This window comes from Eucyclogobius newberryi, unplaced genomic scaffold, assembly GCF_026437365.1.
Source record: "Eucyclogobius newberryi isolate DKJ021-1_F unplaced genomic scaffold, fEucNew1.0.hap1 SCAF_7, whole genome shotgun sequence".
Taxonomy (NCBI): Eukaryota; Metazoa; Chordata; class Actinopteri; order Gobiiformes; family Gobiidae; genus Eucyclogobius; species Eucyclogobius newberryi.
The window spans coordinates 38,198,136-38,270,224 of NW_027316389.1; the positions used below are offsets into that span (position 1 = coordinate 38,198,136).

The following is a 72,089-nucleotide window of genomic DNA, read 5'->3' on the forward strand; positions in this document are numbered from 1 at the left end:
AGATTCACATCTATGCTGGACCATGAGTGTCACCCCCTGCAGGACACTCTCTTCGCTCTGGAGAGCAGCTTCAGTGAGAGACTGATCCACCCTCGCTGTGTGAAGGAAAGGTTCCGTAGGTCTTTCCTTCCTGCTGCTGTCAGACTTTATAACAAAAACTGTTAGTACTGAACACTCGCAATACTGACCTAACCTAATACTGATGTGCAATTCTGTCATATGTGCAATTGCTGTTGGAATTCATGTGCAATTTATGTGCAATTACTGTCGGGATCACATGCAATGGTATTTATTTATTTATTTATTTGTCTATGGGAGTTTTTATTTATTTATAGCAGATCTTCTACTGAAAGTGTTTTTCAGACTTCCTATAAGTGATCTGTTCTTCTGTATCTACCTCTGTATCTACCTGCGTTGCACCAATGAAATTTCCCCATGTGGGACAATAAAGGAATATCTTATCTTATCTTATCTTATTCATAACTTCAACTAGCACATTCTGCAAAAAAACAAAAATCACATATTTGAAAAAAAAAATATTTTTTTCGGTTTATCTCAGTTTCACCGAGGCCGACATGTACCGGCATTAAGGCTGCGGCGCCACAATTAGGGGGAGAATGTATTTGAGGAGTCTGCTTGGAACACAAGTTGAGGTTTTAGAGGCTGAAGTTATCTCTGCTTGATGAACAGCTGTGAACCTTTCTAAATTTACTGATGGATTTATATGGGACAGTAGTTCTATTTCATCCCTACTGACCTCCAGAGGGCGGTGCTGAAGCACTGAATGTTCCCTTCGCACATGCGCAGTTCAAGTAGTAATACCAAATGAATCACACCTGTGACCCTGGATGGCGCCCCGGAAGTAATATATTCCCCCGCCATCCATCGCTCCGTTCTCTTTATCTTCTCACATGCGGTTCATATTGCATTGCAAAGAACTTGACTTTTCAGTCGCTTGAAGTCCTACTACCTTGTGGTTGGAGCTGTGGATTTCGTCCTCCAAGGACTGCGACGATTTACATCTCGCTGGGAGATTTACAGGTATTTAGCGAAAATGGCTAACTGTGTTACGTTGCTGTGAATTGTTGGTGAAGGCAGGCGTACGTGCACCCTCTCCCACGGTCATATAACGTTTTCTGATCACATCTGTGCTATCGCTAACAGTGTTAGTCATTTTTTTGTGTGCGTTTTTTCACCCTCTCCCAGCATTTCAGGTACGTTTTGCCGTCTTCGATAGGCTGTACTATTGCTAACGGTGTTAGCGGTTGTTTGGTTGTGTAAGTTTAAGCCTCTTTAAGCTTTTGCGGTACACAAGGTTTAGTTTTTCTCTCTGGGGTTTAGGGCCGCGTGGTTGTGCCCCTACCTTAGCTTGTTTGCTCTAAATTGGTGACGGCAGCGTTCACGCTCCCGCTCGTGGTGTTGGGTTTTGTACCGGCTTGATACTGCCTGTTATTTACCGGTGTTTTCATTACCGTGTGGCCCTAATTAGTGACAGTAGCGTTTGCGCACCCGCTCCCAGTTTTGGCTTCTTTACCGGCTGTATACTTCCTGGTGTTTACACTACCGTGTGGCCCTAATTGGTGACGCACTCGCTGCTGGTTCTGGCCTCTATACACGCTGAATTCATTGCCATATCATGGATGGCTCCCATTCTTGCGTGAACTGTGGGTTAGGTGGGTTAGGCACTGGCGGTCCTGCTTAAAAGAAGGCCAAGTCAGATCGAGGCCTGACATCCAGAGTGGAACAGCTATCTGCTGAATTAGAAGCAATGAAGTCCATGTTGCAGGCACATCGCGTGGAGTTCTCTGCTTCTGAGGGCGGATTTTCTTATTGATCCATGCCTGCTCTTGCTCCGGAGGAGGATGTTCTCTCCGTGGCAGCATCTGCCTCTCATTTTAGAGATGAGGGGGCACAATCCTTCCATGGTTCTGGGGATGGTTCTTATGACTCAATCGATAGCCTCATGCAGGATGTCCTGCGTCTTTCAGGTGGAGATTCCGCAGCCTGAGCAGCCCAGCTCTGCCAGTGCTTTTTTCAGGCGAGGACGTGCTCCTACGCCTTTTGTCGTGCCGCCGTCCACGGAGTATCTTAAAGAGATGCATGCCTGCTGGAAAGATCCGGCCACTTTTTCGAGGCTCTCATCAGATGGACGGGTTTTGGCCGCTATGCATAATCCATCGGCAGCCGGTCTGAATCGCATGCCTGCTGTCGAACCCGCCATTGCGTCTCTCATTGTCTCCCCTGAGGAGGCCTTACGCCAGGATGTTAGTGCAGGACATATCATTCTGGTGCGCGGGCTGGTCGCTTAGGCAATTCACTGGCTCACATGATGCTGGCGCTCTCTTCCTCCCTTCAAGGGGGTGGTGCCGCTGATCCTGCTGCAAATACGTTTTGTGACACAGCGCTACAGGCTTTTGCGCTTATGACGAGGGAACTTGAGTTATGTCTATTCTTGTTCAAGCACGTCGGCAGATTTGGCTTGTTCAGTCTCCCCTCACTGAGGCGTGCCATAGGACCCTTCGCAGTGTGTGTGCCCGTGCAGCCCGGAGAGTTGTTTGGCTCCGCTGCCGTAGAAGCATTAGAACGGACTGCTCTCGCTCGACAGAGCAGGCAGCAACTTTCTGGCCTTAACAGAGCTGGGCCCCCCCCTCGGTCCATGAGACGCCAGACGGCTGGCCCCATTTTTCGGCCACCTTCACGGAGTTGGTCTGGTGGGGTGCGTTACCCCGCAGATGGTCCCGACAGGGGATTTCGCAGCACCTCACGCCAACCGGGACACCAGCCAAGACCTTCGGGTGCTGGCCGCTGCCCCCCCAGGGCCCCAAGGACCCGAGGGGCGCGAAATTGAAACATTCAGGTCGGCCGTCGGATATTTTTCCCATCAGCAGCTCAGCTACTGATGCGTCGGACCCATGGGTGGTTGCCACGTTGACTCATGGGTATCGACTGCAATTCCGACTCTGGCCACATATGTCAGGCCGGGTCAAGATGACTATGATCAACGACCCGGCAAAAGCTCAAGCATTGACACAGGAGCTATATGCCCTCCTGGCCAAGGGGGCCATCGAGGCAGTAGATCCTCTGTTGCAACCCGGAGGCTACTATTCAACGTATTTCCTCGTGCCCAAAAATACAGGCGGATTTCGTCCCGTTTTATATCTCAGGGGACTCAACCATTAACCATTTCCTGAAGGTGTTGCCATTCCACATGCTCACCACAGGAGAGGTTCTTCAGTCACTCTCAGACGGGGAGTGGTTCACGTCTGTAGATCTCAAAGATGCCTACTTCCATGTGCCCATTGCACCTCAACATCGGCAGTTTCTCAGGTTTGCCTATCTAGGCAGCTATTGGCAATTACGGGTGCTCCCATTCAGACACTCCCTTTCCCCGAGAGTGTTCACACGATGTGTGAAAGCAGCCCTTGTGATGGGCTGCCCCTCGTCTGTCCACACTGAGAGCTGTGTATCTGCCGGGAGACAGCAATTCTGTTTCTTTCATGGCAGCAACCCCTTCCGGGAGAGTGGTTCCTCCACCCTGAAGTGGTGCACACAATTTTGGGCCTTTTCGGGCAGGCGCAAGTGGATTTGTTCGCCTCAGAAGAGTCGACCCACTGCCCAGTATGGTTCTCCCTCTTAAGGACGCCGGGCTCTTAAGGCCAGGATGCGCTGGCCCACGCGTGGCCTCAGGGCCTTCTGTACGCGTTTCCTCCTCTTCCACTGATTTGGCCGACCCTACAGAGGGTTCTCCAAGAGGGTCACAGGCTAGCTCTGATAGCCCCGTGTTGGCCGGCACAGCCGTGGTTTGCTGTACAGTCTGTGTTGCAGCCCTCCGTGGCCCCTTCCGGCCAGGAGAGATCTACTGTCTCAGTTGACGGGTCAGATTTGGCATCCGAATCCTCAACGCCTCCGGCTGTGGGTTTGGCCGTTGGTGGGTCCGAGCCACAGTTAACTAGCCTCGCTGATGCGGTTATACAAACACTTATGAATGCCAGGGCTGCCTCTACTCGTCAGCAGTATGAGAACAGGTGGAAGCTGTTTTCCCAATAGTGTTCTGCCCACGGTGAGGACCTGATATTACTCCCGGGGCGCCATCCAGGGTCTGAGGTGTGACTCTTATCCTGGAGTTTCTCCAATCTCTCTTTGATGATGGCCGGTCCCTGTCGACCCTGAAAGTATATGTTGCTGCCATATCTTGTCATCATGGTCTGCTCAACAAATGTACTGTGGGGAGTCATAAATTGGTTTCACTTTTTCTATGTGGAGCTCGTAGGTTGCGGCCCTCGGTCGTGCCATGCGCTCCAATGTGGGACTTGTCAGTGGTTTTATATTCCCTGTGCCAACCTCCGTTTGAACCCACAGGCACAGGCAGACATTAGATGGCTTTCTGCGATGACCGCATTCTTGTCGGCCATTGTCTCTGCGAAAAGAGTTGGCGAGTTACATGCCCTTTCGGTCAGTTCCACATGTCTCAGATGGAGCCCAGATGACTCTGGTGTCACCTTATGGTCGAATCCGAAAATTCTGCCGACGGTGCGCTCATTGCAATCGGCCTTTGAGTTTGGCTCGGTATGCGCCTCCAGTTGGAGAAGGCAGGGACAGGCTGTCATTGTGCCCAGTGATGGCATTGCAGGCCTACATAGCGGCAACTGCAGATATAAGGAGCTCAGACCAGCTGTTTGTATGCTACAGTGGTGCGTCTTTCGCATTGCGTCGTCGATGTGATTCGCCGTACTTATGGTGGGGCAGGACTCCCCCCACCGCCTGGCGTGAGGGCTCATTCCACCATAGGCGTCTCTACTTCCTGGGCCGCCATGAAGGGTGTTCCATTGGGAACTATATGCAAGGCTGCATCTTGGACTGCGCCGGGCACTTTCGCCAGGTTCTACGTCAATGTGGCCACTCCACATCCTCTTGGTGTGGTTCTCCGGGGAATCCCCGGGTTCTTCTCAGTGGGATATGTGCTTGGGATTCTTTGTGACATAGCTGGTATTATGTCATTCAGTGCTTCAGTAGGGATGAAATTGAACGAAAGTTACATATGTAACTACGGTTCTATGACTCCCGGATGACCGCCAGAGGCGCTCTGTCACTCTGAATCCTTGCGGTTTCACGAGAAGATTCTAAGAACGAATCGATGGATGGCGGGGGAAAATATTACTCCCGGGGCGCCATCCAGGGTCTGAGGTGTGACTCATTTGGTATTACTACTCGAACTGCGCATGTGCGAAGGGAACATTCAGTGCTTCAGCACCGCCCTCTGGCGGTCATCCGGAATTCATAGAACCATAGTTACATATGTTACATTTGTTTTACAGCTTGGGCTAGTTCAGGGCTAATAGTGGGAGTAATTTCATCTAATTTATCTCTGATTGTTTTTATTTTATCGAGAGCTCAGTGTAGCTGGGATTGAGGGCTCTACTGCGCTGAGACAGTTTATTACCATGGCTACAGCGCTGAAAAGAAATCTAGTGTTGCTTTTGTTCTATTAGATTTGAATAGTATCTGGTTTGGGCCTTACGCTAAGCCTGCTTATAGGACAGTAGGCAGTTTTTCCACGCTTTTAGGGATTCTTCTGTGTGGGAGCGACAAAATAGTCTTTCTAATTTTCGAAACTCTTTGTTTATGTGAAGTCAGTTCTTCGTTGTACCATGAGGAGGCGCGCTTTGGCCTAATGACCTTCTGTTTTAACGGAGCTGCAACATCAAGTGCAGACTTCAGAGAGTTTGAGTCGACAAATTGATCACTTACCCTGGGACTAAAGCTGATCACATGACATGTCACTGAATATTGGCTCTATTATTTCTTTGAACTTTGAGATTAATTTTTTGGATATTGTTTTTTTCATTAAAACTTGATTCTGTGGCCCTGGATAATCCTTAAGAATAAACTGAAGGTTAAATTAGGAAATTTGCCTGACAATATATGGTTTCGAGGGAAGACAATGAGGTCACTAATCTCTATGCCAGGGGTGGGCAATTATTTTCCTCCGAGGGCCATATTCGAATCCAGGCAAGTAGCGGAGGGCTGGCCCGCGATCATTGGTGTGAAAAAAAATAAATCCCAAAAATTAAATATCAACTAAAATATCACTTTTCTGTCAAATATAGGCTATTGAATCTATTATTTAATTCATTTCACGTCATATTTATTAAGGATACAAGTGCAGACAGATGCCTGAGGGAAAATAAATAAATAAATATATATATATATATATATTAATATTACTTGGACAGATGTGGCCCGTGGGCCGTAGTTTGCCCACCCCTGCTCTATGCCATACGTTAGGGTAGGACAAGATCCAGAGTGTGCTTGTGACTGTGAGTCGGTTTATTTACATTCTGAGCAAAACCAATGCTGTCTAACAAGGCGCCGAAGGCATTACTGAGAGAGTTATCACTCATGTTCACGTGGATATTAAATTCTCCAGATATAACTACTTTGTCCCAGGCTAACACTCAGTTTGACATAAAGTCAGAAAACTGTTAAAAACTGAATAGGGACCAGGAGGTCGGTAGATAACTATGAACAAAACTCCTTTTTGGTTTCTCCAATTTGGACACGTGATTGACAGCATGAGGCATTCAAATGAGTGAAATGCATTGTTAATTTTAGGACTCGTGAGTCGCTTGAGTGTGAGATCACTGCCACACCACCACCTCGGCCTGTGCTCTTGGAGGTCTGAAAGTTAACATGGTGGGTGGGGTTAACATGGGTGGGTGGGGTGGACTCATTTAGTGTGACATAATCATCTTGTTGAAGCCAAGTTTCAGTTAGAGCTAGAAGATCTATGTTATACTCATTAATTCATTCATCAACTAAAAGCGATTTGGAGGAAATTGCCCTAATGTTTAGCAGTCCACATTTTATATGCTTATTTATTTGTTTCATTTGTGAGTGTTATTTTTCTTAAGTTATTTGGTCTGATGCCTGAAATAGGTTTTCTGAGATGTGACTTTTTGGCATTATTTGCGGGACACACACAGTCTCTATCTGCCTTGAATTTGAACATTTCATATGTGACAGAGCGGGCAGGAGCTCAGCGACAGAGGAGGGTCTTACACTGCTGCTCTGCGCCCGGGGCTTATCCCTGAGTGGTCACTTTAGGTGACTAAGGCTATCGGTAACTAATAGGGATATACCCTCCGAAGTCGGATGGATTCCATCCCTGCGTATGAACCTGGGCGTTCCCCACAACGCACTCCAGTTGTCAACAAAGACAAGGGCACCAACTAGATAACCAGCTCTGGAATGCTGAAAAGCGGCTGTACAGTTCAGCATTGATCCGATTGGGCAGGGGACCAGAAAATATTACGTAATCTGACATCGACTTTGCCAATTCACACAACGCACCTACTTGTAATTTGAGCACCTCTGATTGTCTCCGCCGGGCGTCGTTACCGCCTACGTGAATGACGATTCGATGGAACCTCTGTCTACTCTGCTTTAAGAGCCTAAGGGTTCCTTCGATGTCACCCATTCTGGCCCTTGGGTAACACCTAACGCCAGCAGCAGCTGGCAGCTTCATTACTAGAGTGTCACGAGTCCATTCAGCGGGCGTGTGATCGCTGAGGGGAGAAAACCTATTGTATACCGTAAGCTCACGGTGCACTACAGTTAGCTTATCGTTCCCTCTGAATTCTCTCAAATTGGTCCCTATTTTGTTCCTGGTCTAGTCCTGGCTGAACGGGAGGCGTTGAGGGGCTAGCCTTAGCACTGCTATGCTAACGCTGCGCCCTGTTTCGCAGACCAATACGCCTGATGCTACAACCTGGCTAAAGCTAGACTTTTGCTCCTCTAAATAGCGGATCCGCACTTCTAACGCCGTAACCCTGGCAACCAAATCTACCACTACACTGCACTTCACGCACCTGTCATCAGAGAAAGCACCAGGGTTCTGACTTGACTTATGACAACTTGAGTAGGTAAAGGCAGAGGAAGATTTAGCCATGGCTAGAGAGTGAGGGGGGTTTTAATCCACGAAATACTGAACAAAGTGAGCTGTATGGGGCGCCGGATTGTTTGTGAATCAAACTTTCACGGTTTTGTGTATGAGGCTAAAATACTGTGTATAAGTCGTGGATTAACGATAGAAAGTAGCGAACAAACAACTCAAAACGCGATAGCGGAAGTGGTGTCATCGGAACTCTACCCTCACCGGAACTCAAAGCAAAGCAAACACAAAGCAAATAGGAGGGGAGACCAGGCACAGCCCTGCCTCATCCCCCTTTCCAGAGTCAGTGGCTCTGGCAGATGACCATTGATTTTAATTCTTGATGTTGGACCATTGTAAAGTGTATTTATATAATAAATATTTTTTTCATAATTAAATCATCGATTTGGAATTTGTTTAGCACTTTGAAAAAAAAATATATAGAATGATTCAAATGCTGGTTGAATTTGGTCTTGTTTTGTTAATATTACATCATTTTGCCTGTCCCGTATTTTATTTTTTTTTCTTACAGATTGCTGTTGTCTACATTTCCAAGATAGTAATTTAGAACATTTTTACCCACTCTAATATTTTGGTTTGTTAAAGAGCATTTTCTTAACTATTGAGGTCAGGTAATTCATTTCTACTAATCTTTTTAATTTCCTGTAGCATTTGAGGACTCCCCTTCTTGGCATGATTTACCTCCAGAAATAAAAAAAAATTCTTGCAGAACATTTAGCTTTTTCTCCCTTTGTTTATTTTTTTGCCAAGGCAATGGCTATGGTTTTTCGAAATTGCTTGAGAGGCTTCCCAGAGGATGGACTGAGCAGTTTTACCATTGTCATTTTCCTCAAGATAAGTCTTGATTGTCATTTGATATTTCTTTCCTTAAAGGGTCCAAGTCTACCATAATGTAGCGTGATCACTTAAATCTACGGAAGGGGTCACCAACCTATTTTAAGTTGAGAGCTACCTTATGATTACCAAATGGCTGAAGGGCTACCAACCCAAAACAAAATATATAAACGCAAATATATACACATATTTTAGATCCCAAAAATGCACAATATTACATAGTTTACTAAAACTGCATTCACTTTCAAACTTTCATAACAATTAATTATAAATTAATGTATTCATGTTAAAGTTTTATGTCAAAATTACATTTATTTTGTGCAAATGTCACAATTTCATTCAACAAAAAACACAGCTCAGCTGTACATGAGATTGTGTCAACCCTTTAAATCAGAATGAAGAATAAGCAGGTAACATGGTGCTTTACTGAAACATTGTTAAGTCTGTCAATTCAATTTCAATTCAATTCAATTTATTTTTGTAACACTCAAAATCACAACAACGGTTGCCTCTGAGGGCCACAGTGAAAAATGAATCAACAATGTCTGTGGTGGCGAGGGACGATGTCCCAGAGTCCTCTGTCCCTAGACTCTCCTTCTCGGCCAGGAAAAACTACAAAAAAACGCCTTGGGAAAAAGTAGAAACTTAGGAGTTCCACAGTGAAGGGGGATCTGACTCTCACAGACGGACAGACGGACGTGAGGGAGACTGGAGCTGGACCCACTCAGGAGGAGAACCAGTTCATCAGGGGGAGAACCAGTTAATCAGGAGGAGAACCAGTTCATCAGGAGGAGAACCAGTTCATCAGGAGGAGAACCAGTACATCGGGCGCTTGAGACTACAGATGGTGACGTCATTTCCGGTGAGTGTGTCGCGTTTTCAGAGCTGTTCGTTCTTAGAGCCTTTTACCGATTAATCCACGAATTATACACACTATTTACGCATCATATACACGAAAGTGAACGTTTGATTTCTCCGCAAACAATCCGGAGCCTCAAGCCGCTCGCTTTTCAGTATTTCGTGGATTAAAAAGCCCTCCTCACTTTCTAGCTCCAGCCTGAACTAGCCTAGCGTAGCCTAACCGCTAGCGTCATGGCTGGATCTACCTTTACCTGTTTGAGCTGTCATATGTCGAGTCAGAACCCTGGCTCCTTCTCTGATGACAGGTGCGTGAAGTGCAGTGTAGTGGTAGTTTTGGAGGCCAGGGTTACGGAGTTAGAAGCGCGGATCCGCTGTTTAGAGGAGCTTAAGTCCAGTTATAGTTCGGTTTTAGCGCGAGGGCTACCGGACCGCGCTGCAGGGCGTAGCATTAGCAGTAGCAGTAAGGCCGAGCCCAGCCCCTCAGCGTCTCCCGTGCAGCCGGGACTAGACCAGGAACAGAATAGGGACCATTTTGTGACAGTTCGGAGGGGACAAGGCGCTAAACGCCGAACCTCAGAGCGCCGTGAGCTTCACGTCTATAATAGGTTTTCTCCCCTCAGCGATCACACGCCCGCTGAACACACGAGAGAAACTCTTGTAATCGGGAGTTCTATTGTCAGAGACGTGAAGCTGCCAGCTGCTAGCGTTAGGTGTTACCCAGGGGCCAGAATGGGTGACATCGAAGGAAACCTTAGGATCTTAAAGCAGAGTAGGACCCGTTTCCGGCGAGTCGTGGTTCACGCAGGCGGTAACGACGCCCGTCGGAGACAATCAGAGGTGCTCAAAGTTCAAGTAGCCGCGGTGTGTGACCTAGCGAAGTCGATGTCAGACACTGTAATATTTTCTGGTCCCCTGCCCAATCGGATCAATGCTGAATTGTACAGCCGTCTCTCAGCATTCAACAACTGGTTATCCACTGCTGTCCTATAAGCAGGCTCTGCGTAAGGCCCAAACCAGATATTATTCAAATCTAAGAGAAGTCAACAAAAGTAACACTAAATTCCTTTTCAGCACTGTAGCTAGGCTAACAAACTGTCACAGTGCAGTAGAGCCCTCAATCCCAGCTACACTTAGCTCTGATGATTTCCTCCTATTTTTTAATAATAAAATAAAAACAATCAGAGATAAATTAGATGAAATTACCCCCGCTATTAGCCCTGAACTAGCCCAAGCTGTAAATCTAACGTCCCATATAAATCCACCTGTAAACCTAGAAAGGTTCACAGCTGTTGATCAAGCAGAGATAACTTCAGCCATTATGTCCTCTAAAAGCTCAACTTGTGTCCTAGACCCCATTCCAAGCAGACTCCTCAAAGACATTCTTCCCCTAATTATAGACCCTATTCTTAATATAATAAATACTTCACTCGAAAGTGGCTATGTTCCACAGTCCTTCAAACATGCAGTCATTAAACCTCTTCTGAAAAAGCCTAATCTGGATCCCGACCTATTGGTAAACTACAGACCTATTTCAAATCTTCCCTTCGTCTCAGCTCAGTAAAACAGCTTTGTCGCCACCTGCAGGACAATAACTTATTTGAAGTTTTCCAGTCAGGGTTCAGAGCCCACCACAGCACTGAAACTGCACTAGTTAAAGTCACAAATGATTTGTTATTAGCCGCTGACGATGGACTGGTCTCAGTCCTGGTCCTGTTGGACCTCAGCGCAGCGTTTGACACCATCGACCACAACATTCTACTGCAGAGGTTAGAATGTGATGTAGGTGTTGGAGGAACAGCCCTCAGCTGGTTTAAATCCTATCTATCTGATAGGTTCCAATTTGTTAATGTAAACCAGAGCTCCTCACCAAGCTCTAAAGTAATTTACGGTGTGCCACAGGGTTCGGTACTCGGTCCAATTCTGTTTACTCTTTATATGCTACCATTAGGCAACATTATCAGAAAGCATGACATTAACTTCCACTGCTATGCAGACGACACTCAGCTGTATTTATCAATGAAACCTGATCAGAGCGATCAAGTAGACAGACTTAGTACTTGTGTGAAGGAGATAAAAACCTGGATGACACTAAACTACCTGCTTCTTAACCCTGAAAAAACCGAGGTCATTGTGCTTGGCCCTAAGCATCTACGAGACGCTCTATCTGAGCAGATAGTCACACTGGACAATGTCAGTGTAGCCTCCAGTTCTACTGTAAGAAACCTTGGAGTCTTATTTGACCAGGAGCTCTCATTTAAAGCTCATATAAATCAAGCTTGTAAAACAGCCTATTTCCATTTGCGCAACATCGCCAAAATCAGAAGAATCCTGCCTAAAAGTGATGCCGAAAAACTTATCCATGCATTTGTAACGACTAGATTAGACTACTGTAACTCCCTGCTTGCATCGTGTCCTAAAAGCTCCATAAAAAGCTTTCAACTGGTTCAAAATGCAGCAGCAAGATTACTAACAGGAACAAAAAGAAGAGAGCACATTACGCCAGTGCTGAAGTCTCTTCACTGGCTCCCCGTCGAGTTTAGAATCAAATTCAAAATTCTACTCTTGACCTACAAAGCCATAAATGACATGGCCCCATCCTACCTCAAAGATGCTATAGAACCATATCATCCAAACAGAGCTCTTCGCTCTCAGAATGCCGGCCTTCTGGTGGTGCCAAGAGTCTCTAAAAGTACTGTAGGAGGTAGAGTGTTTAGCTACCAAGCTCCTGTGTTATGGAATCAGCTCCCGACCCATGTTAAATATGCTGACACAGTCTCTTCATTTAAGTCCAGGCTTAAAACGTTCCTCTTCGAAATCGCTTATGGTCAGACTAGTTAGGAACAGAAACATAAACCCACAGCTTCAGCTACGCTGCCCTAGGAGTAACTATGCTGGGGGAAGTATGACAGCTTGAGCACTATCCTCTTCTTCTTCTGACTACTTATGCTATCAAACAATATTTATTTTTTGATTCCACTTGCAAACTGTTCACCGCCTTCTTTTCTTTCTCTCACTCCTGAGGACCTGTGGACCCAGATGCCCCTCCCCTGGTGAAGTGGTCCCTGCCCTGTGTGGACGGTCCCTCATCTGCCTGAAGAGTGGCTCCAGCTCGCTTCCGACGGTCCCTCATCTGCCTGAAGAGTGGGTCCAGCTCGCCTCCGACGGTCCCTCTTCTGCCTGAAGAGTGGGTCCAGCTCGACTCAGACGGTCCCTCTTCTGCCTGAAGAGTGGGTCCAGCTCGCCTCCGACGGTCCCTCTTCTGCCTGAAGAGTGGGTCCAGCTCGACTCAGACGGTCCCTCATCTGCCTGAAGAGTGGGTCCAGCTCGACTCAGACGGTCCCTCTTCTGCCTGAAGAGTGGGTCCAGCTCCAGTCTCCCTCGTGTCCGTCTGTCCGTCTGTGAGAGTCGGATCTCTCCTTCACTGGAACTCCTCCAGGTTTCTACGCTTTTTTCCCAAAGAGGTTTTTTTGTAGTTTTTCCTGGCCGAGAAGGAGAGTCTAAGGACAGAGGACCCTGGGACATCGTCCATCGCCACCACAGACATTGTCTGACTCCCTCGCCACCACAGACATTGTCTGACTTCATCGCCACCACAGACATTGTTGATTCATTTCTCCCTGTGGCCCTCAGAGGCAACTGTTGTTGTGATTTTGGGCCTTACAAAAATAAATTGATTTGATTTGATTTGATTTGAGAACAAGCTCTTTCAGGCAGATGAAGGACCATAAATGAGAAACCTAGCATTCCATTTTGTTCACTAGTTTTCTGTATTCTGGTGTGTTGTTTGACACTGCCACTCTCAGTGACTCCGGCAGATGTGCATAAGTTAGGCGTGTTCTGTGCTTATCTTTTAAGAATTTCATGTTTGAAAAGGCTGACTCACAGAGATAACTCAGTGCAGGAGGTTGGGGACAGGAGGGTCCTGGCTAGATTCACATCTATGCTGGACCATGAGTCTCACCCACTGCAGGACACTCTCTCCGCTCTGGAGAGCAGCTTCAGTGAGAGACTGATCCACCCTCGATGTGCGAAGGAAAGGTTTCGCAGGTCTTTCCTTCCTGCTGCTGTCAGACTTCATAATAAACACTGTTAGTCCTGAACACTCGCAATACTGACCTAACCATGTGCAATTCCGTCATATGTGCAATTACTGTGAAATTCATGTGCAATCTATGTGCTGTCGTGACACATATTCATGTGCAATTACTGTCGTGATCACATGCAATGGTATTTATGTATTTATTTATTTGTCTATGGGAGTTTTTATTTATTTATAGGAGATCTTCTACTGAAAGTGTTTTTCAGACTTCCTATAAGTGATCTGTTCTTCTGTATCTACCTCTGTATCTACCTGCGTTGCACCAATGAAATTTCCCCATGTGGGACAATAAAGGAATATCTTATCCTATCTTATAAGTGGATCCAAAGAGACAAGCAACCTTCATTGCGGCTGTGCAAATAGTTTTGTACTTTTCTGTGTCCACTAGGTTCCAAAAGTTTGTGCTACTGAGATGTGCTTTAAGCTACAGGTCATTTTGCAAAGTTATTATTTCCATTTCCACCTGCCCTGCATCCAAGGGGAAGGTTATGCTTAGGTTCTCAGCTGTGGCTGTAAAGTCCACTGACATAAAGGGATTTTAAATAAATGTCACACATGGCTCAATTTGATCAAAATCACTAAATCTGTCCTCAAATTCTTGCAACAGTCTGTCAATCAGTTGGCAATATTTTTCAACAGCTTCATCAAAAGCCACAGAAGCAGAAACATTTTCACTTAGAACTTACAGAACTGTACAGAGGGGAAGTGCACATTTTTTTTGAATGTAGATGTGTAAATTGTGACAGTCTTACCTGTGCCTTGAAGCTCACTGTTCAAATTGTTCAGTTTTTCCGTGAAGTCTGTTAAAAAGGCAAGGTCAAGCAACAACTCAATGTTGTCCAGGAGGGAGGTGTCCTCATCTCTGCTCTGCATCTATTTCTTTATTTCACCCAGAAGTGCTAAGAACCGTTTAAAAATCCATCCTCTGCTCAGCCACCTGATTTCAGTCTGCAGCAACAGGTCTATACTCTGGCAGCTCTTCCAGAAGCACTTTAAATGTCCTGTGTTGTTTGGCTTTGACGAGGATGCTATTGATGATTTTGACATGTTCAAACCCAGTCACTTTGGCGCATATGGCCTGTTGGTGGATGATACAGTGGTAGTGTAGGAAAGCTGGGAAATCAGGGTCATTCTTGCAATGCGCGACCTGCATCCCACCATCGCAGGTACGCCATCGGTAGTTATCGACACAAGCAGCACTTTTTTCTCTACAAAGAACGTTTTCATTGCGCTGTAGATGTCCACTCCCCATGTTGTTGTCCCCAGTGGTATCAGCGTGAGGAGCTCCTCTTTAGTGGAGAAATCCGCAAATACCATCCGAACAAACACAGTGCTACTGCGGTCCAAAGACTCATCACACTGAATACTAAACCAGAAGCATGTACTGATGTCCTTGTCCAGCTGCTCATGGACATAGCTGACACTCTTCTGTACTGTACTGTACTGTACTAGCCCCAAGTTGTACATCAGCTAGATTTGAGATCACATCGGACCCATTTTTATCGTCTTTAAAAACAGCCCCCTTAACAATCTCTCCATCAGAAAACGTCTTCTTATTTTTAATCAAATAATGCGTAGCTTTGAATGACACTTCAGTTGCCTTTTTTTTCTTCTCCAGTGGTATTGTGAAAAAAGATAGCTGCTGGATCAAAGCGGCCTTTAACTCACGTGCGCTCTCCCCCGTGAATGGTTTGGTAGTGTCTTTCCACATTGTGGCGTTTTAAAACTGCCACCGTATTTCCACAAATGAGGCACACGCACTTAACTTGTATCGATGTGAAAAAATAACTCTTCTTCCCAGTCTTTGTTAAAAGCTCAAGTTTTCTTTCTCTTAAAGTCATAAGTCAAAAAGGAAATTAAGCTGGCCAAGACGGGAGTGTCTACAGAGCCGCGGCGCGCAGCCCAAACTGCTGGGCTATTTGAGTTAATTCATTCATTAATAATACGATAAGGAGCTCAGGCTATGCACAGAAACAAGTCGGTTATGGAAAATACGTGAGTTTAATCATAAAAAAACACTAGAAAAGTCCAAAAGGCAGTGTGTGGGGCAAAGGGAGGCGAGGAGAGACACAGCTTTGATGAGGAGAGCCGCGAGTAGAGCCCGCTGCGCAGACTCACACCTTCGGACTAATGAACCTTCGGACTTGTGAACCTTAAAATTTCGGTGAAATTTCGGAGTCATGAACCTTCGGACTAATGAACCTTCGGACATGTGAACCTTAAAATTTCTGAATTTTCGGACTCGTGAACCTTCGGACCAGTGAACCTTCGGACTCGTGGGCAGCCACCCATCGCCCTTAATGGACCAGTCGCCACTGAGTCTGAGCGAGGAAAGAGTTTTGCTACGCATGTGGGCTCAACACAGAGGCGGAGCCAGACATTCTAAACATCCAGGGCTTAGCCCAAAAGGAAAGGGAGGAGGTTCATTCGGGCCAATATGATGTGGTTTTAGTGCCCCCAATACTGTATTTCCTGAACATACAATAACCCTCCAAAGGCAAAGACAGACCATGGCCTTTTTGCATTTTGATACATTTACTTTTTCAAGAAATTGTACATCTTGGTGTTCTAATTTAAAACAATCAGTGACAAATATGAAAAAACATACCCCCAATAGGTCTGGAAGTCACAACCCTGGTGTCCTTAGATTTATGCTCTACTGACTGAGCTAGTCAGACTTGTATCAGGAGCTGACTGTTTTTTAACTCATTCTTTTAAATTTAGTTTGATTTTAGCAGAGACCTGCCTCTGAGCTGTTTGTCCTGTAGTTTCTCTGCTTTAGCTTTGGAGATGAATAAAACCTCTGAGCCACTGCAACAACCACAATGAATTCATCGTTTGAACGATCATGTGCTGTTGTTGTCTATTCTACTTTCGATAAACTTTGGTTTTCAGCACATGTTCTGAATGTCTCTTTTTTCCAGTCGATCTGCTCTTATTTATGCCCTTCGCTTTTTGCAAAACCTCAGTTAAATGATGTAGAAAAGGCCTTTTTGTCAGCTCCATGGTCAGATCACATGACGTGCTGTCTGTTGTAAACACCGCACACTTTCTACGCTCCCGCCCACTTTCTACATGCAGCCAATCATACACCAGTTCAACAAAAATAACCAATGAAACGGGTAAAGAGAAAAGGACATCGAATGAGATTAAATGGGAATGGCACAGAGAGTGACCCTCCGCTCTGCACAAATGACACCTCTCACTTTTAAAACATTTAAATATGAAAAGAACAACATGATTAAAGTGGAACCACTGCAGGATTCGAACCCTAGTCACCTTCATTCCTAACCCAATGCTCTACGTGTTGCGCTAACAACTTAATGATGTCACAGTGCATTTTGAAAAGTTCCGGCGCTTTTGGACAAAGATCCGGGGCTCAAGCCCCAAAGCCAGGGCCTGGCTCTGCCTCTGGCTCAACATATAAGTTCATCAGTGGAAATACAGCGGCTTATCACAAAATCAAGTCTACATTTGCTTAAAAACTATCATTTTCCTTTTGTATCTGCTTTGTCTGGTCTTGTTTGCGTCTGAGATTGCGTTCTCGCTTATCCAATCATCTTGTGCTAAAGTGTTCAGGAAGCCAAAGAGAGCCTGACCGCTTTGAAAGCTAGCCCTCTCACAGCCCGCTTTCAGACCATACCCATCTGCTCCAAAGCGAGCCAGTGGAAACAAGCCGCATATGTTTGGACCAAATAAAATGATGATTTTGGTTAGCAGTGTTCTCTCAGGTAAATGGGTTGTTGTGTCATTTTCCATACCTAAATCCTAAAGGCAATGCGACATAAATCACTTTGGTCCTAACTGTCAAACCCATGTAGATGACTGACAGACTCTCGAATCCTTGTGCATCACTATGTGGACACAGCTGTATTATTAGTATTATTAGCTGTATTATTTACACTTTGAGCCATCTCCAGCCCACTGTAATTCCCATGTCGCTTTTACAATCAGATCTGAGTAGTAGACGTCACTCAGCCTTCTGTCATTTATCACAGCAGTATACCCCATCCGACTCCCCGCAAAAACAGGCTCTTCTATGGGTCCATTATCTGGTGTGTGATTGTGTGTGAAGGGGTGACTGGCTCCTTGATGTAAAGCGCTTTGAGTGCCTTGATGATAGAAAAGTTTACCATTATTAAAAAACGCGCTGTTTTTCAAACACGTGTTGTAATTTAGCTTGAGAAATGGCTTGTTATCCGTCTTAGTGCTGTAGTTTGGTCAACTTGCTCATGTTAACAGTCCAAATCTTTCAAGTCTGTGTCAGAAAAAAAAAATACATTTAAATTGATCATGCACATGTAAATAGTATGACAAGAGTGTGTAATGTATTGAAGACTATGTGAATGTGAATGAATATTTCTGAAATGAATTAATCAGCACATTTATATTATATGTTGGCATATAATCTGCCAATATTTTGACCAAATTTGAATAAACCTTTATCCTTCCATTTTAGCACATCCCAGCCTTGTATGGACAGCTTCCTTTGAATGGTCCCATCATGTTCAACGCAGCAAGCAGCAGAGTTACAGTGAAAGCATTCTGGACATGTGAGTAACTGACATGCGTCCACTATCAATGATTGAAGGCAAATGTTTCAAGGAAATGATTTCAAAATTTAGTCCTCGATATGAACTGCCATCCAAGACCTATTTTACCAAGAAAATGGAGGGGTGGTACAACGAAATCAAGCTGCTTGATGCTATTAAGAAATGTGACTCAGTTGCACTCACGACTGACATCTGGACAAGTGTAGCTGCAGAAGCATTCATGGGTGTCACTGTGTGGGAGACAATTGGGAAATGCAGTCCTTCATTTTGAGCACACTTCCCCTGGAGGACAGACACACAGCAGCAGATATTACAGAATGGCTTCAGGATGTTCTTAAAACTTTCATCATTCCCCTTGAAAATTTGAAAGCAGTTGTGCATGATAACGGTGCCAATGTGGTTGCAGCAACTAAGCTTTTGAGGGAAAAACATGGGTGGGCATCTGTGAGATGTTAAGCACACTCTTTAAATTTAGTTGTATAAATTCCCTCCAAAACAACCTTACTGTTTCAAAGTGTGGGTCTGCTGCCAGGTGTCTAGTGGAACACTTTAAGAAAAGGGAACATGCCTGCACCAAGCTCAAGGAGAAGCAGCCTCAAATGGGTAAACCACAATACATGCTGTTCCAGGATGTCAGTACTCGGTGGAACAGTACCTTCTACATGTTGTCCAGGCTCCTGGAACAAAGATGGCCTTCTGAAGATGACTGCTGCCCTCTCCAACCCAACAGTGACTCCAAGAGGCAAACGCCACCTGGACCTCAAGCCGGAACAATGGAATTTGATGGAGGAGCTGAACAATGCCCTTGCCGCATTTGAGAGTGCAACTGTTTTTCTAAGTGGCCAACAATATGTCACTATAACCTTAAAAAACACAGAGGGTTCAGCATTTGAAACCTTCTCTGTCCAAGCTTCTCAAACTCAGATGATTGAGGAAATACAAAAAAGGTGTAAATAAATGTCTTCAACTCAGAACACCCAAACACTGCCCTCCTTGCTGCTGCTCTTGAACCCAGATCCCAGATTCAGGAGACTGATTTTTTATCTTCAGAGGATGAATTCAAAGTACAAAGCACAGTGCAAACAATGACACTTGAAACCAAAAGAAAACACAAGCTGAAAAATCTAAATTCAGAAGGTAATGCTCCAAATAACCATATGTCTTCAAACAATCAGGATGATTGTTTGAATCCAGTGTAAGTGATGAAGAAGATGCAGATGAACATGTTACTCAGTTAGTGCAAAGAGAAACACCAATGTATTTTGGTGAGCACCCTCTATCCAAGAAGGGGAAACCACTTTCATGGTGGAAAACTAATGAAATGCATTATCCAACTCTGTCAACACTAGCAAAGTCTTTTCTATGCATTCCAGCCACGCCCACACCGCCAGAGCGCTTATATTCTGCTGCAGGTAGTGTCAAAGGGGGTCTGGACCCCTCCCTCCCCTCGCGCAACCTTTAATAGAAGTGTTATCAGTTAAAAACTATGTATCAGAATGAATATGATTACTATTCGCAAACACCATTCACTCTTCTAAATAAGTCTGAAAGTCTAAAGCGAACCGATCTACCCCTTCAGTTGTGACACATTGGTTTAGTCCGTTGCCTGGTGACGTGCACTGCCGCCTCACGTGCTGCTGAGGCGCTCTGTTTGTACAAGGCAGAAGTTCTGTAAAAATGTTTCTCTTGAACCGGATTAACCCGTCATTTAGCTAAGCCCAGTACAGCCGAGCTACTCGCAAGTATCATTCAGGACTTCAGTTTTACTCATACACTTATTGTGATTATCAAAACATGGCGAAAAGACGAGCGGATATGAGGGCCTATTTAATTAATTCAAAACACCTTGTAAGTTTCAAGGTGAAGCCAATGTATTGCCATAAACCTGAAGAGTTATTATAGCTTAATGTCATAGGCACGGGATCTTGAAAAGGGAGAAGGAGGCGGCGAGTCACAAGCCCAAAACCTCAACTCTACGTATCAGGTAAGTTCATTTGGTTTAGACGTCGTGCCAGAGGAAAACGATCTGGGTATACGCCCGCTGGGTACACGCCCGCTGGGTACACGCCCGCTGGGTACACGCCCGCTGGCCCGCTGGGTACAAGAACTGAGTTGATGTTCCATTAATGCCCGTTACATACGCCTCCTGCGTGACCCAAATTTGGATTCTGGTAACTTTAGCGATTTTAAAGCTGCTGTGCTCCTTGTGTGCACTGACTTATGTAAGTATTAAACATTAATGCTAATAATGACTATGATGACAACAAAAACAAGGCCAGTTACGTCGCCCAGAGTGGCGTCACCGGGGCCCCATCCTGGAGCCAGGCCTTGGGTGGGTGCTCGACGGCGAGCGCCTGGTGGCCGGGTCTTTCACAACGGGGCCCGGCCGGGCACAGCCCGAAAGAGCGACGTGGGGCCGCCACCCGCAGGAGGATCCATAAGGGGCCGGTGCAGAGTGATCTGGGCGGCAGTCGACGGCAGGGGCCTCGACGACCAGATCTCCGGACACTTAAGCTAAGTCTGGGGACATGGAATGTCATCTCGCTGGAGGGTAGAGCCTGAGCTTGTGCGGTTTCAACTAGATATAGTCGGCCTCACCTCCATACACAGTTTGGGCTCTGGAACCCATCTCCTCGAGAGGGGCTGGACGCTCCACTTCTCTGGTGTTGCCCGCGGGGAGAGGCGGCGGGCTGGTGTGGGCTTATAGCCCCACAGCTCAGCCGCCACCTGTTGAAGTTCACCCCGGTGGACGAGAGGTTTGCGCCCCTTCGCCTTCGGGTGGGGGACAGGTCTCTCACTGTTGTGGCGGCCTACGGGCCGAACAGCAGTGCAGAGTACCAGGCCTTCTTGGAGTCCCACCTATGTAACGTTCTTTACAGCTTTCTTCACTGCATTGGATCGAATAAACTACATTGCTCTGTTTTTGAATCGGCAACTTGTCCTTAGGGTGAACCAGTTTTTGTCTTAAAGTGTTTCCTGGTTTAAAAACCAGGAAACACTTTAAGACAAAAACTGGTTACATAGGTGAGACGAAACATCCTCTACACAAGAGGCTTTATCAGCACAGAAGAAATACTAGTTCAGGACCACAGAGTGCCGTGCATCTCCATCTTGAAGCCTCTAATCACTCGTTTGAAGACGGTGAGGTGAAGGTTTTAAGCAGGGAGAAAAGATGGTTTGAAAGAGGAGTCAAGGAAGCTATTTTTGTTAAAAAAGAAAAGACCTTCTTTAAACAGAAATGGAGGGCTAAGATTCAATCTTCCTGGTATCTATAATGGAATACTGAACCCCTGGAAAGGTAGAGGACCAGGACCAGGTACTTAGATGCTAATCAGGTACTCAGGGTGGTTGAGCCAGGGTCTCACAAAGACAAAGAGGATTCTAATAGGCCATTAAAATTCTGAATAGGCTAGCTCGGTAGATACAAGGGGGGAGTTTCTGTTGAAACAAACAACTCTTTCTACTTCAGGAAGGCTCCTCCCAATGGGCGGGTCTTACCACAGAACAGTATTAATATCGGAGTTCCTGATCTAAATTCTTTTATTGACAATGACTCTTGGATGAGAGTCGAAACGTCTATTTTTTCTAACTGAGTCCAGATGACTACAACTGAAGCTTTTTTCTACTATGGAACACACCTGGACGAATGACGGATTACACCGACAAACCTCTACAGAGGTTAGAGGACTAGGAGGGCATCACTGGTATGCCTTTAAATTGGTTGCAGTCCTACCTTGACAACAGGAAATACTTTGTTGAGATTGGTGACTGTGTCTCTGAGAGCATGGTATTGACCTGTATGGTGCCCCAAGGGTCAATCCTTGGACGCCTTCTGTTCAATCTGTACATGCTGCTGTTAGGACACATTTTCGCTGCGTACCAACTGTCCTATCACAATGATGCAGTGTCCCACAGACACAAAGAGAAAGTGTTAGTTGTCACCTCCAGTCTCTCTCTCTCTAAAATCCGTAAACAAGGTGAACATTTAGGAGTAATAATGGACCTGAATTTCACCAGCTACATCAATTCAATAACATCAGTAGTTTTCTTCCATCAGAAAAACATTGCCAAAATGAAAAACATAGTGTCCCACCCAGACTTGGAGAGACTTATCCATGCGTTTGTCTCCAGTAGATTAGACTACTGTAACGGCCTGCTCACTGACCTCTCCAAACGAGCTGTAAAACAGCTGCAGTACATCCAGAACGCTGCTGCTCGGGTCCTGACTAGAACCAGGAAGTACCATCACATTAGTCCTGACTAGAACCAGGAAGTATGATCACATTAGTCCTGACTAGAACCAGGAAGTACCATCACATTAGTCCTGACTAGAACCAGGAAGTACCATCACATTAGTCCTGTTCTCAGGTCTCTGCACTGGCTCCCTGTGGCTCAGAGAATAGACTTTAAAGCAGCTCTGCTTGTGTACAAGTCTCTCCATGGCCTAGCACCAAAGTACATCTCAGACATGTTAGTGTCATATGAACCATCTCAGACTCTGAGGACCTCAGGGACCGGCCTCCTGCTGGTGCCAGAGTCAGGACTAAACATGGACCGGCCTCCTGCTGGTGCCAGAGTCAGGACTAAAGATGGGCCGGCCTCCTGCTGGTGCCAGAGTCAGGACTAAACATGGACCGGCCTCCTGCTGGTGCCAGAGTCAGGACTAAACATGGACCGGCCTCCTGCTGGTGCCAGAGTCAGGACTAAACATGGACCGGCCTCCTGCTGGTGCCAGAGTCAGTACTAAACATGGACCGGCCTCCTGCTGGTGCCAGAGTCAGGACCAGACACGGAGAATCTGCATTCCAGTTCTATGGGGCAAAGGTCTGGAACAGCCTTCCCGAGGTTGTGAGACAGGCCCCGCCCGGTTGTGTTTAAATATAAGCTAAATACTGTTTTGATTAGCTGCGCCTATGACTGAAATACTTTTAATAATAACTTTTTTAATATTCTAATTAATTTGCTTTTGTTTTTTATTTATTTATTTTGACATACACTGTTTTATATTTCTATAAACTGTATTGTGTGGATTGATTGATTGATTGATTGATTGATTGATTGATTGATTGACAATGTATGTGTCGTCGCGATGTGCCCTGGCTCCGAGCCCCCCCGGCCGGCGCCGTACCGCGTTTACACAAAGGAGGAACTCATGAAACTGAGGAGAACCGTCGTCTTACCCGGAGATCGTCACGTTATCCCGGCGGACATCCTAAGATTTTTATAAGAGATCTTCTACTGAGAGTGTTTTTCAAACTTCCTATAAGTGATCTGTTCTTCTGTATCTACCTCTGTATCTACCTGCGTTGCATCAATTAAATTTTCCCATGTGGGACAAGAAAGGATTATCTTATCTTATCTTATCTTATCTTGATAATTGGAGTTTGTTACACCAATCAATTGTTGAATATTTTCATATTGTTATACTGTTTATTTTGTTCAAACATGATTGCACTTTGTTTGTAAATTAACTGATTTCTGAATACATTTTGACCGTTTAATGGGCAAATACTTACATTAGTATTTAGTACTAATATTAATCAAATTAACAATGTTGTTGTATTTTTAAAACACCATTTAAGGCGTTAAAGGCGAATTTCCATCAATTGTTGGACCCCCGAGACCAAACAGAGTTTCGCTCCGGTCACAGCACAGGGCAAGTTTGAGTTCAGAGCATGTTGACATGCTCACACATCGAGAGGAGCCAGCTGAGGTGGCTCAGTTCCGGATGCCTCCTGGGCGCCTCCACAAAATTCCCTGTGGAAGACCCAGGACACGCTGGAGGGACTACGTCTCTCGGCTGGCCTGGGAACACCTCGGGATCCCCCCGGAGGAGTTGGAAGAAGTGTCTGGGGAAAGGGAAGTCTGGAAGTCCCTGCTTAGACTGCTGCACCCGCGACCCGGCCCCGGATTAGCGGAAGAAGATGGATGGATGGATGGACATGCTCATTTAAAGTTATGACTGTTTAAAACGGAAAAGAAGAATTGATTTGTTCCTAAATGCTAACTGTAGAAAAAATTCAGTTGTAGTCATCGGGACATTATCAATCTGCAAATCACTCACGGATGAGAGTTGAAACGTATCGTTTAAAAAAAAACAAAAAAACATGACTACAACTGAATCTTTTTCTACAACGGAACACTTATGAGGGATTACACCCACATCTTAAATGTTTACTGACACCACACAATTTAGTTTTCTTTGACAATTTGAAAAAGTATTTAACAGTACTACACTGATATGCTTTATTATTTATATTTTTCATATATATTATAGTAAATTGTATTTATTTTAGTGGCCTTTATTGTAAAACCTCATGCATTTTATTATTCTTTCAAATCCTCATGGGAAGTTCCAGTGCAATGTTGATGGTGGTGCAATTCTCAATACATGTGATCAGTGATTTGAGTAATGTATATTTTCAAGAAACGGCTGATAAAGCTATAATGTACTGATCTGATTGATAGAAGTGAATAATCAGTAGATTACTCAATTACTAAAATTATCGATAGCTGCAGTCTTTCTTCAGAGCCTTCGCTGTGACACTCATATTTAACTCATATGCTCCATTTCTCCTGCGCCTCCTTGAGATGGTTCTACTCCTTCATTAAAGTCCAGCTGTGTTTAATTAAACTGATTGGACTTGATTAGGAGAGGCACACACCTGTGTATATAAGACCTACAGGTCAGAGGTCAAGGAACGGCCCAAGGAGCTCACAGACAAAACTTTTGCAAGGTTACAAAAGAAGTTCTGCAGCACTCCAGGTTCCTAAGAGCACAGGGGCCTCAATAATCCTTAAATGGAAGAACTTTGTGACGATCAGACCTGGCTGTCCAGCCAAATAGCAGAGAAGAGCTTCGCTGCTGCAGGGACAGGACCACTGCTGCAGGGACAGGACCACTGCTGCAGGGACAGGGCCACTGCTGCAGGGACAGGACCACTGCTGCAGGGACAGGACCACTGCTGCAGGGACAGGACCACTGCTGCAAAGACAGGACCACTGCTGCAGGGACGGGACCACTGCTACAGGGACAGAACCACTGCTGCAGGGACAGAACCACTGCTGCAGGGACAGGACCACTGCTGCAGGGACAGGACCACTGCTGCAGGGACAGAACCACTGCTGCAGGGACAGGACCACTGCTGCAAGGATAGGACCACTGCTGCAGGGATAGGACCACTGCGGCAGGGTCAGGACCACTGCTGCAGGGACAGGACCACTGCTGCAGGGACAGGACCAGGACCACTGCTGCAGGGACAAGACCACTGCTGCAGGGACAGGACCACTGCTGTAGGGACAGGACCACTGCTGCAGGGACAGGACCAGGACCACTGCTGCAGGGACAAGACCACTGCTGCAGGGACAAGACCACTGCTGCAGGGACAGGACCACAGCTGCAGGGACAGGACCAGGACCACTGCTGCAGGGACAAGACCACTGCTGCAGGGACAGGACCACTGCTGTAGGGACAGGACCACTGCTGCAGGGACAGGACCACTGGTTGCAATTGAAAGATGAATGTGGCAAAGTGCAGCGATATCATGGAAGAAAACATCTTCCAACCAGACAATGACCCTAAGCACACAACAAAGGAGTGGCTTCAGAACAACTCTGTGAGCATTCTTGACCGGCCCAGCCAGACCCAAAGCCAACTGAGCAGTCCACCAACTTTCACCATCCAACCTGACGGAACTGGAGAGGATCTGAAAGGAAGAATGGAAGAGGATCTCCAAATCCAGGAAGACTCGTGGCTTTACCAGCTTAAAAGGGGCTTCTACTAAATACTGAGCACAGGGTACTTATGACCATGTGATATTTTAGTTGTTCTTTTTTAATCAATTAGTAAACATTTTCTGTTTTCTCTGTCAAGATTAGTGTACATTAATAAGAAATAAAAGGAGCTTTTTTTGATTTAGCAAATGGCTGCAATGAAACAAAGAGTGAAAAATGTAAAGGGGTCTGAATCCTTACCCACTTGTATGTTAAAAAAAATAATTGTATTTTATATAAGTTTTACACTGGAGTTTCTCTGATACCTTTGATTAATTCTCTACACACTACGTGTGTTTTTCTCCCCTCGAACAGGGACAGGTCAATCTTTGACAAAGCCACCTCTCCGGTTCCCAGCAGGGCGGACTTTGAGCGCTAGAATAATGAGAGTAGAAGATTCAGCGGATGCGTCTCGGTTTACTGGGAAGTGGTCCCCTGAGTGTGAGATGTGTCCAAGAGCAGGCAGAGGGCAAACTCCAGTCAGACTCAACACATCCAGCAGCATAAGACAGCTTTAATGATGAGGAACTGTGTCCACTGTGTTTTACAATATAGTCACTTCAGTGAATCAACACCAAACCTGTATTCAGCTCAGTAACTTGACTTTTAACATGCAATGAAAATCCTAATGAGAAATGATGGCTTGGTACTGTGTTTGCATTCATAAAAACATTGTGAACACATTCTTAGGACTTCAAGCCTATTCCTTGGTTCTTGAATGCTTAAATAAGGTATTAGGTTAGGGCTGGGCGTAAGGGCCAAAAAATAAAATCTTGATTTTTGTTCTTTTTTTTTGCACACTGGGATTATTATTATTATTTGATTTGGAAATCATGCTGTGACTCAAAGTTTGACAAACACTGACACAGGCTTTAAAGTCAGTATTCCTTTAGTCTTTTAGTTTATTGATGATTTTGTAGAATATATTTGTTTTACAGTTGTTTATATTGTTTCTGTTATAAGTTCCTTCTAATAATCACACAATCAGCCTTTTCTTAAAAGTGATTAATTAAAATTGTATGATTTTATTGATTACAAAACTGCTCAAATCATGTTCAGGGCATCATAAATCTCTCTTCCGCTTAACATCCAAAATCTACTTTTACATAGAGATGGGGTTGAGAAAAGGGAGAAGGAAAGGAGGAGGAGGAGAGTGATGCCTTCTACAGTGGTATGGAGGAGGAGGATGAGGAGGAGGAGGAGGAGAGTGATGCCTTCTACAGTGGTATGGAGGAGGAGGAGGAGGATGAGGAAGAGGAGGAGAGTGAGTGATGCCTTCTACAGTAAGCGTGCAGACCAGGAGGAGGAGAGAAGGAGGAGAGGAGGGGAAGGAGAGGTTAGTAAATGTCTGGGCCTGTCCTTGTCTTGTGTCGTATGTTGTTGCATGTTGTAAGTATAGTTATCTGTTGTAAGTAAACTATCTTTTACATATACTATGTACTATTGCTGTAATAAATTGTAAACAGATTTGTTTGGGGGGGGTTGGACCACTAAAAAGCGAAAGCTTCCATGATGTCCATCTTCAAACTAGGCAGTTTCTCTGTATAATTGCTGGAAATATATGAAGATAAGTTTGTTATCTTAGGTTCGGGAGCCATGATGGTCATCAAAGGTGATGACCTTCCTGCGGCGGTCGTGCACACGCTTCATGGCAGCGGGAGCCCTCGCTCAAATACACACTCGTTCCTTACCTTTTAATTAATCAGCTCGACCTCGTTCCTTCCAATGCATCGGCCCGACGCAGGCCTCACCTCGCCCAGCACACGAGAGCCATACCGGGCCATCCTCCACTGGAATCCCGCTGCTCCCGGTCCCATCCTTTCAGCTGTTCTCACAGGCGCAGCTCTCGCTTACGGTCGGCTATCTTCTTTTTTCTTTTTTTCGCCTTCTCCAACTTCGTCTCACTCACGCCAGTCTGGTAGCTCACTCTCCGGGCTCCATCCATGCCCCAAGGCCAGGCTCCCGTCAGCAGACCGACGTCCCGCCTCGGATCACCTCTGTTAGTCCTGGATTGAGATCTCCCCGCGCTCTCGATCCTCCTCACGGCCTCGCTCGTTAAGCGCCCTCCGCGCGTGCTCGTCATTCCTCTCTACATTGACAGTCCGTGTGGACTCCAGGTCTCCAGACCGCGCTCAAGAAGAAAGGCATTCGTTTTCACGGCACCGTTAACAAATCACGTTGTTTAAACTTCTCTTTGGAATGGAACGAGATTGAACACCGAATTGTGCAAGCCAGAGTGCTCTCTGCCCCGCCCAATCAGAATCAGAATAGGGTTTATTGGCATTTGTCAATAAACAAAATTCACAGACATAGGAACTTGTCCTGGTGATTCAGTGCAACACAAACAACAAAACATTGAACACTGAATACTAAACAATATGATATGTACATCATTTATAAAACATAAGATATACAGTTATGTAGTAATAGGAAGTGACAGTGCAGTGAGTGCAAGGTGCTTAGGCAGTGTTCATGAGTACAACGGCAGAGGGAAAGAAACTGTTCTTGGAACGGGAGGTTCTGGTCCGAATGGACCGTAGCCTCCTGCCTGAATGGAGTGGCTCAAATAGTCCAGGGTGAGAAGGGTCAGCTGTGATCCGAGCTGCTCGTCCCAGAGCCCTGGAAACGAACAATTAACCCTTCTCAGCAGAGCGCACAATGCGCTGTAGTCTCCGTTTGTCCCTGGTTGTGGCTCCAGCGTACCACATGGTAATGGTGGAGGTGAGGACAGACTCAATGATGGCTGTGTAAAACTGCACCATCATCTGCACTGTCAGCTTGGCTTTCCTCAGCTGCCGCAGGAAGTACATCCTCTGCTGGGCCTTCCTAGTGAGAGAGCTGATGGTGGGCCCCCATTTGAGGTCCAGGGTGATGGTGGTGCCAAGAAAGCGGAGGGAGTCCACAGTGGAGATGGGGGGCTGGGGGGCTGTGACTTTCCTGAAGTGTCGTCCGCAAACTTAATTAGTTTGTACACAGTACACAGCCCTGTGATAGTCCGCACGTCCGAGGCATTCTTCCCCACCCGCATGCACTGCCTCCGATCCGTCAGAAAGTCAGTGACCAACCTGCAGGTGGTGTCAGGCACGTTGAGCTGGGAGAGCTTGTCCTGGAGCAGAGTGGGGAGGATAAGTATTCCTCCACTGTTGTCTCATTTCTCCCGCACCGAGTTGCCATCACTCCTCGTAAGCCTTGTTAACCTCTCCTAGTTGCCAGACTTGATCACCCCTTTCGAGTAATTAGTTCATTTATTTGCTCACCCCTCCAGCATCCAATCATTGTCCTAAAAGAAGCTGGCATCTCTCGAAAGAAAAAAATTAATAAATACAATGTATATGTATATATTATAAATTAACTCTTGCTCCAACCCAGAAGGGCTGCGTCCACCCACCGTTCTCCGCGGCAGAATCATTTCAGCCTCACGCTTTCATGTCCCGCTGAACCAATTAAATCCCAGGTCAGCTTCTTGCTGGCCGCATCCCGACTTCTTTCGGCCCCAGACACCCCTTCAACTCCAGCTGAACTGTTCTACTATCTCGAAGCACTAGTTCTCCTCCTGAGTGGTCCCAACTCCAGTCTAGCTGCAATTGAAGCATGTCCGCCTGTCTGTCCGAGAGAGTCGGATACCCCCCTTCACCGTGGAACTCCTCAAGGTTTCCACTTTTTCCCAAAGAGATTTTGTAGTTTTCCTTACAGAGAAGGAGGGTCTAAGGACAGGGGACCTGACTCATGCTAGCTTCGCCACATTCGTCATAGTATAAGCTGGCATTGCCAAACCCATTAATTCGCCAGGCACCGGGATGCCGCCTCTTCCCTCTTCGGGCACCGGGATCCCGCCTCATCTCTCTTCCCTCATGCTGCCTCTTCTCTCTTCCCTCATGCCGCCTCTTTTCTCTTCCCTCATGCTGCCTCTTCTCTCTTCCCTCATGCCGCCTCTTCCCTTTTCCCTCATGCAGCCTCTTCCCCTCTTCGGGCACTGGGATGCCAGTCCTTCCATGTTCTGGGAGTTCCCAGGTACCAACCCGATGTTAAACCGGAGCTCTCATCTCAGGAACCATCTCCTCCAAACAGCAGCTTGTCCCCACTTGGTCATCCAAACTTCACCATCCAGATCATCCCCTAATCTAATCTCCCACCTCCTGACCATAGTATCTTCTGTTCATCACTCCAAAGCGTTGTGATTCTCATCTAGTCCATCAAGTTGCTTCTCCACTGTGATATACTGTTCCATCAGACGGTTTTGGGGGTTACTTTAAGATCGATACCGTCGGGATTGCTGCCTTCCTGTCGGGCCTTTCATACTCATGGCTTTCCAGACCGATGACCCTGCATTCACAGACACCATCAACAAATACATTCAGAACATTTATTCCCGAGGCGGAACTGTCATCAACCCCAGTTCCTCCATCTTCAGCTACCACGCTCCACACCTGAGCCCTGCTTTGGGTCCTTGCTAGTGAAATGAAGATATGTTTGTCATCTTAAGTTCGGGAGCAGGACCATGACCCTTCCTGCGGCTACACTATTTAAGCATCCAGATCACATACACCTGTGTTCATGATGTCGTGCCCCTCCCGCCCACCCTCTTTTTAATTGTTCTAATTATTCAAATTGATCTCCTAGATGGGGGTATTGAGGCCTGTGAGCCTACAGCCCTCATCACCAGAAGCCCCAAAACGGCATCAACTTCTCTACATTTGTGTTGTTCATGTTTCTCGCCTGCCAATAAACATTTTGCATCGTAGCTGGGGTTGTGGTCCTTGCTAGTGAAGTGTTGTAAAATATGTCATATGCATGTTTGAAATAACAGCAACAAGAGATCTATCCATCAAAGTGGGGCATGTGATTTAATGTTGTAGTGATTGCATATTAAGACATTTATGATGTTTTGAAGGGACTGAATGTCACCAAATTTAAGATGGTATTTGCATACACACATGCCAAAAGCTACGTTCACACCGCGGCGTCCAGCGCACATGTGCTGTTCTCTTCACTAGCAAGGACCACTACCCCATGTTTGATGCAACAAATCTATTGACAAACGAGAATGATGATTAAGTAGATGTTTAGCAATGAATGCCGTTTTGGGGCTTCAGTTGATGAGGGCCGTAGGCTTTCGGGCCTTGGAACCCCCAAAAGAAGCCTATGAAGATGGGTTAGCGAAGCGGATTGGAGGTCACTGAGGTTATGTCGGGTGTAGACTTCGAACGCAGTGGAGGACCAACGTCCCATGATTTTAATGAAGCGGTCAGGAACTCCGCGACTGGACGCAGAAGTAGCAGCGCCGATGCGAGAAGAATGTCCAGAAAAGAAGTTGGGGCAGATATTGGACTGAGTGAGAATATACTTGAAGAATGGAATGAACCAAGACCTGGTCGCGATTGGCCAAGTTCGGTTGTAAAGAGCGGGTCATGAGGAGCGGCGCCGTGTGTAGATCGGTACGAGATGAAGTCTTGAAGGACTTCGAAGGGGCTCAAGACAGAGTTGAGCTTAAATAGAAAAATCGGGGTTGAGCAACTGCTGTGGTTGGTCTTGCTCCGTTTGAGGTGGAAAACTAAGCAATCGCTGGATGCTAGTTGGAGGCCCTTAATGCAAGGGTGGCGAGAAGGGTCATGGATTGAAATAGACGGGGCGAACTCTGAGCAGCGTAGAAAACCAAAGAAAGCGAGAAGGAACATCGCTTCTAGGGTACGGGTGGTGTGAGGGTGCAGGAAGTTGGATCGGATAGTGATGAGACATCGAAGAAGGAGATCTGACGTAAGGGGGAGCCTCCTGCGGATCACTGGGCGAACCTTTGATGACCATCATGGCTTGTGTGAAAGCCGGAACGGGAAGAGAGGAGCCTGTGAGCAACCTGGAGAAGAAGTTGATGCCGCTCAGGTAAGCTTTGATGGTACCAGGTGTTAGAGTTGGATAGGTGAAGGCAAACAAGATGTAATTGGCTAAGGAGAGAATGTCGAAAGAGGGGAAAGGCAGGTTGAAGTAGCTGTGAAAGGAGCGGAAGCTGTTCTAGGCGGTCCAGTAGGAGGACATCGTCCTGGGAGCGAAGCTGTGCAGGATAGCAGATCTGGAGATAAGTAGGAGGTCGGCCAGAGCGGGCTCATGTGTGGAATGTGGTAGCTGAAAATGGAGGGACAGTCGGTATGGGGGTCTGCTTCGGGAGCCAATGTCCTGAATTTCTGAAAAGCAAAACAAGAGAGAGAATCGGCAACAGAATTAAGGTGACTGGGAATATATTTTGCTCTGAGGATGAGTTGGTGAGTAATAGACAACCCGGTGAGACGGCGAATGAAAGGCATGATAGGAAGTGCGTTGCTTCTGCCTTTGTTGATGATGTCAACGACTGCAAGGTTGTCAGATTGAATAGCCACGCACATGGAAGCCCACTCATGGCCCCAGAGGAGAGCGGCAATGACGACGGGATAGATCTTGAATAAGGCGGAGGAAGATGGACCGGACTTATGGATGAAATGGAGAAACTCGTTGGGCCAGGGGGCTGAGAACCACCTGCCCTGGTAATAACCCCCAAAACCTGCTGATGGTGCAGCGCCTGTACAAAGACAGATGTCAAATGGAGCTGAAATGAGGTCTCAATAGAAAAAACGTGATACCATTCCAGTTAGAAAGTTGTAAGTGCAAAAGCGGAGCTCGGACTTGACTGACTTGCTGTGAATTACTACGCTGTGGAGGGATTTGACGGAAGATGCAGGGGGTGGGAGATGAATGCTCGCCCTTGGGGAATGATGCGAATGGTGAAGTTGAGATGACCGAGGAGTGAGAGGAGCTGCCGTTTCAAGCATGAGATGGCAACAAGGAAGTTACTGAGGAGGAGAGCGATCCGGTTCAGCTTCTTTGTTAGGAGGGAAGCTTGGTACTTAACTGTCTCGAGGGTGACGCCGAGGAACTCTAGGGAAGTGGAAGGACCCAGGATCTTCTCTTCCGACAGGGGAACCCCTGAAGAGAAGACATTTTTTGGAGTCAACAGATCGCATGCCGGAGGGGACGAGCTCGGCGAGACGAGCAGGAAGTCGTCGAGAAGGTGCACTAGGATTGGCACGTCAGACTTGTTAAGGAGGATCCAGCAGAGAGCTTCGGACAGGCAGTCGAACAATTTGGGACTGCTCTTGCATCCGAAGGTGAGTCGGATGGCGAAGTAATAGGCACCTTTCCAGCAGACACCGAAGTAAGGAATGGAGTAATGGAGACGGCTGGTGTGGAGTATGACCTGGCAAAGTGGATCCTGGACTACCTCACAGACCGACCCCAGTTTGTGAGAGCCCGGGACTGTGTGTCTGATACTCGGACCTGCAGTGTGGGGGCGCCCCAGGGCAACGTCCTCGCGCCCTTTCTCTTCACCCTTTACACTGTAGACTTCAGACACGACACGGACAGCTGTGTCCTGCAGAAGTTCTCTGATGACTCTGCCATCATCGGACTCATCACGGATGATGCGGAGTACAGGGGACTGGCGCAGGACTTTGTGGACTGGTGCCAGCGGAACCACCTCCTCATCAACGCGGGGAAGACCAAGGAGATGGTGGTGGACTTCCGCAGACGCCACCCCACTGCCCCCTCACCAGTGAACATCCAGGGAAGGGACATTGAGAGAGTGGACTCATACAAGTACCTGGGTGTTCATCTGAACCACAAACTGGACTGGACTCACAACACAGACGCACTGTACAGGAAGAGCCAGAGTCGGCTCTACCTCCTGAGGAGACTCAGGTCTTTTGGAGTGACAGGGCCACTCCTGAAGACCTTCTATGACTCTGTGGTGGCATCAGCTCCTGTAGGTGTGGCCTGCTGGAGCAGCAGCATCAGAGAGAGGGAGAGGAGGAAGCTGGACAAGTCATCAAGAAGTCCAGCTCCGTCCTAGGCTGTGCTCTGGACTCGGTGCAGGAGGTGGGGGACAGAAGGGTCCTGGCTAGATTTCCATCTATGCTGGACCATGAGTGTCACCCCCTGCAGGACACTCTGTCCGCTCTGGAGAGCAGCTTCAGTGAGAGACTGATCCACCTTCGCTGTGTGAAGGAAAGGTTTCGCAGGTCTTTCCTTCTGCTGCTGTCAGACTTTATAACAAACACTGTTAGTCCTGAACACTTGCAATACTGACTTAACCATGTGCAATTCCGTCATATTCATGTGCAATTACTGTCGTGATTCATGTGCAATTACTGTGCAATTCATGTGCAATTACTGTCGTGTGCAATTATTGTCATGTGCAATTACTGTCGTGACACATATTCATGTGCAATTACTGTCGTGATAACATGCAATGGTATTCATTTATTTATTTTTATCTTTATTATTTATCCCCTCCATCCCTTGTTGGGAAATGGGAGGTTTTGTCTATAGGAGTTTTTGTTTATAAGAGATCTTCTATTGAGAGTGTTTTTCAAACTTCCTACAAGTGATCTGTTCTTTTCCTCTGTATCTACCTCTGTATCTACCTGCGTTGCAACAATTAAATTTCCCCATGTGTGGACAATAAAGGATTATCTTATCTTATCTTAAGTCCACCAGCCTGCTATGCTGGGGATCCTAGCTTTATGTAGTGGGCTGAACCAATCAGGCAGGTGGGCTTAATCAGTTTACCTGAAATAAAGTCAACATACAATTAATGCCACGAAAAACCTAAACATTTCAGAAGGAGAGGAATGACCACCTTCCTCTCCATCCAAACACAAACACCCATAAACATAATAAACAAACAAACTACAGCATGACATTGCTTCATGACATGGTGCGATGGCAGAACAGGTGGAGAAAGTGGCTTTGGTGAATTAACTTTACAAAGTCCAAACGGAGGCGATGGGCCTGTCTGGGACCCGCAGATACTTCAGCGATACTCCAAAGCGTCCAACGCTCAAACACCCTTGATGCACCGCGTCCGACACTCAAAACGCAGGATTTGCGATGCAAAAACGACCAAGACGACTTTGAATGTAAACTGGATGCTTTGGACGCCACGGTGTGAACAGCCCTTTAGACTGTGACTTGAGTTTTAATAACCATATTACAATTATTAGCAGGTCGGCCTTTTATCACTTGCGCCTCAGTGACTTTATATCCAGACCAGATCTGGAAAAGTTGGTCCATGCATTTATTTCAAGTAGACTCTCACAAAGTCCTCAATCCGGCAGCTACAACGAATACACAAAGCTGCTGCTCGGGTTGTCCCCAAAACAAGAAAAGACAGTGTAGTATATGTGTTAGTTCGCTAACACATATACTAAAATTGGAACGATACAGAGTAAATTAGCATGGCTACTGCGCAAGGATGACACGCAAATTCGTGAAGCATTCCTAATTTTTTTGAGAGCTGTACAGTGGTTCCTCTATGGTCCTCAGCAGTTGTGGACGGAGACAGCGACAGTCCTGCTGCAAGAAGTGGAGGGTTTGAGATATGATGAACATCTATTCCTCCTGTTGGGCTTGACGCATGTGAGACAGGTGTTTGTTGCAGCAGGACTGACCAAGGTGGCTGACTTGAGGACTGAACTAGGGTGGAAGAGTGCGGAGTCAGGAGACTGGGGTGAGGTCTGAGTGAGTGCTGCAGAGACTGTTGCAGGAGGTGCAGCTGCAGAGACTGTTGCAGGAGGTGCAGCGTGGGCTCCCAGAACATTTCAGATATGAATTGGAACTTTATGGACTTCTCCCACCAAACCGGCTGGCGTCTTTCCCTTCTCTGTCTGTGAGGGCTGCTGGAGGGGCACAAGACAACAACAGAGGCCTTCTAATGTTTGACACCCCTGTCCTCCCAGAAATGTCCACAGTGGAAAAGAAGGACCTGTATTGCATTTCCACCAAAGTCCTTGGCCGGTGTACCTGAGTCCGGGTGGTCGAGGGTGTTGGCCCCAGGCTCCTCTCCGTGGGGCCACTGGAAGTCCCTTTACCGCCCTCCCATAGAGAAACCTTGTGCGGATCTCCAGTGGAGGGTGGTGCATGGGGCCGTGGCCACCAACAGGCATGTGGCGCGCTTTGACCCAAGATGGGACAGCCGCTGTGTCTCCTGTCACCAGGAGGAGACACTGGAACATCTGTGGCTGTCCTGCCCACGGCTCGTTCCCCTGTTTGCACTCCTGAATCTTTGGCTCCAGAGGCTGGCCAAACCCCATCCAGGGAGCCGTTTGTGTTTGGACCCAGGGACTCTCCAGTACAGCGTCCAAAAGAAGCATCTGGCTCATTCAGAGGAACCTGGCAGCTGGGTCGGGCTGCTCCGACCCTGTGGAACTTTTAAAGAGACTGATCACAGCACGACTCAGACTTGAACATGTGTACAGCACACTAATGGGGGCGCTAGAGGAGTTTGAGAGTGTGTGGACAGTGAGGACGCCGTTGTAAATGGTCACATTTATATAGGTACTCAAAGCGCTTTACATCAAGGAACCAGTCACCCATTCACACACACATTCACAGATATACGCAGACACTGGGGGGCAAGTTGGGTTAAGTGTCTTGCCCAAGGACACAACGGCAGTATTCACATGAGGCAGCTGCGATCGCACCGCCAACCTGCGGGCCAGTGGATCTGACCGCTCTGACTGAGCGGGGAGTCGAACCACCTACCTTTGGATCAGAAGACGAGCACTCTGCCACTGAGCTACTGCCGCCCTGTTGTGTGCAGTGAGGGAGCTGCTTTTACTTTTGTAGATATGAAAACAGGACTGATGATGTTTGACTGATCAGTTGTGTGTGTGTTTTTTTTTTAAAATGAGCTGTCAATAAATGTAATTTTAAAGTAAAAATAAAAAAAGACAGCACCTTGTCCCAGTATTACAAATGATGCACTGACTCCCAGTGCCTCACAGAATCAACTTCAAAATTCACTTGTGTCTTCACATCTGGTTCATCTGCTCCTGAGCTCGTACTTATCGAGTGAGTGTTACGTTGTAACATGAGATATTTACACAGAAATATGGTCCATGTGATGCACATGTGTCTTTTGACCCGTGAGTCACGTCTGGACAAGAAAGATTAATTTCAATGCGACAGGTTCTAAACTGCAGACTCGTATATCTCTGTGTTCTTTGTGTTCAGCCGCTTCTAGATTCACTTCCTCCTTAAACTAATTTCTCTGTGAATATGAGTCTGATTGTAATAAAGCACACAGCGTTTCAAAGCTTAAACTATAGAAAACATGATGTGTCCCTTGGACAGTGCTTCCACTGACGTCTTCATCTACAGCGCTTTTGCTTACTGCTAGCTTTTCTCCTGCTCGTTTGTCAGGAACAATGTATAAATTAGACGCACCGTTAAAATGACCGCAGGGTTCAAAGTGTGAGAAAGAGTAGCGGCTTAAAGTCTGAAAAGTACTGTATTCAAATATACTGCAAAGCATTTCATGAACTTTATGGAGAATTTCCATAAAGTTTTATATGTAGGAGGTTATTTTCATCTTAAAGCAATGATCTATGCAGAGCTAATGCATCAGAAGCAGCTCATCTGTTGAATTCTTAAAACGCACTGCTGACATTAATTTCATTTATAATATATTCAGTAACAAAGATTATACATATTTTCAGTCATTTAGTGTTTCATGCAATTCTTAGACTGTTTTGGACCACCAGAAACATAAGCGGGATATAAGCAACAGTAGAAATGCTTGTCCAGTTCTGTATTCATTTAGTTTAATTCATTTAAGTTTAAACTTGTCTCGGTCAATTGTTCTGCGGTGTTAGAAGCATGTTAAATACGCAATTTGTTTAACTTCCTGGTTCTCTTTTTATTCAGCCAAACAGCAAGGTGCAGGACCCTGGACATCTTTTGCAGCCCGGACACTGGTCTTGGCAAGGTCCGCTGATGATGAAAGGACCAGTGATGAAGAAATCGGCCAATGTTCCGCGTTCCTTCTCCGGAGGATGGCATTGTGACGTGTAGCTGAATTATGTTGAGAGTATGTCGGTGTAATCCCTCATTCGTCCAGGCGTGTTCCATAGTAGAAAAAGCTTCAGTTGTAGTCATCTGGACTCAGTTTGAAAAAATAGACGTTTCGACTCTCATCCAAGAGTCATTGTCAATAAAAGAATTTAGATCGAGAACTCCGATATTAATACTGTTCTGTGGTAAGACCCGCCCATTGGGAGGAGCCTTCCTGAAGTAGAAGGAGTTGTTTGTTTCAACAGAAACTTCCCCCTTGTATCTACCGAGCTAGCCTATTCAGAATCTTAATGGGCTATTAGAATCTTCTTTGTCTTTGTGAGACCCTGGCTCAACCACCCTGAGTACCCGATTAGCATCTAAATGTCCTGGTCCTCTACCTTTCCAGGGGTTCAGTAACCCATTATAAATAACAGGAAGATTAAACCTTAGCCCTCCATTTCTGTTTAAAGAAGGTCTTTCTTTTTTAACAAAAATAGCTTCCTTGACTCCTCTTTCAAACCATCTTTTCTCCTGCTTAAAACCTTCACCTCACCGTCTTCAAACGAGTGATTAGAGGCTTCAAGATGGAGATGCACGGCACTCTGAGGTCCTGAACTTGTATTTCTTCTGTGCTGATAAAGCCTCTTGTGTAGAGGCTGGAAAAAGAGGAAGTGATAGACCGGCCTCTGTATTACAGACTGTATCCTGGTGAAGCCATGCCCTGCATTTATGGCCTCCCAAAAATACACAAAAAGGAGGTTCCACTCAGACCCATAGTGTGCAGCACAGATTCCATCACTTACAATGTGGCCAAGCATTTAACAACTATATTGGCTCCGCTTGTGGGGAATTTGGTACATCATGTGGAAAACACGCACAACTTTGTGGATAAAGTGAAACATCTCCAACTGGACCCAGATGACCTCATGGTTTCATATGATGTTGTGTCCCTGTTCACCTGCATCCCGACCTCTGATGCAGTAGCAGCAGTGAGGACCAGACTGCAGGAAGACTCCACCCTACAGGAAAGGACCAAACTGACACCTGAACACATATGTAAACTGTTGGAAATCTGTCTGAACACCACTTACTTTCAATTCCGGGGACAATTTTACAGACAGATTCATGGCTGTGCCATGGGCTCGCCCGTCTCTCCCATAGTGGCCAACCTGTACATGGAGCACTTTGAGAAGAAGGCACTGTCCTCATTCTCAGGCATAGCCCCAAAACTATGGCTCCGCTATGTCGATGATACTTTTGTAACAATTAAGAAACAAGAGCTGGAAACCTTCTCTGATCACATCAATGCTGTGGACCCACATATCAGGTTTACAAGAGAAGACGCTAAGGAGAATCGCTTGGCCTTTCTTGATTGTTCCACGATCAGAGGAGAGGACGGGAAACTCCAAATAGAGGTATATAGGAAACCTACACACACAGACCAGTATCTGCTCTTTGGTTCCAACCACCCACTACAGCACAAGCTGGGTGTGATCAGAACCTTACAACACAGAGCTCAAGGTGTGCCCACCAGCTCAGAGGGCAAGAAGAAAGAGGAAAAACATGTCCGAAATGCCCTCTCAGCCTGTGGTTACCCCGCTTGGGCTCTCAACAGAGTGAAGAGAACCAAGAAGCAGGACAAAAGGGAAACTGAACAGAGAAGGAAGGGTGTTTCTATCCCTCATGTGTCGGGCCTGTTGGAAAAACTGCAGAGAATTTTTAGACAACACGAAGTCCCTGTTTATTTTAAACCAGGAAACACTTTAAGACAAAAACTGGTTCACCCTAAGGACAAGTTGCCGACTCAAAAACAGAGCAATGTAGTTTATTCGATCCAATGCAGTGAAGAAAGCTGTAAAGAACGTTACATAGGTGAGACAAAACAGCCTCCACACAAGAGGCTTTATCAGCACAGAAGAAATACAAGTTCAGGACCTCAGAGTGCCGTGCATCTCCATCTTGAAGCCTCTAATCACTCGTTTGAAGACGGTGAGGTGAAGGTTTTAAGCAGGGAGAAAAGATGGTTTGAAAGAGGAGTCAAGGAAGCTATTTTTGTTAAAAAAGAAAGACCTTCTTTAAACAGAAATGGAGGGCTAAGGTTTAATCTTCCTGTTATTTATAATGGGTTACTGAACCCCTGGAAAGGTAGAGGACCAGGACATTTAGATGCTAATCGGGTACTCAGGGTGGTTGAGCCAGGGTCTCACAAAGACAAAGAGGATTCTAATAGCCCATTAAGATTCTGAATAGGCTAGCTCGGTAGATACAAGGGGGAAGTTTCTGTTGAAACAAACAACTCTTGCTACTTCAGGAAGGCTCCTCCCAATGGGCGGGTCTTACCACAGAACAGTATTAATATCGGAGTTCTCGATCTAAATTCTTTTATTGACAATGACTCTTGGATGAGAGTCGAAACGTCTATTTTTTCAAACTGAGTCCAGATGACTACAACTGAAGCTTTTTCTACTATGTTGAGAGTAGTCTGAAGTCTACTCTGTGCATTAGTATTTTAACAAAAATCTTGTTAACGAATCAACAAAAACGTTGAAGGTTAATTAAAAGGGTAAAAAGTAAGACTAGCAAGCAAAAGGTGGATCCTTGGAGAGCCAAACCTAACTGTAAAACGCACTGAAAATGGCCTGCTCTGGTGAAGATCAGCGGGTAAAGCTAAACAAGGCCTGGCCACGGCCTTTGTCTAACACAAGCATATGAGCCTAGATAAGGCGAAAAAAACAAAGTCCGCGAAGCAAATGTAAAAAGGGAGGAAAGGAACAGAAAGTTCAGAGCTCTGCATTCAGGAGTTTTGTCTCGGGCCCATCAGGGGCATGTCCTGATAAGAGGGAGCTGCTTTGTCCTGATTAAAGTTGTGTCTTAATGTTCACTTTAGTTAGAAACCCCAGTTTAAATTGTCATTACAGCACAACAGGGCTTCACTTAGGAAGGAACATGTTTAAAACACACAAGACATTAGAAATGACATGTAACAGAACTTTAACTTAACTTTGACTATGAGGACCTCAGGGGCTGTCCTCCTGCTGGTGCCAGAGTTAGTATTAAACATGGACCAGCCTCCTGCTGGTGCCAGAGTCAGGACTAAACATGGACCGGCCTCCTGCTGGTGCCAGAGTCAGGACTAAACATGGACCGGCCTCCTGCTGGTGCCAGAGTCAGGACTAAACATGGACCGGCCTCCTGCTGGTGCCAGAGTCAGGACTAAACATGGGGAATCTGTGTTTCAGTTTTATGCAGCTAAAATCTGGAAAATTCTTCCTGAAGATGTGAGACAGGTTCTACTCTGACAATGTTCAAATCTAAGATAAAAACGGTTTTGTTTAGCTGTGTTTATGACTGAAATGATTTTCTTTGCACTCTTCTCTTTTATGTCTTAAACTGGTTTGTGATTTTCTGTCAAGTCAAGTTGAACCCCATTACAAATTGGGATCAACTTGTGTATTACTAGGATCATAACTAAGATAAGATAACCTTTATTTGTCCCACAATGGGGAAATTTTAATGTTGCAACACAGATTAGAAACAGAAGTATAATAATTTAAAAAAACCTCTTATGCTCTTAATAAAAATAACTTTACAGTTGTTATATGGACAGAAATGATTGCACCAGGATGATTGACATTATGTCACAGTATTGCCCATAAGTATGTCAATATTGCACATGGGTATGACAGTGTTTGTTGTAGATTCTGACAGCAGCAGAAGGAAAGACCTGCGAAACCTCTCCTTCACACAGCGAGGGTGGATCAGTCTCTCACTGAAGCTGCTCTCCAGAGAGGACAGAGTGTCCTGCAGGGGACAGAGTGTCCTGGAGGGGGTGAGACTCATGGTCCAGCATAGATGTGAGTTAAGCCAGGACCCTTCTGTCCCTCACCTCCTGCACCGAGTCCAGAGCACAGCCCAGGACGGAGCTGGACTTCAGATGACTTTGTCCAGCCTCTTCCTCTCCCTCTCTGTGAGGCTGCTGCTCCAGCAGACCACACCTACAGGAGCTGATGCCACCACAGAGTCGTAGAAGGTCTTCAGGAGTGGCCCTGTCACTCCAAAAGACCTGAGTCTCCTCAGGAGGTAGAGCCGACTCTGGCTCTTCCTGTACAGTCTGTGTTATGAGTCCAGTCCAGTTTGTGGTTCAGATGAACACCCAGGTACTTGTATGAGTCACTCTCTCAATGTCCCGTCCCTGGCCGTTCACTGGTGGGGGGGCAGCAGAGTGGCGTCTGTTGTAAAAGATTCAGGATAGGTCGTAGATGCGAACTGTGTTACATCTATAATCAGTGAGATGAGCAGGTCTTTAAATTCTTAATAAAATCCAGGAGTGAAACCATCCTCCCCTGGTGCCTTATTAGATTGAAGCTTCAGCTTGAGCTTAAAAGCTTAGAACACACTTCACTACACAACAATCCAGGACTGGACCAGCAAAAAAATCACATTCAGACTTAATTTGAAAATAGACATATTTGACACTCTTTGGTCCAAATGGTACGTTTATTTGGTACTATACTCAATATGCCAAAAGAACACATTATTTAACATTTGTAAATTATTCATACACAATCATTTGAAATCAATTTTGCTTCCCAGAAGTGCAAAATTTTCAGTTTTACTCCTTATTGTCTTGATCAATCAGACGGCACAGTAAATAACATAATTAACATTTGTTCCATCTCAACTTTTGCGCATTGGTACAACATTTTCACATTTTGCATATTCATTAGATCTCATGAGCTAAATTTGCGCTATAGCCCTAGACAGATGCAAGTCTCAACTGCACCTGCTTTTTGCTCCACTTGTGCACGCGCTACCCATTTTGCTTATTTGCAAATGTTTAGTAAATCTGTCCCCAAAGTGCTTTACATCAAGGAACTGGAGAACGCAAATGGTGGTGACAAAGTATGCTCTAAACACAGCATCGTCCTTTGGGTCAGTGGATCTGACTGCTCCACCAAATATGCTACTGGAATTGTTTTAGGAATTTAGTCGTGTTCAGATTAGACACCCCTTTATTTAAAATTGGTTTTAGTCGTAGTATCTGGCAACCCAAAGTGAGGAGTTTATTACTGCTTAACACAGAATATAAACATAGTCAACTTTTAATGTGTTTTTTAGTATAGGAGAAATACAGTACTTGTACAAAGTATATGACCTGATTTAAAAGAAATAAAAATCCATACCAATCCTACAAAAACATTTAAATAAGACTTTGATTAAATTTGCTATCTTTTTATGCGCTTTCTATTTTATTGTACTTGTGCAGACTCCATTTAACGTACGGTAACCCGGATGAAAATCCATGTTCATTTAAAACATTTGTACATACAGTTCACTGTTTAAAGTTAATTGTTTAAACCTATTTACAAAAGTTAAAAACCGGGTAATACTTATAAATTCATATTTAATTACTCTGCATGTTGTAAAGTTTTTTTTTTCCTATTTCTGGAGTTGTCTATGAATGTCATGTGAGAGAGAAGGAAAAAGGCCCGGGAAACATGTTGAGGTTTCTGTTCAGGGTCCTGCCATTCGGGCTATCTCTGTCCCCTCGAGTGTTTACAAGGTGCGCCGCTTCAGCCTTGTCCCCCTTGCAGGCCCAAGGGTTGCGGATTCTGCCATATCTGGACGACTGGCTCATTTGTGCGCCCAGCCACGAGCAGGCGCTTCAAGATACAGAGACCGTGCTCAGGCACAGCGAGACGTCTCCCCCCCAGGCGGGATCTCCTCTCTCAACTAGGGGGTCAGATTCTGTACCCCAATCCCAAGCGCCTGAAGCTCTGGGTATGGCCGCTGCAGGGCCCGGCCTGACCTTCTCGTGGTACGCCGGGGAGATTGGGAGCACAATAAGCAATGCTCGTGCTCGGTCTACCTGTCTTCTGTGTTCCTGCAAGTGGAAACTGTTTGATGCCTGGTGTCGCAAACGCGGTGAGGATCCAGTGCATTGTGCTGTGTCAACGGTGCTCGCATTCCTGCAGGACCTACTTGGCCAGGGGCGCTCTCCATCTACCCTACAGGTATACATTGCCGCAATTTCTTATTGGCATGTGGGGTGGAATGGTTTCTCGGAAGAAAAGAAGAAGAAGAACCAAGGGTCTAAAGGGTGTCCGGCGTTTCCGTCCGCCCGCCCGTTCTGTAGTCCTGGCATGGGACCTGTCCCTGGTGCTGGAGGCGTTGCGATCCCCTCCATTTGAGCCTCTGTCGCAGGTTGACCTTAAATGGCTGTCAATGAAGACTGCATTCCTTCTGGCAAAGGCCTCGGCGAAGCGGGTGAGTGAGCTCCAGGCTTTGTCCGTGGCAGACTCCTGTTTTCGTTGGCACCTCGACAACTCTGCGGTTTCCCTTTGGCCGAATATGGATTTCGTTCCAAAGGTGATTTTGTCGGAGGGGCACAACCGGCCGCTACAACTGGCACGTTTTAGTGCGGGATCTGCCGCCAAACAGCTGTGTCCTGTCCGTGCGCTTGAGGCATATGTGCGTGCTGCAGCATTGAGAGCCTGTTTGTTTGTGTGCCGGCCCGCGCAAGGGCCAGGCTCTGTCCAAACAGCGTCTCGCACGCTGGATTGTTGACGTAATCACGGAAGCCTATGCTCGACAAGGGCGACCGTTGCCGTCCGGGGTGAGGTGCCCCGCCACAAGGGGGCTCTCAACTTTGTGGGCCGCTATGAACGGGGTGTCCTTGGACGTGATCTGTGCGGGGGACCACGTGCCGACAGTGAATCGTTGCCGGACTGGACAACGAGAGCTGGATCCAGACAGCACTCTGAGGACCTCTGGCCTTGTTGGACACAACAACGAGACATCTTGGAGCAGGTGTGGGCCCCGCACCTGCAGCGCCATAGGAGCCACGCTGTAACCCGGAGCACCGAGCTGTTCTGACGGGGAAGGACACGAGGACTACGCAGGAACGGACCGGGATGAACACATTTACACCAGGTGCTCGGCTTTTATTTTATTTTCTCAAGGAGTGAAGTGACCACAAGTTTTTGGTCACACCACAAGCATCGGTACAGGCCTGCAGTAGGGTGTGTTTAGATGTCGCTTTAGGACTTTATTAAAAGTAATTAATCTGTACTACACACCCTCAAGTGCTGTGTTTTGTGTGCTGCTGAGGTTGTTGTGCATTGCTGTGTTTGCTGAGAAACTTGATAATTCACCCTTTATTTTAAAGGCGTAATCGGCAATTTGAGCACTCAGGCGGAAATGCGCGTGCCACTCCCCCGTGCGGACTGATACAACACACACGTGCGTTTGTTTAATAGCGCGACGGATCACATCTCATCTCTCGTCTCCCGTAAATTTCCTTCTTCTTCTGAGTCAGCTCGGACTGTCTTTCTCAGTCTTAATTTTGTCCCGTACACTGAGGGAACTATATTATGATAGATCAATGCGCTTAGACACGGGGAAACGTGCTGCTCTCCTGCGTTTTATGACTGATATGTGGCCGGACTAATCGGCAGTCCACGCCACTAGGAAATGAGACAAAAAAAACGCTCATTACGCCTTTAATTAACATTTCTAATTTTCTTTATTAAAAGGGGGGTTATTATTATTATACTTTACCTGGTGTCTGGTGTTAATTCGTTATTTGAGTGCCTACTGTTTTAAGATCATCAAATCAAATCAATTTATTTTTGTAAGGCCCAAATTCACAACAACAGCTGCCTCTGAGAAATGAATCAACAATGTCTGTCGTGGCGATGGAGTCAGACAATGTCTGTGGTGGCGAGGGACGATGTCCCAGAGTCCTCTGTCCTTAGACCCTCCTTCTCGGCCAGGAAAAACTATAAAAAACCTCCTTGGGAAAAGTAGAAATCTGGAGGAGTTCCAGAGTGAAGGAGAGATCTGACTCTCACAGACGGACGCGAGGGAGACTGGAGCTGGAGCCACTCTCCAGGCAGATGAGGGACCGTCTGAGTCGAGCTGGAGCCACTCTCCAGGCAGATGAGGGACCGTCTGAGTCGAGCTGGACCCACTCTTCAGGCAGATGAGGCACTGAGTACACTGTAAAAGAACCCATAACCCACTCACGCCATTCCCAGTAAACAAGGGCTACATTACAATACTGTAATCAAGTTCACTATCCTTCCATCTGAGGGAAATCCAGCCTGGTTCCTCTCGGTGGAGGACCGACAGAGAGGGACTGAGCTTATCAGACGACTGCAGAGTTTCAGCAAACTGACTCCTAATTAGCCCAGAGCAGGAACAATTAGAGCTCAGCCAAGCACGACAGCATCAGGCACGCTGCCATATTGATTCACGGGGACATTTCACAGTCATTAGCACCTGATCTGTGTGCACACTCACTTTTGCCTCTCAGACTGATGAGAGGAATGCCTCCCTTTTCTCTGGGTGACAGCTCAGGACAGGTACAATGAGTTCTCACAAGTTCCTAGTGTCCAGTTTGTTCTGCTGCATCTGTTGCCCAGCGTTTGCTGTGGAAATAGTTTGAACAAATGTTTTTTATTGTAGCAAGCTCTGATTTCAACAGGCAAACAAGGCAAAACCCAGCCTCCTTTCTCTGTTGATAGTTGTAGCCTTTTGAATTGGATAATTCCATTCCACTCATCAAACAGTCGGTTGGGGATGGAAGTCGGGAGAGTCTGGAACAGATAGAGAAATCTGGGTAGAACATTTTTAGAGTTTCAATCCTTTGATTTACTTAAAGGCATAATAGACGATTTTTTGGCCCAAATCTGAGTCTCATTTTCTCGTGGCATGGACTGCCGATTAGTCCTGCCACGTGTCAATCAAAGGACGCACCTACCGCTCACCTGCAGCCTCGTCGGCTCGTCCCCATGAGAGCAGCACGTTTCACTGTGTCTACGTGGACCATGTAGATTTGAGTAAACAAACTTGCGCAACAGGTGACATTATTTGGAGAATTCATAACTTCTACTGATAAACATACCAAAGGATGTTCAGGGACTAAAGGTGAGCAGGGTCTATCAAGCTACTATCGTTTTATCAACGCGTTAACATTTTATGTGAAGCCAGTCTTTTGTCTTTTGAGGGGGGGGGAGGGGGTCCAGAGAGAGACGAAACAAATTACGTCTTTTCAGCTTCAACCCATTTTGAGAAGATCCCTAAGCGCATGGATCTATCATAATATAGTTCCCTCAGTGTACAGGACAAAATTAAGACAGAGAAAGACAGTTCGAGCTGACTCAGAAGAGACGGAAATCTACGGAGATTAGAGATGCGATGCAATCCGCCGCGCTAATAAACAAACGCACGTGTAGCCGCAAGGCTCTTTTGTGCGTCCGCACTGGGGTGTGTGCGCATTGCGCACTTCCACTTGAGTCCTCAAATTGGCGAAAAATTGTCCATTATGCCTTTAAGTTGGGGATGATCTTTTTTTTTATAGTAATAAAGAGGGGTATGATTTTTCGCCACAATAGTTGATTGGTCTCTATGGAGAACCACACCTAAATATCTAAGAGATTCTATTAGCCATTTAAAAAGGTAGTAGGCCCTTCTAAAGGTCAGAGGGAGATGCCAGAATGAGATCATTTCACATTTTTTGTACATAAATTTTTTTAATGACATTGGACCATTTTTTTTTTTAAAAGAAAATGCATCACATTAGGTATGGAAATTTCAGGCTTGGTCAAAATATAATAGAACATCATCTGCATAGCTGGTTTTTGATTGTCTAATAAATGGTTCAAATACAAAGCAAACAGGAGGGAAGAGCAGGCACAGCCCTGCCTCACCCCCCTTTCCAGAGATGACCATTGATTTTAATTCTTGATGTTGGACCATCAAAACAGAATCAAAAGCCTTCTCAGAGTCCAAACTAATTATTACGGCTTTGTTTTGTTGTTTTTGTATATGTTTCATTATGTGTAAAGATCGTCTTATGTTTGTCGTTTGGTAATGAAACAATGATGATGTTTGTGGATTTGTTCCTTTCTTTTGGGCGTAAATGAGGTGTATAAACGATAGTCCACATTCAGGACAGAAATGGGTCTATATGAGGCACAATCCCATCAGTCCTTCCCTTCTTTAGGTATTAGAGATATGATGGCCTCTTTCACACTCCCAGGGGTCTGAGCGTAAAGGAGTAAGTGTGTCTTTAAAGCTTTATACCACTCTGAGGTGAACCCATCGCTCCTGGAGATTTATTGTTCTTTATTTTGATTGTACATTGTATTTCCAAAACTGTTATTTCAGCTCCTAATTGTTTATTTTGTTCTTCTGACATAACAGGCAAACTGAGGGTGTCCAGAAAGGGATTTATATCACCTTCTTTATCGACTGGAATAAAAAAAAAAATTGGTCTTGTTTGGTTAAGATTATATAATTTTGCCTGGACTGCTACTGGTCGCTTTGTGGATCCTAAACTTTGTTGCTTAAAGTTGTCTAATGTCTAACTGATTAGTAAATGTATGTAGTATGTACTAATTGATTTTTGTTGATTTTAACTCGTGTGATTTTTTTAAATTCTTGACTTGACTTGGCATTGTTGTCCTCCGATTTGGGTTTAACAGCTAAGGTTAACTTATCTTGTAAAACACACCCTATACCATGCCACATCCGCACAGACCAAAGAGAACCGCACTCAAGCCAGTTAAATGAGAGAGAGAATATTATTTTATTTGGAGTTTTAGATCAAGCGTTTTATAAAAACAAGTGGTCTATGATATATTGTGCGATCCTATCCTTGATTTAGCACGGTTTGGTCATGATGGACCAAGCAGGGAATATATTGTTCAAGTCTTAAGACCAGGTCCTTTGCAACGGCTTTTCACTCAGTGTTTAAAAGAGGAGCATCCTGCTGGTGTTATTTATTTTTGTATTATTCGAACCACCAGTGAAGGAACTATAACTTATTGAAAATTTCTATCATTTTTAAGAGCAGTGGAAATTGAAAGTGACTTCTAATTCATAGTTTTATTCATTTTTTAAACGTTAATGTCTGCAGGGTCAGAGGTTACTATGCCCTCCTCTGTTGTTTCTGCGGAAATGTTGGCTAGCTGTTTTTTAATTTTCAGAGCTAGTTAGCGGCTTGGTCTAGCACTGTTTATATGGTTTCATATTAATAGGCTTTGGACGGGGCCAGCTTGGGGCCAGAGAGCGCATTTATTTTCCCAGCCTGTTGGAAGATTGAGCTATTCGGAGATCCAGGTCGCCATATACTTGACTGCGTTTTCAGCTCTCCAGGTCATTCATTATCTGTGAAAACACAAGCCTGGTTTATCAGTTGAGCCACTTTGGTATGTAAAGTAGAGACAGTGTCCCTCAGTTCAGAGACTTCCTCGTCGACCGCCGCAGCTCGAGTGACATTCTGGGAATTCAAATCAAGCAATTTTGCCAGGGCTGCTTCTAATTTTGCCTCTACTGTCTTCATATTCTTTCCTGTAATCTCCTGTAAAGCCGCCATTATCACAGTCTATCCCGCTCCGAGAGTCCTCTGCAGAAGAATCTGATCTAGAACTGGAACTGGAGATGTGTGGCCAGGGCAACAGCGGGGCCTGGAGCCACAGCTAGCGCTGATATCAGGATAGCAATCCTGCACCTAGTTAGCTTAGGTACAGCATTGCTATCCTGATTCTCTGGCGTTTTTCTTGATTTTTCTTAGAAGTATTCACAAAATAAGTGTCCAGTCTCTTTGTATGTCTGCTCCCACGTAGAAATATCGGGTCTCCCCAGGTGAACTCGTATTGAAGATGGATTATTTCGGCGGATACGACCATAACCGCTTTCTAATGAGACATTTAGTATATTAAGAATAGAGTCTATAAATAAGGGGGGGGGGATCTCTGAGGAGTCTGCTTGGAATGGGGTCTAGGACACAAGTTGAGCTTTTAGAGGACATAATGGCTGAAGTTATCTCTGCTTGATCAACAGCTGTGAACCTTTCTAAGTTTACAGGTGGATTTATATGGGACGTTAGATTTACAGCTTGGGCTAGTTCAGGGCTAATAGCGGGGGTAATTTCATCTAATTTATCTCTGATTGTTTTTATTTTATTGTTAAAAAAATAGGAGGAAATCCTCAGAGCTGAGAGACGCTGGGAGTGAGGGCTCTACTGCTCTGTGACAGTTTGTTACTATGGTTACAGCGCTGAAAATAAATCTAGTGTTACTTTAGTTTACTTCTATTAGATTTGAATAATATCTGATTTGGGCCTTACGCAGAGCCTGCTTATAGGACAGTAGCAGCTTTTCCATGCTTTTAGGGATTCTTCGGTGTGAGAGCGACAAAATGATCCTTCTAACTTTCTATCTCTTTGTTTATGTGAACGTATTTCTTGGTTGTACCATGGGGAGGCGCGCTTTGGCCTAATGACCTTCTGTTTTAACAGAGCTGCAACATCAAGAGCAGATTTCAGAGAATTCATGGTCGTGTCAACAAATTGATCACTTACACTGGGACTAAAGCTGTTCTCAGCAGGATCACATGACATGTCACTGAATATTAGCTCTATTAAACATTTAGACCTATTGATTTTCTCTGTGATGGAGTAGCCCCATCAGAGCCCGCAGTGCCGTCTTCTACAAGTCCCGCACACACACACATGCGCTATCCACCTACCTGTTCAGTCATCTCCTTCTTTGTCCCATTCCAGTAGTCTTTGGTGCACACTAGGCTGCTGCTAAATGATTCATTTTTAAAACGAACAAATAAAACATTGAACAAAACAAAACAACCAGGGAGAGAAAATCAAATAAGAACACAAGTAGACACCAACTATACATAAATAGAAACAAAAAAATGGTCAAAAGTGTCCACGTTGTCCGTTTTCAAATTGAGTCTGAGAAATGTTTTCCATTTGTCTGATGTCTGTCACAATGGTCAGTCCAATCCTTGATCGTTGTTGAGGTTTGTGTCAGCCATTTCTTTGGAATTGTGTCCATGGTAGGAGTTTTGAGGTTCAAGTACATAGTTCTAAAATTGAAAGGAATGGCAATGTCAAAAACAGTCTGCAGTGCATTTTCAGTTCCATATTTCTGAACAACAGGACAATCCCAAACCATATGATAGTGATTTGCTTCCTGGTGCCACAGTTTCTCCTACAGTCTTCATTTCCCTGTGAGTAATGGGCACTTTGACATGGGCTTATGAAGAAACCAGACACACTTTTCCAACAGAATTTTCTCCAAACATGAGATTTTATGGTCCTCCACTGGAATGTACATAATATACTTTCCTACTCGTCATTTGTCAAAGCAAATTTACCCATTTATTTTTCTTATATATATGGTTAAATGTATTTATATCAGGCTACCCCAAATAAATAGTCTGTTTGCTGTAACCCGAGTCAACATTTTTCATCTGGCTCGGTCGCTAGGCAAATTCTTATTTTTTTTCACTTTGAAGGCAAAAAAAAGATCAAAATTTTGTCATTTTTTGAGTCGGAGTGACCACCAGGGGTCAGGCTTCAACAGTCAATGACGGAAAATGTCTCTCTCAACCCGATCGGGAGACTAAATCTCACGATTTTAAGGTATTTCAATCGACCTTTTGTACGCCGCTATCCTTGATTTTGGTAGCTAAGGCGAGCGGGGGGAACATGTGGGGGACACGGGCGCCGCCATGTTTGTTGTGATGACGCTACTGGGCGTGTTTCAATCCCAGAATGCATCTGCGTAAGTCAAATTTCACACCCTTACAGAGCCTGGCATTACTCTGGACATCTCAGTGGCGCCGACAAGGGTAAACTATATTGTAAAGGCAACATGACAACTCCTATGCGCGCTCTGTTTTGTTACAGACGCATGTGGAGGGCTGAAAATGATGACGCGCATGTGTTACGCGGTGCATTATCAGTCCTTTGAGATGAAAGTCAAGTTAACAAGCGTGATTAAAATATTCGACACGGTGGTTCAGGACAGAACTGTCGGTGAGTCGCCGAAATAATTGAAAAATAAACAAATTTTGAAGTTTTTTCAGCAAAATGCTGATATTTATTTTTCAGTCGGCTAGTTTCATAGCGGGTCGGTCGGGTTACGGCAAACAGACATATTATTTTGCTCAGACTCATTTAGATATTATTCCACTTGAAAGTTCTGATTTATAAGCTTTAACCTGTTACCATCCACCTGCGCGCCGGCGCGCATTTTCCATATCTCAAATATTCTCTTACATCGTCACTTTCCGTGGTCAATACCAGCAAGCCATAAATAATTTTAAAGCTTATTTTCTCAACAAAATGAATATGTCATTGATTGAATAATATGCCCCAAGAAGCAATTGCCAATAGTTTGTGAGAAAGTCTCAACTTTTACAAACGCATGTCCTACATGTTTGCTGTTTATGATGGAAGAAACGGCTTTAATTCTGTACATCCTTGTACTTAGTCTTTCCATAAGGAACCATTGAAAAACAATATCCACTTGTATTTTTCTTGAAGTTTTCCGATTTCGAGATATTGTTAAGTAAACAAAGTTTTCTTCTTTGACGATATTCAGGATTAAGGCTCGTCCGACGCATTTCTCTGTCCATAACAAGTGACTCGTTTGAGTTATAAGATGGTGTTTGACATCGATCTTTTCTTCAGACTGTTACCTACAGAATGAGACCATCCACGATGGGTCGACGGGTTTGTTCTCTACAGCCTCCGGAGGAAAAAAATGCGCTGCTCCCGACGCGCGAAGCTAACTTGTTTTTAGCCACATAGCTAACGTCAGCAGTGACTTAGCGGACTTTTTATTCTAGCCAATAAGAATAGCTTTAGAATGCGGGGCGGGACTTAGGGGTCCCACACACAGAATCCTCTGTATTCACGTGCGTAAGGCTGTAAAGAGCCTAGATTTTTGGGCAGGAGGCGACTACATTTTACGCATAACGTTTCTGATTTTATTAGCCTTTTGGACGCGCATTTTGTTAGATATATGTATTATTACAAAAATAAAACAAAAATATTATAATTTCTTTTTTTTCTTTTCACCTCTATATGGGAAATTCATGGGGAAATTCATATATACACATTTTCACATACAGTGTTTTTAGCAATTAAGATAGGTATTAGTGGCCTACAAAACATCAAAATGTATGTTTTATGTTCATAGAGGAGCTAAAATTGTAATAAAACAGTTTGGCACAGTTGGCACATATTTGGATCACTTGTTCCGAATATACTTTTTGATACAAAAAGGTCAACAGCACCAAAATGCCTGTTCCTAGAGATCTGAAACTTTACACAGTTGTTGTCCACAAGATAAACATCATGTACAGTGAACAGCATAAGCACACAATGAAGTATGTCATGCTCAGGACCATTACAAATTGACAATATTCAGACGAGACTAAAAAAAGGATGTTTTGTTTATATTTGGGCTTCTGTAGTGTAAGTTCTGAAGCCCTGACAGTGTTCATGTGCACATCTGCAGAAACTAGAAGGCCTAAGCTTTCTAATGATGCATCACACTTGCATGTGGAACGTAACATCCTCTTTTAATAAGCAATGCCATTTGGGTCCAACCATTGTGCACAGGGCGAAATAGGTGGATGGTAACAGGTTAATACATATTTCAGTCAAAGGGTTATATTGACTTTACTTTGTTTAATTTCTTGGTTATAATTACTCCTTATTTGTTAATACCTATAAAAAGCATAGCAGGGAATTTTATGTTCCGTTCCATCGATTGTAACATCGTGAATTGTTTTTGATTGTCTAATAAAGTAAACAGGAGGAGGACCAGGCACAGCCCTGCTTAACCCCTCTTTCCAAGTTCCTATGTTTGTGAATTCCGTTAATTGACAATGGCAATAAACTCTTGATTCTAAAAAAGAAGACTTCCGGGTTATGGCGGCGCTTTGAGCTGGCGTACCCACAACATTACTGCAATATTTGGCTTTAAAATCATCCTTTGACCCACCTAATCCCAAAGAAGAGCAAGGGATGCATAATCAAGGAATATACAAGTCTGGTAACACTACAGGACTAAAACAAACAGGACTGATGGTCCACGGCCACATTGGAAAACAGCCTGCATCGCAAGCTAACAAAGCTAATGAGGATAACATGGCGGAGAATTGCGATCCGCCCGCCAGAGAAACAAGCTTCTGCCAGCCCAGATAAAGATTCTCACAACTTCTTTGCATCGGAAGGCGGAGAGAATACAACCCATCATCAGTTCTTGCTCAAGATGACCGAAATAAGGAGCAAAGTTGATCGCTGCCGTGGGCCCGGCCGTATCTGCTGCAGTAGCCGCTGAGCTGAAAGCAGCGAGACTAGAGCCACATAGTTATTGTTGTGAGATTAGCAAGACACAGCGCTTGTCAAAGCCCCTCATCTCCCTCCACGCGTTCTCCCGGTAGCTCCTCCTGGTGGCTCTTCCCGGTAGCTCCTCCCGGTGGCTCCTCCCGGTAGCTCCTCCTGCTCTCCCGTTTTCAGACGCGGCGATCAGTGGGACCTCGTCAAGTCAACACAGCATCTTACATTGTGTCATGCTGTTGTTGACGATCGATTGACGAGTGACCAGTGCTTATTAGGCACTTTGGTTATACATTTGAACAAAAAAATTTGTATCGCAAAAGCTGTGAATCAAAAACACTTTTTTCTGATGAATGCATCACATTTGAGAGAAATTGCGTTGCATTTTGCGAGGCGATATCGCTTATTCTGAGCCCTGAATTTGTTTAGTTTGTATGTCTTTATTACCTCCATCCATGTTGTAAGAACATATTTTAATCAAGGGTTCTCCACCTCCCCCAAGACTCAACCGTCTGTCATCTGCCAGTAAGGCCTGTACAGGAACCCCCATATTCTGGGTCACACCAGTACAGCTAACATTGAGCATAAAGTCTGATAATAGGGATGTGATTTTTTTCTCAGTCTCATTAAAAAAATAAATGGGAATGTACAATGTGAATGTGACTGTATTCTGAACTCGCATACCCCACACTGGTGGCTCAATCTCTTGTCACTGTTCAGTTCTCTGTGTTTTGCATCTTCCTGAGGAGCACCGCTGCTTCTCCTGGCGCTTTGAGCATGTGTTTTTTTTTTGCCTTTGTAGGTTCCCAGAAGAGTCTCTGGGAAAAGAGAAACCATGTCTCAGTTTTCTCCTCCTGAGCTCCTCACATATGTAGTGGGATATTCAGCTCAGTCTGGCGTCATACCGGTTTTTGATAAGAAAAAATATTTAGGCTCTTTACGATAGCCCAACATCAAGGATCCAAATGAATGGTCACATAACTCACTGACTTTGGAGGAAATCCATGGGTAAGATCACGGCATGAATTATGACCAAACCACTCTGCTCCTCCTGAATCTCAGGTTCAACTATCGGTTGGATTAGGAGTGTGATCCCTCTGTAGTTGGAACACACCCTCCGGTCCCCCTTCTTGAACAGAGGGACCACCGCCCCAGTCTGCTAGTCCAGAGCCACTGTCCCCGACCACCACGCGATGTTGCAGACACGTGTCAGCCAAGACAGTCCTACAACATCAGAGACTTAAGGTACTCAGGGTGGATCTCATCCACCCCCGGAGCCCAGCCACCAAGGAGTTTGCCAACAAACTCAGTGACTTCAGCTTGGGTGATGGTCAGTCTCCGAGTACCCAGTCTCAGCTTTCTCTTTGGAAGACGTGAGACAGTGGGATTAAGGAGGTCCTCAAAGTATTCCTTCCACCCAGTCAATGTCAGCAGGTCTCCACCCGCACCATAAACGGTGTTGGTGAAGCACTGCTTCCCCCTCCTGAGGCGCCGGACGGTTTGCCAGAATTTCTTTGGGGCCGAACGATAGTCCTCCTCCATGGCCTCCCCAAACTCCTCCTAGCCCCAGGTGTTTGCCTCTGCGACAGCACAAGCTGCGGCCCGCCTGGCCCACCTATACCTTTCAATTGCTTCAGAACTCCTAAAAGCCAAAGAGGCCCGATAGGCCTCCTTCTTCAGCCTGATGATATCCCTTACTTCTAGCGTCCACCACCGGGTTCGGGGGTTGGCGCCGTGACAAGCACCGGAGACTATGCGACCACAGCTCCGAGCAGCCGTATTGACTATGAAGTGCAAGAACATGGACTCATTGTCCCCAGCCTCCTCTGGGATCTGGCAGAAGCTCACCCGGAGGTGTGCGTTTAAGACTCTGCTGACAGAGGGCTCCGCAAGACGTTCCCAACAGACCCACACAATGCGCTTGGCCCTGCCAAGTCTGTCCGGCTTCCTCCTCCGCCAGTGGATCCAACTCACCACCAGATGGTGATCGGTTGACAGCTCTGCCCCTCTCTTCACCCGAGTGTTCAAGACACGCGGCCGGAGATCAGATGAGACAACAACAAAGTCAATAATTGTTCTCCGTCCTAGGGTGTCCTGGTGCCACGTTTACTGATGGACATTCTTGTACTTGAACATGCATTGTTATTGGACTTCTGTGCTAGCCACGGATTGTCCATAACTGATCACCTCTCTCTTTTCCAGGTGTCACGTTGAAGTCCCCCAGTAGAACAACGGAGTCGCCGGTTGGTGCACTGACCAGTACCCCTCCCAAGGACTCCAAGGAGGCCGGGTACTCTGCACTGCTGTTCGGCCCGTAGGCCAACACAACAGTGAGAGACCTGTCCTCAACCCGAAAGTGTAGGGACGTGACCCTTTCATTCACTGGAGTGAACTCCAATACGTGGCTGAGCTGTGGGGCTATAAGCCCACACCAGACCGCCGCCTCTCCCCGTGGGCAACACCAGAGAAGAGGAGCATCCAGCCCTTCTCAAGGAGATGGGTTCCCGAGGCCAAACTGTGCGTGGAGGTCGACTATATCTTGTCGGTACCGCTCAACCTCCCGCACAAGCTCAGGTTCTTTCCCCCCCCAGCGAGGTGATGTTCCATTTCCCCAGAGTTAGATCCTGTGTCCGGCGATCTGGTCGACGAGGCCACTGCTGTCGACTGCCGCCCAGATCTCTCTGCACCGTCCCCTTACGGATCCTCCTGCAGGTGGTGAGTCCACAAAAGGACGGCCCCATGGCACTCGGCTGGGCCCCCTGGCCTGGCTCCAGGATGGGGCCAATCTGGGCAAAGTAACTGGTCTTGATTTATCTCGATTGACCCCCCCTCCCCCCCGAGTTGTTGACAATCGCCTGGCCTTTACCATATACCAGCAGATGGATGTCCATAGGTGAGGACTGGGATAGTTACGGTCCTGAAGAGAGCACATGGGTCTTCCTCGGACCCTGCACTCAGTGTCATCTTGCTCCTGCTCTGTGATCCAGCTAAGTCGGCCTGATCCTTGCCTCCATTGCCTGCAACATTTCTTTTGTAAAATAAACTGTTACACCTGCCTTAGTGTTGTGACTTGGTTTTGGGGTTCAGCCCGTTCTGGTAAGTCTCGTAATGTTACCACCATGGGGCTTAGTTTTGTGGTGAAATTTGTTTTAAATGAAGCAAGCTCAATGAGTTAATACTGGCCTGCCTTGTCACCCACAGACCCGTCTTTAGCCTATCTATGCTATTGCTTTATAACTTTCAGATTCTTGTTGCTTCATCTGCGCTGATGTTGGCTCAATTGTACCTTTATGGGTTCTATTTGGGCTAGCCATACAAAATTACGTAATTTCTACCAATATTGAGTGTGAGCTGGAGTTTTCTTTTAGACATTAGCATTGGATGAAAAGCAACAGTGGATCTTCTCCATCCTCCACCTCTTCTCAGCTCTTTCTCTTCCCTCTCTTTCTCTCCTTTCTGCCCTCCCCTTCCTCCTTTTAGTACTCTCTCCCTCACTTCCCTCTCTTTTTGTTCCATTGATTTTATGCACAAGGAACATTAGCGCTTCGTCGGCTCAGGGTATTACGCTCAAATCATTGTGTTCTATTGTTTGGCATGTCATATTGATTCTGTCCCAGATTTCACTGTCTGGAGTGAAAGATTGTAGCCTCAACAGTCTTGCACACGCCCGATCGAAGCCATTTGAAAACAAATAACTTGTGCAAAGTGATACAAAGGATTGGTTTAGATGTAATCATTGAATTTGTGCCGTGGGACTGTTAGGCTCTGATACTCCACAGACAAGAGCATTTTACAGATGAAAACCACTGCAAGTAGAACCAATAAAATGTACATCCGTGTACATACGTGATCCTATTTTTTCCCCATGTTATAGCAGATTTAAATAGTTTTTGTTTTTGACATTTGAAGGTTGATTTATCATTGTTTATTTTTTTGTTGTTATGGCGAATCACCAAAACAAGTTTCTATGTTTGTGAATTCTGTCCATTGACAATGGCAATAAACCTTTTCTGATTCTGATTCTGAGGTCAAAGCAGCACAGGCAATGGCACAGTTTGTGGAGTTTAATTAGCCCTTTTGAATTGTTACTCTGGTGCCCCGTCATGATATATTGCTAAATAACTCTCCTAAATCACTAAGTTGAACATCTACCATGAGACCTTACAGTATGTTCAAATACAAAGCTCCACACACGTCAGAGGCCAGGCGTTGGACACCTGAACATTTGCGCTAATTCACTAATTGACTGCACGTTCTACCTGCATTCCAATCTGTGGCACAAACCCTGGTCGCTGCAATATTCATGCTCCTGGCTGAAGCTGATTGTGTTTTTACTAATGGAACAGAGACATGCTCCCTGCTGCAAATGAATATCACATCTCTCATTTTATCCTGCAGACCATGTTTTACCGTAGGTTTATAAACCTACATTCAGAGTTTTAGAGACATGATTCTCCTGATAGCAGAGTCTATGTCTCTTGGCTCGTAAAGAGGAGATTCTGACTTCAAAACCTGCAGCTGTTGATTGTTTTATCCCTGTGACACACAGCACTTATCCAAAGGTAAAAAAGCACATATTGTCTGCTATAAACCCAGAACAATGGATAAAACAGGCTTCTATATAGATAATATCCTGGAGCAAAATTTCTGATAGATATATACTGTTTTATTGCTTTTATTACTACAAGTCCCACAATCCTTTGCAGCTGTGGCCCCTCCCCCACGCTGCTCTGTGTGCGTGTGAGGTTTGAGCCAGGAAAGAGACCTGTGGTTTTGGTAAACACGTGGAATAAAGAAAGGAGACTGTTTTGTGGACGTTAGAGTAGTGCTAAAAAGGCACTAATGTGGAGCTAACAACAAGAAAACACACTTCTGTGATGGTGCTCTGAGAGGAAAACATCCAAACCAGTGCAAACCTGGACATATCAGGTAAAACCCCAGGTCAGAGTGTAATAAAGTATGAACAGTATGACAGATTAAAGCTGCTGCGAGCACTCATTTGATTCACTGCATAAATAATTTTTCACTAAAATAAGCTTAAACTATAAAAATAGTGAGCTCATATTCAGTTTGTGCAGGAATATCAACATCTGTGATAGGAACATGGACTTGTGATATTATTTCTGATATGAAATGTTACTGTTTCTGCTGCTGATGCATGAATATGAACTCAGTCTTTCACCTGCTGCAGATTTGTGCAACAGCGTCCACATCAAACTAATACTAGTGTATATAAAGCTATTTATTTCTTATATTTGCTATTTTATTTTCTATGTTATGTTCGGCCCACGGCCTAAAATGACTTTGACTCCCCTGGTCTAAACTGTCCCCTTAACAAAAACTTGAGAAGAAATTAAAAGGATTATTTACTGAACATAAAGCCATACTGTGTATATCTCCATGGAGACAAGCAGGTGACGTAGAAAGGATACTCATTTCACAATGATCATACAATTCAACATGTCTATTTTTTAAGAAAACCTCTATGTGATTAAAGAAACAATGACTGACTTTCTGTGTCATTAATTGTTCTCTTCACCTTGGCCAGATAAAAGCTTTGACATCAGCAGTAGATTCTATGGGGAGGTGTTCTAGTGCCACCTGAAGCAGTAGATCTGGTCTATTCTCAGATGGTGTTGAGCCTGGTGAAACAAAAGAGAGGAGAACACACGCCTGACACTGCCTGATCAGAGCCAGTGATATTCAGGAGCACGCTTTGTTAGCCCCACTAATTACCATCTATGTCCATCGGGTGCACTGCTGATAAAAGACTGTTATCGAGTGCAGGGGAAGGTGCTTTGTTATGTATGAACAAAGCCTGCGTCAGAAATTCAAATACAACACTATTAATACGCACTAAAAATGCAAATAAATTTGTCAAAAAAAGATTCCAAATGGATTTCAAATAAACAACAGTGTTCATTGTGACCTTGGAGGCTGGGCTGTTTATCTGTCAATTCTACATTCCACACTACACTATAAAACGGCAAGAATGTTAAGACTAAGGGTTTATGTACAATCACAAATGGATGTCAGATTAATCAATATATAATAAATTATTAGAATAGATGTCATATTTCGGATAATCACAATTTTACAACACAGTTTTTTGGGCTTATATCCATCTTCATTCCCCCACCGCCCCTCCCGAGCTCTCCGATCCTCCTCCTCTCTCACCCTGACTGCACCAACATCCCGACTCAAAACTTTTGGCGACAGAGCATTCTCCCGAACAGCACCCCGACTCTGGAACTCCCTCCCCCAACCTGTCCGCCACTCTCCCTCACTCACAACATTCAAATCCCGCCTAAAAACAGACCTCTTCACCCAAGCCCATGACCTCCCCTACCCCTAGCCTCCTCTACCCCACTGTCTACACTTCTACCCCCTGTTACATCCCCATCTTTTTCTCTCTACTTCTTCTGTCTTGTGTATTTTATCTGTTCTCTTATTGGACTGTGTATATCAATGTAAATACCCCCCTTTTTTGTATATGTCAAAGCGTCTTTGGGTCATTGAAAAGCGCTATATAAATAAAAGGTATTATTCTTATTATTCATTAATAACATACCTGAGTTAATTAGCACATTCACTAGGGTTGCAACGATTACTCGAGTAAATCGAATAGTTCGATTACAAAAACGCTTCGATTATTATTTTATTGCCTCGATGATTCGTTTAATTTACATATCTAATTAAAACATGTGAATATGTGGTGCGCGGAGCGTACGGAACGACTTGTGGTGCTTTTGTTTGAGGTCGTTCCTGAAGCAGCTAAAGCTCAACAGAGAGAGCGGCGTGTTTTAAACTCACGAGTGCGACCGGGAAGAGTTTTGTTGTGTAAAAGAGCAGTGTCCCGAGCTGTCACTCTGACCATCGCAATTAGCACTGCGCCGCCCGCCCCAGCCCCCGCGTCCTTGCCCCACCACCGCGGACCCCTGCTCCACACTCGCAGTCCCCCGCGCTCCCAACTCTGCTTCCCAGTCACACTCCTATGTTTCAAACATGCCACACTCTCCTCTGCGGCGCCTTGAAACAGTCAATACATCCATGGAAACAGCAGGAGGACCGCGACCATTATAATAATCTGATGTGAAACAGAAAGTGACACGGAGCCAAAGTGACCAGCACACGAAGCCAACGCCGTAAAGTGGCAAAATGTAGAGCCACCGCTCAAAACACCAGCATCACTGGTCCCACCCAAAATGTTTTACAAACAAATGTTATTTTAAGTTATGCAACAGAAACCCAAATTAAACAGTCTGGTGACAAGTGAATTAGTCCTTTATATATATTCTTTATATAGAAACAGAACACTTTGGACTGGTGAGTGAAATGCTGCTGTTTTGGGGACAAACTCATGTAAAATTAAGAATAAAATGTGTTTTTTTAAGCAGAAACTTATGTTATTTGTTTATTACAATGAACTGTAGCGTTCATTAAAAAAAATATTTTATATGCTTTTAAATGGTTTATGGAACGTACAAAAAATGTACCTACTGTAGCCCTAACATTCACGTTTGCTTGTTGAATCCATTTTTCTTCTCTTCTTCTGAGCCTCAGAAAACTCTCACATGATTTTGGAACGTCTCAGGTTTGAGTTTAGAGATCTTCTGTGCTGTTTTTAAGTTTATAAATCATCGCCAAACTTATTCTCATTTCTGCCACAAATCGCGCTCATCTTCCCTCAGTAATGCCTTTTACTTCTGTTTGATGGAGTTCTCACACAAATCCTGGTGAGGGAACCGCTTTCGGTTTTAAGAAGTGTGCCGTCTGTAGATCCATTATTTCACATTATACAGATACAAGAGCATGTTTAAAACTAACCGTACAAAACAATAATTCAGGCTATGTGTCCTTTAAGCAAGTATTGGTACAATACCATTTGTTTCAGGAGTGAAAATTGATTCAAAAAAACCATCAGTGTGATTCAGGTCCATGTATTATTTCATATGACGCTGCTAGGGGACATCTTTGTTTTTGGACTGTATACAGGACTGGTTACCGTGGTACCATGTGCTGGAGAACAGCGGCCAGGTGCCATATTGGAGTAGATCTGTGCTCAGAGTGCTGTGTTCTGGACTTGTGAGATTTTCCCACCCATTTCTGCCATTGAAAGAATCAAATTACAGCTTACAAACTGATTTTTTTTAAGGAAAAATGGGACAAATGACTTAGCCAAAAGGAGAGAGAATCTGTGTCAGGCATCAAGGTCACAGAGTCGGTTCTGATAGGGGATGGTGCTATCAGCGAGGTGAGCCATTGAGGAGTTAAACAGTTGATTGTGCACGTGGGAGCAGAAGATAGCGCAAAGTTTTGAAAAGAGATTTCTTGAAGCTATTCGCCCTGCTTGATAAAATGTAAATCAAGACATTCCTAAGTGGACCTCTTCCAAATATTGACAGGAAGATAAACAAGTTTAGCTGATTCAGCTGAACACATGGCTGTCCAAAGAGTGTGCATCTAAAGGACTACACTACATTGAGAATTTCTATCTATTCTGGAAACTGTTTAAGAGAAATGGCCCACACCTATGCAGAGGTGGAGTGAGGGTGCAGAGGTGGAGTGAGGGTGCAGAGGTGGAGTGAGGGTGCTGACAGAGAACCTGCTCCACGCTCTGAGGCATTGGACTGGGCCTGGACAGGGTCTCGGGCAAACATTTAGAGAAGAGAGGAATGAGAGAAGAATTCCTGCTCCATCAGCCAGAGACCGAGCCAATGTTTCAGCATCAGCAGCACCACAGCCTCTATGAAAGGATTCATTCAGCAGCCGTTTCACCACCCCCAGCAAAAGATTCAGCTCCAGCTACTCCAAAATCACCTCCACCGTCTCCAGCAAAGGACTCATCAGCAGCAGCACCACAACAATCATCACTGTTACCAGCGATAGAGTCAGTTCTTTCCCGCCTGGTCCTCATCACAGGCCTTGGACCCATCTGTGACAGGCCCGACATCTACTCCCACTACAGATTCCTCACTCTCCTTTTCATCTCCACTTTCACCAAGGGGCCTTCCCAGCCACCTTGAAAGTCTGATCAACTCAGACATTAAGATGGTTCCACTCACGCCTAATATAGCAAGATCAAGAGTTCTGATGTCAACACTGATGAACTCTTCCCCGCAAAAAACTGTTTCACACAGGAGTTCTAGTCAGGTTTGTGGAGATGCAAGCTCTATTAATGTGTTCCAAGATGGCACCGCGGATGGCAGCCTCTGTGTTTCGGTGCGCCTTGTTTTGCATGTTTTTGTTAGTTAATTCTGTGTCTGCGTGCTCTTTCACCCGTGAAGAGCTCTTATCTATCAGAACCAAAACTCCCACGGACACAGTTCCAGATTTTTTTTGTATCTGCGGCAGAAATAGCTCTCATTTTGGCTAAAACCGTGTAACGCAGAAGAGGAAACGAGCCGGGGTTCTCACAGCCTGAGGAAACGAGGCGTACGATCACCTTTACCTGGGATTTTCCTCTCCAACGTAAACTCCTTACCTAACAAATTGGACGAATTGGCATTGCTGATGAGACGAAACAGACTTTTCCTCTTCCCCCGTGTTGTGCTTCGCGGCGACGTGGCTGAGCGAATCCATCCCAGATTGCGCCGTGAAGCTAGAGGGCTTTCAGCTGCACCACGCAGGCCTGCAAAGGCTCCTCTCGGGCGGAAAGCGCGGCGGCGTCTGTTTCTGCATTAACAACGCCTGGGCTTCGGATGTGTCCGTGATCTCCAAATTCTGCTCTCCCGACCTGGAATATCTTTCTCATTTATCCTAGCTGCTGTTTACATCCCGCCGAGCGCGTGCACGCAGGAGGCGAAACGCGCGCTCGCGGAGCAGGTACGTGGAAAACTCCTTTCCGGACTCCTTATGGTATAATCCTGGGCGGTTTTAAGATAAGATAAGATAAGATAATCCTTTATTGTCCACACATGGGGAAATTTCATTGTTGCAACGCAGGTAGATACAGAGGAAAAGAACAGATAACTTATAGGAAGTTTGAAAAACACTCTCAATAGAAGATCTCTTATAAACAAAAACTATAGACAAAACCTCCCATTTCCCAACAAGGGATGGAGGGGAAAATAATAAAGATAAAAATAAATAAATAAATACATACTATTGCATGTGATCATGACAGTAATTGCACATGAATATGTGTCACGACAGTAATTGCACATGAATATGACGGAATTGCACATGGTTAAGTCAGTATTGCGAGTGCTCAGGACTAACAGTGTTTGTTATAAAGTCTGACAGCAACAGGAAGGAAAAACCTGCGAAATCTCTCCTTCACACAGCGAGGGTGGATCAGTCTCTCACTGAAGCTGCTCTCCAGAGCGGACAGAGTGTCCTGCAGGGGGCGACACTCATGGTCCAGCATAGATGGAAATCTAGCCAGGACCCTTCTGTCCCCCACCTCCTGCACCAAGTCCAGAGCACAGCCCAGGACGGAGCTGGACTTCTTGATGACTTTGTCCAGCTTCTTCCTCTCCCTCTCTGTGATGCTGCTGCTCCAGCAGGCCACACCGTACAGGAGGGCTGATGCCACCACAGAGTCGTGGAAGGTCTTCAGGAGTGGCCCTGTCACTCCAAAAGACCTGAGTCTCCTCAGGTGGTAGAGCCGACTCTGGCTCTTCCTGTACAGTGAGTCTGTGTTATGAGTCCAGTCCAGTTTGTGGTTCAGATGAACACCCAGGTACTTGTATGAGTCCCCTCTCTCAATGTCCCTTCCCTGGATTTTCACTGGTGAGGGGGCAGTGGGGTCGCGTCTGCGGAAGTCCACCACCATCTCCTTGGTCTTCCCCGCGTTGATAAGGAGGTGGTTCCGCTGACACTAGTCCACAAAGTCCTGCGCCAGTCCCCTGTACTCCGCATTATCATCCGTGATGAGTCCGATGACGGCAGAGTCGTCAGAGAACTTCTGCAGGACACAGCTGTCTGTGTCGTGTCTGAAGTCTGCAGTGTAAAGAGTGAAGAGAAAGGGCGCGAGGACAGTGCCCTAGGGCGCCCCCACACTGTAGGTCCAAGTGTCAGACACATAGTCCCGGGCTCTCAAAAACTGAGGTTGGTCTGTGAGGTAGTCCAGGATCCACTCTGCCAGGTCATACTCCATACCAGCCGTCTCCAGTTTGTCCCTCAGGAGCAGCGGTTGATGGTGTTGAAGGCGCTGGAGAGATCGAAGAACAGGATCCTCACAGAGCTGCCAGGCTTTTCCAGGTGAGAGAGAGAGCGGTGCAGCAGGGAGATGACGGCGTCCTCCACTCCGATGCCAGGCCGATATGCAAACTGCAGCGGGTCCATGGCTGAGCTCACTGTGGAGCGGAGGTGGTCCAGGACCAGCCACTCCAGTGTCTTCATCAGATGGGACGTGAGAGGCACCGGCCTGAACCTGTTGAGGTCTTTGGCGTGCGGTGTCTTGGGCGTCCAGACAAGTACCAGACAGGAGGTCTTCCAGACCTGTGGTACCACCCTCAGCTTCAGGCTCATGTTGAAGACATGCTCCATAACTCCACACAGTTCATCTGCGCAGGACTTAAGGAGCCTGGGGCTGATGCCGTCAGGTCCTGCTGCCTTCCTCACTTTAATCCTTTTCAGCTCTCTCCTCACCTGTGCTGCTGAGACAGTCAGTGGTTGGCAGGGGGACTGTGTGCTGAGGGGATGGGTGAGTCCAGGCGAAGTGGGGAGCTGATGGTCTGGGGCAGAGAAGTGAAGAGGAACAGATGCAGGGCATTGTCCAGCTGTGGAAGAGGGAGCATGCAGCTGTGCAGGGGGAGGGGTGGGTGACCGATCAAACCTCAAGAAGTGAGCATTTAAATCATTCACCCACTGTAGGTCTCCCTCTGTCTGGGCAGGGGGGATTTTGAAGCCCGAGATGGTTTTCAGGCTTCTCCACACTCCCTGAATGTTCTTCTGCTGCAGCTGCTCCTCCATCCTCCTCTTGTAGCCGGCTTTCGCCTGCCTGATCTTCCTCCTCAGCTCCTTCTGCACAGTCCTCAGCTCCTCCTTGTTCCCTGACCTGAAGGCCCTCTTCTTCTCCTTCAGCAGAGCCTTCAGTTCACGGTTAATAAAGCTTGTTGTTTGGAAAACACCGCACGGTCCGGGAGGGAACAGTGTTCTCAAAACAGAAGTTGATGTTGTCCGTGATGCACTCTGTGATGGTGTTGATGTCCTCCCCATGTGTGTCATAAAGCTCAGTCCAGACAGTGGTGCTGAAGCAGTCCCTCAGTGCCTCCTCGCTCTCAGCAGACCAAATCCTCACCTCACGGGACACCACAGGCTGCCTGCGCACGATGGGTTCATACACAGGCCTCAGATGTACAAGGTTCTGGTCCGATCTGCCCAGGGGAGGGAGGGGGGAAGAAGAATAAGCCTCTTTGGTGTTGGCAAAAAACAAGTCCAATGTTCTATTGTCTCTGGTGGGGCAGATGACATACTGGGTGTATGTTGGTAGAACAGAAGAGGGAGAAGCGTGGTTAAAGTCACCAGAGACGAGGAAGAGAGCCTGTGGGTGCTGTGTTTGCAGCCCACAAGTGCAGGAGAGCAATGCTTCACAAGCATGTTCAGCATTGGCAGACGGGGCCACATAGACTGCGATCAAAATCACATGTGAGAACTCCCGGGGCAAATAATATGGCCTCATGCCAATAGCCAATAGTTCAATGTCTTTGTTACATAGCTGCTGCTTCACTGTGCAGTGTTCGGGCTTACACCAGCTCGTGTTTATATACACAGCTAGCCCTCCACCTCTCTTCTTCCCGCATTCTCTCGTTCTGTCTGCACGCAGCAGATGAAAATTGTCCAAACCTACGATAGAGTCTGGCATTTCTGCTGTTAACCAGGTCTCTGTGAAAATCAAGACGCTGCTGTCCCTATATTAACAAGGGGAATCTCAATCACGAACTACGAAAGTACAGACAGTGTGTTAAAGTCCCGACCAGAGAGCAGAAAACGCTGTATCACTGCTACACAACAATCAATAAAGCCTTCCGTGCTGTGCCCCGAGCCGCGCTGGGCACATCAGACCACGGCATGGTTCACCTGATCCCCACATATAGACAGAGGCTGAAGCTCTGCAAGCTTGTAGTGAGGACTTCTAAGAGGTGGACCAATGAGGCAGTGGAGGAGCTACGCGCAAGTTTGGATGAATACACGGACACTGTGACATCATACATTCGATTCTGTGAGGACAGCATTATACCGTCACACACCAAAGTCACTTTCAACAATGACAAACCCTGGTTCACTCCCAAACGGAGACAGTTGAGGCGGCAGAAGGAGGCAGCACACAGGGCCGGTGATAGAGAACGCTACAAAGAGGCAAAGTACGGGTTCAGCAGGGAGGTATCGAGAGCTAAAGCCCGTTACAGTACGCGTCTGAAGCAGCAGTTCTCAAACAACAACCCCGCCTCTGTGTGGAGTGGGCTCCAGCTTCTCACCAACTACAAGCCCCGTGCCCCCCCTGCTGTGGACGATATAAAACTGGCACAACAACTAAATTCTTTCTACTGCAGAATTGACACCCCCACCCCCCCTGTGGCCACCTCTGCCATCCCAACCCTGGTCCCCCCCACCGCCCCCACCCCTCTCACAGTCCAGGAACAGGATGTATGCAGACTATTCCACAAATCCAACCCGCGAAAGGCTGCTGGACCAGACAGTGTCACCCCGGCCACCTTAAGACACTGCGCAGGAGAGCTGGCCCCTGTCTTCACTGGCATTTTCAATACCTCCCTGGAGTCATGCCATGTCCCAGCCTGCTTCAAGTCGTCCATCATTGTCCCTGTCCCCAAGAAGCCCCGGATCACTGGACTTAATGACTACAGACCTGTGGCACTGACGTCTGTAGTCATGAAGTCATTTGAGAGCCTGGTCCTCCCCCACCTCAAGTCCCTCACCTCCTCCCTGCTGGACCCCCTGCAGTTCCCCTACAGAGCCAACAGGTCTGTGGATGACGCTATCAACCTGGCACTCCTCTTCACCCTGCAGCATCTGGACTCCCCGGGAACCTACGTCAGGATCCTGTTTGAGGACTTCAGCTCAGCATTCAACACCATCCTCCTGCTCTGCTCCAGTACAGGCTCTCCCAGCTCAACGTGCCTGACTCCACCTGCAGGTTGAGCACGAACTTCCTGAAGGATCAGACGCAGTGTGTGCGGCTGGGGAAGAATGTCTCAGACACACGGACTATCACCACAGGAGCTCCACAGGGCTGTGTACTTTCTCCCCTGCTCTTCTCCCTGTACACGAACTGCTGCACCTCCAGCCACAATCTGTAAAACTAATCAAGTTTGCAGACGACAACACCCTCATCGGGCTCATCTCGGACAGGGATGAGTCTGTCTACAGGAGGGAGGTGGACCGGCTGATGTCCTGGTGCAGCGGTTACAACCTGGAGCTCAAAGCCCAGAAAACAGTGGAGATGATCGTGGACTTCAGGAAAGGTAAAGCCCCCCCTCACCATCTCGGGCTCCCCCATCTCCACTGTGAACTCTCCGCTTTCTCGGTATCACCATCACCCGTGGTCCTTGCTAATGATACCTATTTTTTTCATACTCAAACACACATGAAAACACCTGTCCAGGTACCAAACTCAAGGGGCATCAGTGAGGGGGGGTGCATTCAGACAGGTGTTGTCATTTACACGATTAGTCTTTTGGGTTTAAAGACCCACAAAACGTAAGGGTCTCTTGAGGGTAGGTAAGTGGTCAGTGAAGTTAGTCAGGTTAAGATAAGTTAAAGTCAGTTAATAATAATAATAACTTTTATTTATATAGCGCTTTTCAGTGACCCAAAGACGCTGAACATAATAAAAAAGGGGTGGGGGGTATTTACAGACAGGGGGGGACAACACGTACAATACACATTAATATACAGATAAAATGAACAAGACAGAAGAAGTAGAGAGAAAAAAATGGGGATGTAACAGGGGGTAGAAGAGTAGGCAATGGGGTAGAGGAGGCTAGGGGTGGGGGAGGTCATAGGCTTGGGTGAAGAGGTATGTTTTTAGGCGGGATTTGAATGTTGTGAGTGAGGGAGAGTGGCGGACAGGTTGGGGGAGGGAGTTCCAGAGTCGGGGTGCTGTTCGGGAGAATGCTCTGTCGCCAAAAGTTTTGAGTCGGGATGTTGGTGCAGCCAGGGTGAGAGAGGAGGAGGATCGGAGAGCTCGGGTGGGGCGGTGGGGGATGAGGAGGTCAGACAGGTAGAGGGGGGCAAGGTGGTGAAGAGCTTTGAAGGTGAGGAGGAGTATTTTAAAGTTTATGCGCTGCTTGATGGGGAGCCAGTGGAGAGAGCGGAGAACGGGAGTGATGTGATCACGGGACCGGGTGTGGGTGAGGAGGCGGGCAGCGGAGTTTTGGACCATTTGGAGTCTGTGGAGGGAATGGGAGGAGATGCCAGTGAGGAGGGAGTTGCAGTAGTCGAGGCGGGAGGAGATGAAGGCATGGATGAGGGATTCAGCAGCGGGGAGGGTGAGGCAGTGTCGGATTTTGGCGATGCGGCGGAGGTGGAAGTATGAGGTCTTGACGATGTGGCTGACATGGGGAGTGAAGGAGAGGGTGGGGTCCATGATGACACCGAGATTGCGTACCAGGGTAGAGGGGGTGATGGTCGAGGTGTCGATGCTGAGTGAAAAGGGACCAGTTTTATTGAGAGTGGATTTGGTGCCAATGAGGAGGAGCTCTGTTTTGTCACTGTTCAGTTTGAGGAAGTTGAGAGTGAGCCATGATTTTATTGTAGAGATGCAGGTTTCGATGTGGCTGAGGGGAGGGTTTTGGGTGGATTTGGTGGTGAGGTATATCTGGGTGTCGTCAGCGTAGCAGTGAAAGTCCAGGTTGAGTTGGCGGAGGATGTGACCAAGGGGGAAGATGTAGCAGATGAAGAGGAAAGGGGCCGAGGACTGAGGCCTGGGGGACCCCTGCGTTACTGGGGAGAGGGTGGATGAGTGACCGGAGAGGGAAATGAACTCTTGCCTGTTGGTGAGGTAGGATGTGAGCCAGTCAAGTGCAGAGCCCTCAACACCCAGTTGGCGCAGCCTTTGTAGGAGGATGGAATGGTTTATAGTGTCAAAGGCTGTGCTGAGGTCTAGTAGTAACAGGATGTTGAGGGCCCCGGAGTCTGCAGAGGTGAGGAGATCGTTGAGTACTTTGACCAGGGCTGTTTCAGTGCTGTGAAGTGGGCGGAAGCCAGATTGGAGGGGTTCATAGAGGTTGTTTGACTGGAGGTGGGTGTGAAGTTGGGCGGCGACGATGCGTTCCAGCGTTTTTGAGAGGAACGGCAGGTTGGAGATGGGGCGGTAGTTGGAGAGGTTGGCAGAGTCTAGGGTGGGTTTTTTGAGGATGGGGGTGATGGAGGCCAGTTTGTAGATGGAAGGAACATGGCCGAGGGATAAAGACTGGTTGAAGAGGGTGGTGAGATGGGGGATGAGAGCAGGGAGGCAGGCCTTGGTTAGAGTCGTTGGGAGGGGGTCGAGAGAGCAGGTGGTGGTTTTGGAAGCGGTGATGAGGTCTATGATATGAGAGGAGTTAACAGAGGAGAAGGTGGTGAGGGGAGGGAAGGGTGGGTGGTCAGGGAGAGGGGGGGGGCAGGGGTGGGGGTGGTGATGGAGTTAATGGAGACGGCAGTCATGGAGCTGTTGATTTTGGAAATTTTGTCATTGAAGGCAAGGAGGAAAGAGTTGCAGAGGTCAGGGGAGGAGGGTGGAGTGATGTCCGGTGGCTGGAGCAGCTTGTTGACGGTGGAGAACAGGGTGCGAGGGCTCCGGTGGGAGCTGTTGATGAGGGTGGAGTGGTGGGCAGATTTGGCGGCTTGGAGAGCGTCACGGTAGGAGGAGATGTGTAATTTGAAAGCTTCGGCGTGGACGGTGAGGCGGGTTCTTTTGAGTCGTTCGAGTTGGCGGCCAGTCTGCTTCATGGTGCGGAGTTCAGGGGAGTACCAGGGGGCGGGGTCGATGTATGAGACGGAGGAGGTTTTCCAGGGGGCTGGGGAGTCAAGGGAGTCGGAGAGGGTGGTGTTGAGCATGACAGCATAGTCGTCGGGGGAAGAGGGGGGGGAGTCAGGGGGGAAAGCAGAGGATATGAGCTGGGAGAGCGTGAGGGGGTTGACTGACTTGATATTGCGGTAGATGATGGTGCGTTTTTTGGGGTTGTGGGGCGAGGGTAGGGGGGCGGAGAAAAGGATGCAGAGATGATCAGAGAGTGGGAAGGGGAGGGGGTGGGGCTTAGATATGGGTAGGAGAGAGGAACAGACTAAGTTCAGAGTGTGGCCTTTGGTATGGGTGGGGAAGTCAATATGTTGGGTGAGATGGAAGCAGTCCAGGAGATAGAGGAAGTCGGATGTCAGTGGGGCGTTGGGGCAGTCAATGTGGATGTTGAAGTCACCAGTGAGTAGGAGGCGGGCAGAGAGAGAGGATGCGATGGTGAGGAGTTCAGACAATTCAGTGAGGAAAGAGGGGTGGGGCTTTGGGGGACGATAGATCAGGATAGCGGTGATAGAGTTGGGGAGGGAAAAGGCCAGGTATTCAAATGATGAGATGGATGGAAGGTTGAGGTTCAGTTCAGTGATGGATGTAGATTTTTTTATGAATAACAGCAAGACCTCCCCCACGCCCGGAGAGGCGGGGTTTGGCAGTGTAAGTGTAGTTGGAGGGAGTGGCTTGGTTGAGAGCATAGAAGTCCAGGGGCTGTTGCCATGTTTCACAGAGGAGAAGCAGATCAATGTTATTGTCCAGTAGCAGTTCAGATATAACAGGTGATTTGTTGGAGAGGGAGCGGCAGTTCAGCAGTGCAAGGGAGATGGATGGGGGCGCGGAGATGGATGGGGGCGCAGGGGTGGGGGGGCGGAGGTTGCTGAGGTTGGCAGTGCGGCAGGTGGGGGTGACGGGGGGGCGAAAACTAGTCCAGAGTGAGGGGATAGGTGAGCCGTCGTTGGAGTGTTGGTTATGGGAGAGACCAGAGCCCCTGTGGATGTAGCGGGGCCGGCGAAGGATCCCAGCTGAGCTAGCTGCAGAGGCAG

General features: G+C 46.3%; 1 non-coding gene and 1 pseudogene across 1 annotated transcript; one reads left to right on the forward strand and one right to left on the reverse strand.

Annotated features, from left to right (window-relative positions):
• Window positions 1-28,071: 28,071 nt before the first annotated feature.
• On the reverse strand, window positions 28,072-36,246 carry LOC140348524 (uncharacterized; annotated as a pseudogene).
• LOC140349845 (U6 spliceosomal RNA) lies at window positions 35,278-35,383 on the forward strand. Its single transcript, XR_011924760.1, has one exon. It is a non-coding gene; the product is annotated as a U6 spliceosomal RNA (small nuclear RNA).
• Window positions 36,247-72,089: the final 35,843 nt, after the last annotated feature.